Here is a 71,603-nt window from a genome sequence, read left to right as displayed (position 1 = left end):
AGGAGGAGGAAGGAGTTTAGGTGCACTGGAGGTGGCGAGAAGGACGGAGCAAGCAAAGGCAAAAGATCCGGCGAGCGTAACGAAAAACCCTCGCCGCTGGGATTTAAGTAAGGTTCCGACTGGGTCGCTGGCAGGTGGCCCCGAAACCTTATCCCCCGACAAACCGTGGCGATATAAGTGGAGAGGATGAAGGCGCGATAATCGAGGCGTCAGGCGCTACTCGAGCGCGATGGCGTCATCCCCGCTGAGCGCGCAGTAACCGAAATTTCAGGAACCCGGAAAATCTGCCGCTGTCAGTTGACTGGCCACGTCAAGAGATACCCTGGAAGCACTCGGTTTCCGACAATTTGTTCCACAAATACTTCCACTTAGATCGTTGGTCAGAAAAGATAAAATGGATCGAGGCAAGCAACGCCAAAAGTCACATCCGTACCAGTCGGATCCAAACTTCAAGCATCGCTTCGTCGTTCCAACCCCAATCCATTCGAGGACTAATGATGGGGTCATAGTCCTAGGGTAGGGTCATAGGCCTGCCTTGTAGGTCCAACCCAAGGACTACCCCTCATAAGGGACAAGGCCCTTAGTCAGTTCCGACTGAACTAAGGAGTTCCCTTCATCCAGTCGGTAACAGATCCTCGACCATCCAGTCGGAGATTAGCGTTCGGAGTTTATCAAACTAACCGACTCGATTCCACTCTGTGCATCGTAACCCCCCCCCCCTGGAGGGAAACGGTCATACGTTTCCATATGCCTTTATTAGCATTTAAGACATACGTTACCCGTAACGTAGGCATTTATTCGCCACTACTCCACCCTTGTGCACCGAACCGTTGAGGAGGGCAGCGCACTCTATATAAGCCACCCTCCCCCACTGGTTTAGGGGTTAGCAACTCATTGTATTCCATATTCCACTCGACAACAAGCTCCCAGAGCACTGAGACGTAGGGCTATTACCTCCACCGCAGAGGGGCCTGAACTCATACAACCTCGTCGTAGCTAAGGCTCTGCCCATCCTTTTCGTACCCTACACATCTACTCTCAGACTTATACCCACGACAGTAACTGAAGTGAAACTGTGCCGACGGCGATTGCATCAACCTTGGAACCATTTCCTACGCGCATCGTCACTTCATCTTTCGCCAGCCTTCGCCTATTCCGCAGTTCCTGTTTCAAGTTGCAAATATGAGCAACAGAACCGGTATCGAATACCCAGGCACTACTACGAGAGCTGGTTAAGTACACATCAATAACATGTATATCAAATATACCTGATTTTTCTTTGGCCGCCTTCTTATCAGCCAGATACTTGGGGCAGTTGCGCTTCCAGTGACCCATACCCTTGCAATAGTAGCACTCTGTTTCAGGCTTAGGTCCAGCTTTGGGTTTCTTCGTCGGATTGGCAACAGGCTTGCCGCTCTTCTTTGAATTACCCTTCTTGCCTTTGCCGTTTCTCTTGAAACTAGTGGTCTTATTCACCATCAACACTTGATGCTCTTTACGGAGTTCAGACTCTGCGACTTTCAGCATCGCAAACAACTCGCCGGGTGACTTGTTCATCCCTTGCATGTTGTAGTTCAACACAAAGCCCTTATAGCTTGGCGGCAGTGATTGAAGAATTCTGTCAGTGATAGCCTCTTGCGGGAGTTCAATCCCCAGCTCAGCTAGACGGTTTGAGTACCCAGACATTTTGAGCACATGTTCACTGACAGACGAGTTTTCCTCCATCTTGCAAGCATAGAATTTATCGGAGGTCTCATACCTCTCGATCTGGGCGTTCTTCTGAAAGATAAACTTCAACTCCTGGAACATCTCATATGCTCCATGACTCTCAAAGCGATGTTGAAGTCCCGGTTCTAAGCCATACAAGACTGCACATTGAACTACTGAGTAGTCCTCCTTACGTGTTAACCAAGCGTTCTTAGCATCCTGGTCAGCCGTAGCGGGTGGTTCATCTCCTAGCGCAGCATTAAGGACATAATCCTTCTTCCCAACTTGTAGGATCAACTTAAGATTACGTGCCCAGTCTACAAAGTTGCTTCCATCATCTTTCAACTTAGCTTTCTCTAGGAACGTATTAAAATTCAGGGTGACTGTCGCGTGAGCCATGATCTACAACACAAATATATTCAAAGTGGACATAGAATATGTTCAAGATAATTAGAGTTTAACTTAATCAAATTACTTGCTAAACTCCCACTCAAAAAGTACATCTCTCTAGTCATTTGAGTGGTTCATGACCCACTTACACTAGCTCAAGTCCGATCATCACGTGAGTTGAGTATGGATTCAGTGGTAAGCATCCCTATGCTAATCATATCAACTATATGATTCATGATCGACCTTTTGGTCTCATGTGTTCCGAGGCCATGTCTGCACATGCTAGGCTCGTCAAGCTTAACCCGAGTGTTCTGCGTGTGCAACTGTTTTGCACCCGTTGTATGTGAACGTTGAGTCTATCACACCCGATCATCACGTGGTGTCTCGAAACGACGAACTGTAGCAACGGTGCACAGTCGGGGAGAACACAATTTCGTCTTGAAATTTTAGTGAGAGATCACCTCATAATGCTACCGTCGTTCTAAGCAAAATAAGGTGCATAAAAGGATTAACATCACATGCAATTCATAAGTGACATGATATGGCCATCATCACGTGCTCCTTGATCTCCATCACCAAAGCACCGGCACGATCTTCTTGTCACCGGCGCCACACCATGATCTCCATCAACGTGTCGCAATCGGGGTTGTCGTGCTACTCATGCTATTACTACTAAAGCTACATCCTAGCAACATAGTAAACGCATCTGCAAGCACAAACGTTAGTTTAAAGACAACCCTATGGCTCCTGCCGGTTGCCGTACCATCGACGTGCAAGTCGATATTATCTATTACAACATGATCATCTCATACATCCAATATATCACATCACTTCGTTGGCCATATCACATCACAAGCATACCCTGCAAAAATAAGTTAGACGTCCTCTAATTTTGTTGTTGCATGTTTTACGTGGTGACCATGGGTATCTAGTAGGATCGCATCTTACTTACGCAAACACAACAACGGAGATATATGAATTTCTATTTAACCTTATACAAGGACCTCCTCGGTCAAATTCGATTCAACTAAAGTTGGAGAAACCGACACTTGTCAGTCATCTTTGAGCAACGGGGTTACTCGTAGCGATGAAACCAGTCTCTCGTAAGCTGTAAAGGATCGAGATGGACCTAGAGGGGGGTGAATAGGTACAAATCCAAATTTTAATAATTACTTAGCAATTTTAGGCTAAAGTGCGGAATATAAGTGTAACCTAATAATTGCTATGACAAAGAGTAATCTATTAGGAGTGAAGCAAGGCAAGCGGTAAACAATAAGCAAATACAAGTATGTAATAAGGATTAACACAAGTAGAGAGTTAGGGTTAGGAATAACCGAAACTCCGAGAGAGACAAGGATGTATCCCGATGTTCACTTCCTTGGAGGGAAGCTACGTCACCGTTAGAGGGGCGGATGTTACCACGAAGGCACACCAACGCCACGAAGGCTCACCCTATTCTCCCTTTGAGATAACTCCACGAAGGCGTTTCTCAACCACTAGTGTTAAGCCTTGAGGTGGCTTCCAAACCTTCACAAACTTTCCGGGGGATATCACAATGGTTTTGTTCCTCTCCGAAGACTCCTACCGCATAGGAGTCTCCAACCTCCAAGATTAACAAGATCACGGGGATTGCTCAAAACTTGCTCAAATCACAAATCACTTTGGTGGGAAGGAGGAGAGGGAGACGATCTATCTTTTGATTGGAACAACACTCAAAAGGACTCACAAATGCTCTTGGGATCTAGGATTTGGTGTAGACAAGAGTGAGTGAGAGGAAAGGTGTTCTTGGGTGTATCTTAGCTATGTTGAACCCCCTTTCACAAGGTGGGAGAAGAGTATTTATAGTGTGGAGTGAAATCCAGCCGTTGGAGGTGCAATAAGTCACACAGGGTCCGGACGTCCGACACTTGTCGGAAGTCCGGGCGTCCGTGAGGGGCCGGACGTCCGACAGGGGTCGGTCGTCCGAGACCTGTAGGCATGACTGGAACTCTTCTGAATTCATCAGCAGTCGGACGTCCGACAGGGGTCGGTCGTCCGAGGCCTGTAGATGGGCCTGAACATATTTGAATTCATCAGCATACGGATGTCCGGAGTGGCCCGGAAGTCCGTGTTATACAGCACAATTTCTACTCGTGGTGGCTTCCGGATTTCCGATGCGTGTCGGACATCCGGCGCTCAGACGTCCGGAGGGAGCCGGATTTCCGAGATATAGGGCACACATACTACTGGTGTTGACTTTCGGAATTCCGGAGCTTGGTCGGACGTCCGGCCCTCGGACGTCCGGAGGGAGCCGGAATTCCGAGATATAAGCCTTACAAACTACTGGTGTCTGGCTGCGGATTTCCGAAGCCAGCCGGACGTCCGGCCCTCGGACGTCCGGAGGGAGCCGGATGTCCGAGGTAATTGGACATGTATTGAATTGAAGACAGTGGACAGTATGTGGTGTTTGATATGGTTGTAGAGATGTGGTATGAGCTAGTTTATCGCAAAGCCTGTGATCTCCTCTTAATAGTGCGGGATCCCTATACTCAATATCAGTAAACTCAAAAGACTATTCTACAGCATCTCTTCTTAATCCCGAGTCTTCTCGAAATATAAATCACCAATCTTTTCAGCCAACCTTTGGCACATAAATCTTAATCTACTAAAGTACTTCCGTCCTGAGATACACTCAACAAATAGGATTAGTTTCCTATGTATGTGTTGTCATTAACACCAAAATACGATTAGGGGCATAGCATGCACTTTCAATCTCCCCCTTTTTGGTAGTTGATGACAACATATACATAGGTCTCAAAAATATTAACCATACATTATAGTCTAGGAGATATTTAGTACGGAGCTCCCCCTTAGGATATTCATGATAAAGAAATCGAAGCTCCAAATGGATCAACATGGAAGGATAATAGATCATCATAGAAATAAAGGAGCAAGACATAATAGTCTATGATGATATCATAGCAAGTCACAACCATTCATAAGTAGCCATACATGAGTTTTATCCATTACATTAAATCTCTAAAGACTAAAAATGACGAGAATAAAAATTTAACTACGATACATTACTCCCCCTTTGGCACCAAGTACCAAAAAGGGAGCCATCAATAGCACCAACCAAACTCAAAGCTCATCACCATCATCAGCAGCATCATCGGCCAAACCACTGCCCCCAGCCTCGTCAAAGAACTCAGACCACTCAGGACCAGAAGGGAAGCCAAAATCAATGGAAGGAGCAGCAGGAGGGGCCTCATCATCACTCACATCAAGAGCGCCAGAAGCTCTCAGACGAGCCTTGAGGGCATTCTGGGAGGAAACTAAGCGGGAAACCACATCATGGGTTTGGCCACACTGAAAGGAGACGACCTTCATCAAAGCATAGTGAGCTTTGCCAAGGAATTTGGCAATGCGACCGAGAGAAGCGGAGCTAGATGAAGGGGTGGCGGCCCATGCAGCAGTGCGGCGAGTGGTAGTAGAGGAAGAAGGGGCGTTCTTGGGAGCAAAGTCATCCGCCATGTGAGCGGTAATGGACCACTTGCGATGGATGTGAGTGGTAGCCACAGAGAAATCAGCAACGTGGTTAATAAGTGCCTGGATGAAAGGAGCGTGAGGAAAGGCTCGCTTGTACTGAAAGCTAGCAAGCCGAATCTCATGCCAGAGGAAATGGGGCACATTGATTTTGCTCTTGGGGTTCTCGAACAAGTGGTACATGATGTCGATACAATAGCCACTGCAAGAACCCTTATCACCCATCTTGGGATAGATGGTGCGGATGACACACTGAAAGATAATGAAGTAAGGTGAGCGCCAGATGGATACCTGGTTAAGGTCCTTCAGGCGCTCATCCACATCAAGCTCACGTAGTGGTTTGAGTAGGTGTCCACACACGTCAATAGTCTTAGGCGCATGGTTAGGATCATCCTTATGTATTTTATAATCGGAATGGGGAAAACCCAGTGCGGCAACAAAAGTAGCATAAGTGGCTTTGAAGCGAACGTCAGAGGTGATCCAGGTGACAGTGTTGTCGGAGCCAAAATGACATGTGGCATAGAACTGGTGAATGGCAGCAGCATTATAGTAGCAATGAAAAGCAAACGGGGCGGCAAGCCCCGAGGACTCAATAAGCTCAATGGCACCCGGATATTTCGCCGGGTGCATGCGAATATGCTCAACATCATTGTAAAGATGATTAGATAACCCCTTAGGAACTATGACGGTGGAAAAGATGTCCGCCTGGACGTTTGTGCGGAAACGTGAATTCGTAGAATCACTGCCGACCTCGTATTGATTTACGTCGCGGCGGAAAGTAAGATAGGAAGCTGCCCCAAGTGTGGTGAAGTTTGTGATATCACGACCTAACGTGGCAGGAGGCTCTAAGGACATGCGGCGAGCTTCACCTGCAGGTTGGGCAGGAGGCGGTTGTGGCATGTAGGACGCCCTGCGAGACCCGAGCTTGGACCTTCGAGCGACGGGTTGAGGAATTTCCTCGGCGGCAAGCTCCTCCTCGAAGTCAGGGTCAGCATCATCAGACGGCAAGGGAGACGGCGAACGCCAGGGCGGAGAACGCCGGGCAGTCCATTTGAAGGGACGGTGTGGCTCATCCGATTCCGACCCTGTGTTCATAGGTGTGCGAGAGGATGAGCCGTCCACGGTCTTCCGAGCGGTGTGCTTGGTCTTGCCCATGAAGCCCTACGCGGATGAAAAATCCCAAAATGAGGAACGAACATGGAGATACATGGGAGAAATCAAATCCAACGCGAAAGGAGACGGAGGAGCGGCCTGAGGATGAATCCCGCGAAGAATACGGAGGAAGAAGTAGGGGATCCGCGCAGGAGATCGGCTCGATATCGAGGATGGCGGCGCTGGGGAGGAGCTCCTCGAGCAGTTCCCTGGGCTGGCGGCGGCAGCTGGGGGAAAAGGGGGCGCTGGGGGTTAGGGCAAAAGCCCAGCCCCGCGCCCAGCTTTATATAGGGGCCCCGAGGCGTCGGACGTTCGAGAGGCATCGGACGTCCGAAGGTTGTTCTTGCGTCGGACAACCGACACTGGTCGGACGACTGGAGGAGGTTTTGCCGCGTCGGACGTCCGGAGGATGTTCTGGCGCCGGACGTCCGAGATGAGTCGGACGTCCGAGAGAGAGGAGAAGGGAGAGGCCAGTTCTGGTAATTTTTGTTTTGATGATGATGACTTGCATTGTCTATAAAAAAATACGAGCATTGTTTTCCTAGAAGCATTACATGCATGAAATGATCTGTGTGTACGTTGTAAGCTTAAAAACACATAGAATTACGACGCACTCCCCCTAAATATATGCGCACATCAAGACACAACCATAATGTGAGTGTATGTATGTGTGCAAGATTTCAAGATATGTTGTCAAGCTCCAAGATACCAAGTTCACGCCTAAGTTGACAGAACCTAGCTACGCTAAGTGGCTTGGTGAAAATGTCGGCTAACTGCATGTCGGTACCCACATGGGTAATATCAATGTCACCCTTTTGCACATGGTCTCTCAAGAAATGACACCTAATATCAATATGTTTTGTGCGAGGGTGATCAATGGGGTTCACGGAGATCTTTATGGCACTTTCATTATCACAGAGAAGAGGAACGTGTCGATACGTGATACCATAATCCTTCAGTGTTTGCCTCATCCATAGCAATTGAGTAGCACAGCTTGCGGGTGCAATATATTCGGCCTCGGCCGTGGAGAGAGAAACACAGTTCTGCTTCTTCGAGGACCAACTTACCAACGAGTGTCCAAGAAACTGACATGCACCGGAAGTGGATTTCCGTCCCACTTTATCACCGGCCCAATCCGCATCAGAATACCCAATAAGATCAAACTTTGCATCCTTAGGGTACCATAAGCCTAACTTTGGGGTGTGAACAAGGTATCTAAGAATGTGCTTAACCGCCGTGTGATGGCTTTCCATAGGGGAAGCTTGAAATCTAGCACATATTCCTACACTTAACATGATGTCCGGTCTAGATGTGCAAAGGTAAAGCAGCGAACCAATCATGGAGCGATAAGTAGATGGGTCAAAAGGAATACCGTTTGAGTCTTCATTTAGAACTACATCGGTGGCCATGGGTGTCTTCATTGGTTTAGCATTTGTCATATCAAATATCTCAAGAATGTCCTTGAGATACTTAGTTTGAGACAAGAAAATCCCTTCTTGAAATTGTTGTATTTGAAAACCAAGAAAGAACTTCAAGTCCGTGTTGAGTGACATCTCAAAGGTCTTGGTCATGGAGGCCGCAAACTTCTTGCACAAATGGATGTTAGGAGAACCAAAAATGATGTCATCGACATAGATTTGGCATAAGATCAAATCACCATTTTCCCTCTTAGTAAAAAGAGTGGGATCGATCACCCCCACCACAAAACCATCATCGAGTAGGAACTTCTTAAGATGATCGTACCAAGCACGGGGTGCTTGTTTAAGACCATAAAGTGCCTTGTGAAGTTTATATACATGGTCTTTGTGATGACGGTCAACAAACCCAGGTGGTTGTGATACATATACCTCTTCTTGTAGAGGACCGTTAAGAAAAGCACTTTTCACATCCATTTGATGCAAGGTAAAACCATTGAAAGCAGCATAGGCCAATAAAATGCGAATGGACTCAAGACGAGCAACAGTGGTGAAAGTTTCACCAAAGTCCAAACCTTCAACTTGGGAGTACCCCTGTGCTGCTAACCTTGCCTTGTTGCGTAGAACAGTCCCGTTCTCATCTTCCTTGTTCTTGAAAATCCATTTAGTTCCAATGACATTATGTTCCTCAGTTGGTCGTTCTACCAATGACCATACTTCGTTGCGTGTGAAACTGTTTAGCTCCTCTTGCATAGCAAGTAGCCAGTCATTGTCACATAATGCATCCTGAACCCTGTGTGGCACGGTACTAGAGACAAACGAAAAGTGAGCACAAAAGTTTGTTAATTGTTTACGAGTCACTCTGCCTTCCGATACGCCTGTGAGGATTTGATCAATATCAACACGACGGCCACACGTGGCATGATGGAGGTCAAGGTTTCACGAGGTTCAACTTCGTTTCCATCATCAATGTCCTCAACATATGGATCATTTATATGCGGAGGAAGATATTCCTCTTCGTGTTGCACCTGTTGAGGTTCATCATCAAGCATACCCATACTTTGGTCTACCTCTTGAAGATCAACTTGTTCTTGAGTGTCATCAGGGTGAGAGACATGTTCTCCCACTTGATCCTCAACAACTGGCATGATGGGTGTGCTAATATCTTGTGGAGGTACGAGCAGTGAACTGTCTTGAGGATGCGAGATGTTCTCATCATCTTCATCATCATCATGGGGTCTTTGTTCCATAGGCAAAAGTGCACCTACACCCATGTTTAAGATATCTTGTGGGGAGTCTTCTTCACCTGCATCATTTAGATCAACTTGCTCCCCATGGGAGTGGTTAAATTCATCAAACGTCACGTCACAGGTTTCTATAACACATACAGTGGATTTGTTGTAGACTCTGTAGGCGTGAGAGTTTGACCCATAGCCAACAAAAATCCCCTCAGTTGTTTTGGATTGAAATTTCCCTAACCGTTCCCGTTTGTTGAGGATGAAGCATTTGCATCCAAACACACGAAAGTACTTAACATTGGGCTTGTTCCCAGTTAGGAGCTCATATGGAGTTTTCTCCAATATTGATCGGAGGAAGAGCCGGTTTGATGCATGACATGCTGTGTTGACGGCCTTAGCCCAAAAGCTATGTGGTGACTTGTATTCATCTAACATGGACCTTGCCATTTCCACAAGTGTCCGGTTCTTCCTCTCTACCACACCATTTTGTTGGGGGGTGTAAGGTGCGGAGTACTGATGTTCAATCCCCTCATCACTAAGAAATTCTTCTAGGGTGTAGTTCTTGAACTCAGAGCCATTATCACTTCTTACTGCCTTAATGTCCTTGTCAAACTTCCGTTGGGCTTGTTTGGCAAAGTTAATGAAAGTGACCTTCGTCTCGTCCTTGGACTTGAGAAAGAACACCCATGTATATCTTGAGTAATCATCAACAATGACTAGGCCATACTTTTTCCCCCCAAGACCTGCCCATGAAGGAGGCCCAAATAGATCCACATGAAGGAGCTCTAACGGCCTCGAAGTGGATACAATGTTCTTGGGTGGATGTCTTGATTGATGTTGCTTCCCAGCTATGCATGCACTGCACACACGATCTTTCTTAAAAGACACATTTGTTAGTCCAAGAATGTGATTACCGTTTAAGAGATTTTGAAGATTTTTCATGCCAACATGGGCGAGCCGGCGATGCCACAGCCATCCCATGTCGGCCTTGGCCATTAGACAAGTTGTATGGAAGGTGCTCTCTTTCGAGAAATCAACCGTGTAAAGGTTGCCATCCAACTCTCCAACAAAAGCCACTTCAAGAGTGTCTCTCTTAAAGACTTTCACATCCGTTAGTCCAAACAGTGTGTCATAACCGACGGAAGCCAATTGGCAAACTAAAAGTAAATGATATTGAAGAGATTGGACAAGCATGACATTTGCAATAGACATGTCATTAGTGATTGCCACCTTGCCCAACCCAATTACCTGCCCTTTCGACCCTCCACCAAATACAATGCTCATGTATGGTCGAATGGCTTGCATGAAGTCATAGAGCAAGTTACTATCTCCGGTCATATGATTGGTGCATCCACTGTCGATCACCCATTTTGCTCCACCGGAGAAAACAGCCTGTAAAGAATTAAGACTTGGTTTGAGGTACCCATTTTGTCATGGGGACTTTCACATTAGTTACAAGAGTCTTAGGGACCCAAATAGCATAGAATCGAAATGCATTACGGGGACCAACGAATTTAGCATAGACCTCTCCTTCCTTTGATTTGCGTAGTACATAGGATGGCGGCATGAATTCGGTTGTCTTGTTGTGAGTAGACAGACCCCTAGTGGGCGATCCACTCACAACCTTACCTTTCTCCGTGTGTCCCTCTGGTACAAATATTTCCTTAAGAGGAGTGGTACACTTCAGAGGAGATGCACTTTTCTTGGCAGTGCTTGGGTTGAACCCAAGCCCTTCCTTGGCGACACCTCCATTGTGTCGACTTAAAATCTCATTGAGAGTCTTTTGTCCTTGTGCACATGTCATGAGACCTCTGTCTAGCTGTGCCCTTAACGAACAGTTTTCCTCAAGGATAGATGTCAGTTCACTACTAGGGTTAGTAGTGCAGGTATCAACATTGATAATAGGTGAGGAGTAGGCCTTAGCTAGAGTGTCAAGATAAGTAACCTTAAGTGCCTCAAAGCTCTTTGTAAGAACACTGAGTTTCTCTTCCTTGTCTTTGAGAGACAAGGATAGACGCTCAGAGTCCTTAGAAAGAGAAGCATGAGAGTTCACAAGTCGGTCTTTATCATTTAGTAATTCTCTGCACACATTTTCAGCCTTTTTCAAGGAGGCAAGATCATTAGCATGTTTATCAAGGTTTTCACCTACTTTTGAACATAATGCATCATTTTGTGCTTCCTCATAAAGGACTTTCTGCTCAAGGAGTTCATTTCTCTCCTTCTCCTCAGTGACGAGGGTTCCAAGTTCCTTGATGGTATTGGTGTGCTTACTCACCATTTCCATAAGTATGCGAAACATAGTGAGCTTCTTTCCTTTAAGAGAGCACATAAATTTGTTCATTTTAGCAAACATGGGATGATCTAAATCATTATCCTCATAATGATCTTCCGCATCAAGATACTCATCAGAAGGGGTAGAAACTAGACTGAAAGAGTTTAACCGTGGGGTTACCTTAACCTTATCATGGGAGCTTTGGTCTTCCCCATCTCCCATGGCAGTCTTTGCCATCAAACACTTGTGAGCGTTGCCCTTGTAGTCCTTCATATAGTTGTAGTGAACAACATCACCACTTTTGTTGACTAGCCTCAAGGTACTCTGTGTATCTTGAGCTACTCCGGCAACTCCACCAACATCTTCTGGATCTGATTCTTCTTGTGCAACCATTGCTCTTCCATCTGTCCTCTTGGACTTGGAGTTCATAGGGTTTGGTAACTTCTTCTTTACAAAGGTCTTTGGAAACCTTGGTTTGTCTTCTCTCTTCTCATAAGGGCAGTCGTTGGAGAAGTGGTTGGTTTCCTCACAGTTATAGCATTTCCTTACCTTCTTCTTTGGAAATCTTCCCTTGAACTTCCCTGCACTGAACTTCTTCACAAAGAGAGCAATGTCCTCAAACGATGGGCTTTCATCAGAGTCAACATCATCACCATCTTGACAGTCATCATCACCTTCTTCTTCTTCACTTTCTTCTTCGTCATACTCATGCTTGGCTTTCAAAGCAAGATTGATCTTTGATGTTGAAGTGTCATGCATGGCTAGGTGCTTTGTTGCATTTGCCTTTGACTCTTCAAATAATTGGAAAGTGGACATGATGTCATCCGGAGTCATTTCTTTAAAAGCATGATGCATGTCCCATACCATTTGATGGTGATATGGAGCAAGAGCGTGAAGTAACTTGTCCACAAGAAATCTCTTGGTCAGATTGAAACCATCTTGCGTCTTTTCACAGTCACATGACTCAATGTCTGCGGCGAGAGTCATGAGCCGTTCTAGTAGTTTCTTGGGAGATTCACCCTTTTCCATACATAAATTCTGTAATTGCCCCTTGGCAATTTCATATTGAGCAAGCCGAAGAGTGGAGGTACCGGTCTTGGTCCTTATGATGTTGTCCCACAATTCCTTGGCACTTGTGATGTGAATGTAAGGTCTTCGTTGCTTGTCATTCATTCCCTTTCTTATGCACATGATCGCAGTGTCATTGAGATGCTTGTCATAAGTTTCTCTGGGCGTGAGGCATCTTGGATCAACAGGATTGTACCCATCTCGAGGATGTCCAGCATCTCATCATTGGCGTACCTAAGATGATCCTGCATACCAACTCTCCACAAAGCAAAATCGGAATTGTCATCAAGCAAGGGAGGTTTTCCTCCAAGATTGTACTTAGGTTTCTCAATTTGAGATTTAGCGTAAAGCCATGGAACACTGGTTTGGTTCCTCTCCGGAGGAGGTTGGCCAAATGAAGTACTGTGCACGTGGGGCCCTGAGGCCCTCGGGGACGTGGTTGTCCCCGTGGTTAGTGCTGCTAGTCTCATTTGAATTATGGACTCAAGGGAAGCACCCATGCTCCTCTTTTTGCTTGGCAAGGGCCCGTTCCAGGTCCTCAGAGGTGAAAGACTTGGCTTTCGCGGAAGTCCCATCCCTCTGCACTGGAGCTACCGCAGCTGGATCCACGTCCATCTCGCTCTAGGGCGGTTAAGCCACACAAATAGAGCACGAGGCTCTGATACCAATTGAAAAGGATCGAGATGTACCTAGAGGGGGGTGAATAGGTACAAATCCAAATTTTAATAATTACTTAGCAATTTTAGGCTAAAGTGTGGAATATAAGTGTAAGCCTAATAATTGCTATGACAAAGAGTAAGCTATTAGGAGTGAAGCAAGGCAAGCGGTAAACAATAAGCAAATACAAGTATGTAATAAGGATTAACACAAGTAGAGAGTTAGGGTTAGGAATAACCGAAACTCCGAGAGAGACAAGGATGTATCCCGATGTTCACTTCCTTGGAGGGAAGCTACGTCACCGTTAGAGGGGCGGATGTTACCACGAAGGCACACCAATGCCACGAAGGCTCACCCTATTCTCCCTTTGAGATAACTCCATGAAGGCGTTTCTCAACCACTAGTGGTAAGCCTTGAGGTGGCTTCCAAACCTTCACAAACTTTCCAGGGGATATCACAATGGTTTGATTCCTCTCCGAAGACTCCTACCGCCTAGGAGTCTCCAACCTCCAAGAGTAACAAGATCACGGGGATTGCTCAAAACTTGCTCAAATCACAAATCACTTTGGTGGGAAGGAGGAGAGGGAGACGATCTATCTTTTGATTGGAACAACACTCAAAAGGACTCACAAATGCTCTTGGGATCTAGGATTTGGTGTAGACAAGAGTGAGTGAGAGGAAAGGTGTTCTTGGGTGTATCTTAGCTGTGTTGAACCCCCTTTCACGAGGTGGGAGAAGAGTATTTATAGTGTGGAGTGAAATCCAGCCGTTGGAGGTGCAATAAGTCACACAGGGTCCAGACGTCCGACACTTGTCGGAAGTCCGGGCGTGTGAGGGGCCGGACGTCCGACAGGGGTCGATCGTCCGAGACCTGTAGGCATGACTAGAACTCTTCTGAATTCATCAGCGACCGGACGTCCGACAGGGGTCGGTCGTCCGAGGCCTGTAGATGTGCCTGAACATATTTGAATTCGTCAGCATACGGACGTCCGGAGTGTCCCGGAAGTCCGTGTTATACAGCACAATTTCTACTAGTGGTGGCTTCCGGATTTCCGATGGGTGTCGGACATCCGGCGCTCGGATGTCCGGAGGGAGCCGGATTTCCGAGATATAGGGCACACATACTACTGGTGTTGACTTTCGGATTTCCGGAGCTTGGCCGGACGTCCGCCCCTCGGACGTCCGGAGGGAGCCGGATTTCCGAGATATAAGCCTTACAAACTACTGGTGTCTGGCTGCGGATTTCTGAAGCCAGCTGGACGTCCGGCCCTCGAACGTCCGGAGGGAGCCGGATGTCCGAGGTAATTGGACATGTATTGAATTGAAGACAGTGGACAGTATGTGGTGTTTGATATGGTTGTAGAGATGTGGTATGAGAAAGTTTATCGCAAAGCCTGTGATCCCCTCTTAATAGTGCGGGATCCCTATACTCAATATCAGTAAACTCAAAAGACTATTCTACAGCATCTCTTCTTAATCCCGAGTCTTCTCGAAATATAAATCAACAATCTTTTCAGGCAACCTTTGGCACATAAATCTTAATCTACTAAAGTACTTGCCGTCGTGAGATACACTCAACAAATAGGATTAGTTTCCTATGCATGTGTTTTCATTAACACAAAAAGACGATTAGGGGCATAGCATGCACTTTCATAAGCGTACGAGTAATGACGGTCCAAGCCGCTTCAATCCAACAATACCGCGGAATCAAGAAAAGACTAAGGAGGGCAGAAAAACGCACATCACCGCCCACAAAAACTTTCGTGTTCTACTCGAGTAGACATCTACGCATGAACCTAGCTCATGATGCCACTGTTGGGGAACGTCGCATGGGAAACAAAAAATTTCCTACGCGCACGAAGACCTATCATGGTGATGTCCATCTACAAGAGGGGATTTCCGATCTACGTACCCTTGTAGATCGCACAGCAGAAGCGTTAGTGAACGCGGTTGATGTAGTGGAACGTCCTCACGTCCCTCGATCCGCCCCGCGAACCGTCCCATGAACCGTCCCGCGATCCGTCCCACGATCTAGTGCCGAACGAACGGCACCTCTGCGTTCAGCACACGTATAGCTCGATGATGATCTCGGCTTCTTGATCCAGCAAGAGAGACGGAGAGGTAGATGAGTTCTCCGGCAGCGTGACGGCGCTCCGAAGGTTGGTGGTGATCTAATCTCGGTAGGGCTCCGCCCGAGCTCCGCAGAAACGCGATCTAGAGGTAAAACCGTGGAGGTATGTGGTCGGGCTGCCTTGGAAAAGTTGTCTCAAATCAGCCCTAATTGCTCCATGTATATAGGAGGAGGGAGGGGAGGCTTGCCTTGAGGCTCAAGGAGCCCCAAGGGCTGCGCACCAAGGGGAGGAGGAGTCCTCCTCCAATCCTAGTCCAACTAGGATTGGAAAGTGGAGTCCTTCTCTCCTTTCCCACCTTTTTTTTCTTTTCTCTTTGATTTTCTATCCTTGGCGCATAGGGCCCTCTTGGGCTGTCCCACCAGCCCACCAAGGGCTGGTGCGCCACCCCCAAGGCCTATGGGCTTCCCCGGGGTGGGTTGCCCCCCTCGGTGAACACCCGGAACCCATTCGTCATTCCCGGTACATTCCCGGTAACTCCGAAAACCTTCCGGTAATCAAATGAGGTCATCCTATATATCAATCTTCGTTTCCGGACCATTCCGGAAACCCTCGTGACGTCCGTGATCTCATCCGGGACTCCGAACAACATTCGGTAACCAACCATATAACTCAAATACACATAAAACAACGTCGAACCTTAAGTGTGCAGACCCTGCGGGTTCGAGAACTATGTAGACATGACCCGAGTGACTCCTCGGTCAATATCCAATAGCGGGACATGGATGCCCATATTGGATCCCACATATTCTACGAAGATCTTATCGTTTGACCCTCAGTGCCAAGGATTCATATAATCCCGTATGTCATTCCCTTTGTCCTTCGGTATGTTACTTGCCCGAGATTCGATCGTCGGTATCCGCATACCTATTTCAATCTCATTTACCGGCAAGTCTCTTTACTCGTTCCGTAATACAAGATCCCGCAACTTACACTAAGTCACATTGCTTGCAAGGCATGTGTGTGATGTTATATTACCGAGTGGGCCCCGAGATACCTCTCCGTCACACGGAGTGACAAATCCCAGTCTCGATCCATACTAACTCAATGAACACCTTCGGAGATACCTGTAGAGCATCTTTATAGTCACCCAATTACGTTGCGACATTTGATACACACAAAGCATTCCTTCGGTGTCAGTGAGTTATATGATCTCATGGTCATAGGAACAAATACTTGACACGCAGAAAACAGTAGCAACAAAATGACACGATCAACATGCTACGTCTATTAGTTTGGGTCTAGTCCATCACGTGATTCTCCTAATGACGTGATCCAGTTATCAAGCAACAACACCTTGTATATAATCAGAAGACCCTGACTATCTTTGATCAACTGGCTAGCCAACTAGAGGCTTGCTAGGGACAGTTTCTATGTATCCACACATGTATATAAGTCTTCATTCAATACAATTATAGCATGCATAATAAACGATTATCTTGATACAAGAATTATAATAATAACTATATTTATTATTGCCTCTAGCGCATAATTCCAACACGTACCCTTGTAGATCGCACAGCAGGAAGCATTAAAGTTATGTCTCAAAACCCCTCAATACCTCTAGTATATATAGGAGGGAGGGAGGGGAGGAGGCAGCCTCAAACCCTCAAGGTTTGACCGAAATTGGAGGTGGAGGAGTCCTACTCCAATCCTACTTGGAGTAGGATTCCACCTTCCCACTTGGAATCTCTTTCCACCTTGTATGTTTTCCTTCTCAAACCTTATGGGCCTTAGTGGGAACTTATTCCAGCCCACTAGGGGCTGTTTTATCTCTTCTCATAGCCCATAAGACCCCTTGGGGCGTGACACCCCTCCCGATGGTCCCCGGCACCCCTCCCGGCACTCCCGGTACACTACCGATGAGCCCGAAACTTTTCTGGTGACCAAAACAGGACTTCCTATATATCAAACTTTACCTCCGGACCATTCCGGAGCTCCTCGTGACGTCCAGGATCTCATCTGGGACTCCGAACAACTTTCGGTTACCAACACCTATAACTCAACTATACCGAAATGTCACCGAACCTTAAGTGTGCAGACCCTACGGGTTCGAGAACTATGTAGACATGACCTGAGACACTCCTCGGTCAATATCCAATAGCGGGACCTGGATGCCCATATTGGATCCTACATAATCTCTGAAGATCTTATCGGTTGAACCTCAGTGTCAAGGATTCGTATAATCCCGTATGTCATTCCCTTTGTCCTTCGGTATGTTACTTGCCCGAGATTTGATTGTCGGTATCCGCATACCTATTTCAATCTCATTACCAGCAAGTCTCTTTACTTGTTCCGTAATACAAGATCCCGTGACTTACACTTAGTCACATTGCTTGCAAGGCTTGTGTGTGATGTTGTATTACCGAGTGGGCCCCGAGATACCTCTCCGTCACACGGAGTGACAAATCCCAGTCTTGATCCATACTAACTCAACGGACACCTTTGGAGATACCTGTAGAGCACCTTTATAGTCACCCAGTTACGTTGTGACGTTTGATACACACAAGGCATTCCTCCGGTGCCAGTGAGTTATATGATCTCATGGTCATAGGAACAAATACTTGACACGCAGAAAACTATAGCAATAAAATGACACGATCAATATGCTACGTTCATAGTTTGGGTCTTGTCCATCACATGATTCTCCTAATGATGTGATCGAGTTATCAAGTGACAACACTTGTCTATGGTTAGGAAACCTTGACCATCTTTGATCAACGAGCTAGTCAACTAGAGGCTTACTAGGGACAGTGTTTTGTCTATGTATCCACACATGTATTTGTGTTTCCAATCAATACAATTATAGCGTGGATAATAAACGATTATCTCAAACAAAGAAATATAATAATAACTAATTTATTATTTCCTCTAGGGCATATTTCCAACAGCAGGTTCCTATCATCTTTCTTCTTCTTTCTAGGATGACTAGGTGCATCAATGCTAACTCCTTGAGAATCTTGTTCAATTCTCTTCGGATGACCCTCAGGATACAAAGGTTCCTGGGTCATACTACCGCCTCTAGTGACGACTCTGACATAATTATCATTCAACTCATTGAGCAAATCATTTTGAGCTTTAAGTACTTGTTCTACCTGAGTAGTAACCATAGAGGCATGTTTACTCAGAAGCTTAAGATCATTGACATTTTCGTCCACACAAACACTTAAATGACTAAGCATACGAGCATTCTGTTCCAATTGTCTACTAACATAATCATTGAAACTTTGTTGTTTGGCAACGAAGTTATCAAATTCATCGATGCATAAGCTAGCAGGTTTATCAAAAGGAATTTACTTCTAGCAGGCTTATCGAGGCATAATCGTTGAAACTTTGTTGTTTGGCAACAAAGTTATCAAATTCACTCTCATCAAACCTACGCAGAGAATTTACTTCTACTACCTGGATCGGGTTATCAAGACCATGGATCACTTCGATAGGTGGTAGATTTTTGACATCTTCAGATTTAATGCCTTTCTCTCGCATAGATTTCTTGGCTTCTTGCATATCTTCAGGACCGAGGAATAGAATACCTCTTTTATTCAGAGTTGGCTTAGGAGGTGGTTCAGGAATAGTCCAAGCATTCTCATTGCACAAGATGTTATTCAATAGAATCCCAGCTTGTTCTACAGTTTGTTCCCTAAAAACACTACCGGCACAACTATCTAGGTGGTCTTTGGAAGCATCGGTAAGTCCATTATAGAAGATATCAAGTATTTCATTCTTCTCAAGAGGGTGATCAGACAAAGCATTCAGTAGCTGGATAAGCCTCCCCCAAGCTTGTGGGAGACTCTCTTCTTCAGCTTGAGCAAAGTTGTATGTTTCCTACAAGGCAGCTTGCTTCTTATGGGCAGGGAAATATTTTTCAGAGAAGTAGTAGACCATATCCTGGGGGCTACGCACACAACCAGGAGCAAGAGAAGTGAACCAGGTCTTAGCATCATCCTTTAGTGAGAAAGGAAACAGCTTGAGGATATAGTAGTGGCGGATCTTTTCCTCACTAGTGAATAGGGTGGCTATATCGTGCAGTTTGGTAAGATGGGCTACAACTGTTTCAGACTCATAACCGTGAAAAGGATCAGATTCGACCAGAGTGATTAACTCAGGGTCGACAGAGAATTTATAATCCTTATCGGTCTCAAAGATAAGCGAAGTAGCAAACTTCGGGTATTATTTCATCCTAGCGTTCAGAGATTTTTCTTTCCACTTGAGCAGTAATTTCTCAACACCATAGCTATCCTTACACGCAAGAAAATCCTCAGCTATCTCTCCCTCCATAACATAACGCGTATCAGGCATAACAGGCAATTCAGGCATATCAGGAGAGCTAGTTCTAGCAGGCAAAATAGCAGGTTCTACTTCAATAGTATCAACACGCATAGTATCAAGCATGGCATCATCAGGCATAGTATCAAGCATGGCATCATCAGGCATAGTATCAAGCATAGCATCATCAGGCATAGTATCAAGCATAGCATCATCACGCATAGTATCAAGGGCAGCAGAAGTAGCATCATCAAGCACATGCGACATATCAAGATTTCTAGCAGGAGGTGATGTCGCAAACTTACTCATAACTGAAGGTGAATCAAGTGCAGAGCTAGATGGCAGTTCCTTACCTGTCCTCGTAGTGGAAGGCGAGACTTTAGTTCTTGGATCTATCGGATTCCTCATAGTGATCAGAAGACGTAAATCCCAAGTGACTCAGAGAATATAGTTGTGCCTCCCCGGCAACGACGCGAGAAAATAGTCTTGATAACCCACAAGTGTAGGGGATCGCAACAGTTTTCGAGGGTAGAGTATTCAACCCAAATTTATTGATTCGACAAAGCGAAAGAATATTCTCAAGTATTAGCAGCTGAGTTGTCAATTCAACCACACCTGAAAGATTAGTATCTGCAAGCAAAGTATCAGTAGCAAAGTGGTATGATAGCAACGGTGTCAGAAAAGGGTATGTTGACGACAGACTATTCCTAACTTGTTGTATCAATGGCGCCTAGAAAAGTCTTGCAGTAGGTAACAGCAAAGTAGCAAGTAACAACAGTAGTGACAGCAGTAGCAAGGAACAACAGTAGTAACAGCAGTAGCAACAGAGTAACAGTAGTAGCGACAGAGTAACGTAGCAAGGACCAGTAGTAAAAGACTCGTGGGCATCGGATCGGTGATGGATGATTATGCCAGATGTGATTCATCATGTAACAGCTATAAAACGGAGAGATAATAACTAGCTCCCGTTCGTCAACCTAATGTAGGCATGTATTCCGTATGTAGTCATACGTGCTTAGAGAAAAGAACTTGCATGGCATCTATTGTCCATCCCTCCCGTGGCAGCGGGGTCCTAATGGAAACTACGGGATATTAAGGTTCTCCTTTTAATAAAGAACCGGACCAACGCATTAACACTTGGTGAATACATGAACTCCTCATACTATGGTCATCTCCGGGAGTGGTTCCGGCTATTGTCACTCCGGGGTTGCTGGGTCATAACACATAGTAGGTGACTACAACTTGCAAGATAGGATCTAAAACACACATATATTGGCGACAGCATAATAGGTTCAAATCTGAAATCATGGCACTCGGGCCCTAGTGACAAGCATTAAGCATGGCAAAGTAGTAGCAACATCAATCTCAGAACATAGTGGATACTAGGGATCAATCCCCGTCAAAACTAACTCGATTACATGATAGATCTCATCTAACTCATCACCGTCCAGCAAGCCTACGATGAGATTACTCACGAATGGTGAAGAGCATCATGGAATTGGCAATGGAGGAAGGTTGATGGTGACGATGGTGACGATTTCCCCTCTCCGGAGCCCAGAACGGACTCCAGATATGCCCTCCAGATGAAGAACACGGGGTGGCGGCGCCTCCATATCGTAAAACGCGATGAATCCTTCTCTCTGATTTTTTCCCGGACGAGACGAAATAAATAGAGCTGAGTTTGGAGGTGGTGGCGCCACGTGGGCCCCACAAGCCTGGTTGGTGCAGCCTGGGGGGTGGCCGCGCCGCCTGGGCTTGTGGCCCACTGGCTCACCCCCTCCGATGGATCTTTGCTCAGGTATTTTTCATTAATTCCAGAAAAATTCTCCGTAAATTTTCAGGACATTTCGAGAACTTTTATTTCTGCACAAAAACAACACCATGGCAATTCTGCTGAAAACAGCGTTAGTCCGGGTTAGTTCCATTCAAATCATGCAAATTAGAGTTCAAAACAAGGGCAAAAGAGTTCGGAAAAGTAGATACGACGGAGGCGTATCAAGGCTCACTAGGGGCATGGTGTGGTCTATGTATTCACATATGTATCACGGTTTCCGGTTAATACAATTATAGCATGAACAAGGACAGGGGTGCGTGGAAGTTAGCTATCCACGTTCCAGAGCCATGACTTGGTTTCGAGATCTTATGGGTTTCAACTCTAGCCTACCCCAACTTGTTTGGGACTGAAAGGCTTGGTTGTTGTTGTTGTTGTACAATTATAGCATGAACAATAGACAATTATCATGAACAAGGAAATATAATAATAACCATTTTATTGTTGCATCTAGGGCATATTTCCAATAGGGAGGAGGGGCTGTGCTCTAGGTTCCCCTCCTAGGGGGCGGCGGCCAAGAGGAGGAGGGTTGGCGGCCCTAGGGGTGGCTTGCCACCCAAGATAGGGTGGCGCTACCTCCTAGGGTTGGCCCTCCACCAGCCCAGCCACATGGGCCTAGGTGGGGAGGGGCTCCCAGCCCATCAGGGACTGGTGCGCACCCTTCTTAGCCCATGTGTCCTCTCCAGGACTAGTGGCCCCTCTCGGTGGACCCCTGAACCCTTCGGCACTCCCCGGTACACTACCGGTGACGCCCGAATTCCTTCCGTTGATCAACACAAAACTTCCCATATATCAATCTTCACTTCTGGACCATTCCGGAACTCCACGTGATGTCCGGGATCTCATCTGGGACTCCGAACAACCTTTGGTCACCAACATACATAACTCAACAATACCAAATCATCACCGAACGTTATGTGTGCAGACCCTGCGGGTTTGGGAACTATGCAGACATGACCGATACACTCTCAGGTCAATAACCAACAGGGGGACCTGGATGCTCATATGGGCTCCTACATATTCTACGAAGATCTATATCGGTCGAACCAACGATGTCAAGGACTCAGCTAATCCCGTATGTAGTTCCCTTTGTACATCAGTATGTTACTTGCCCGAGATTCGATTGTCGGTATCTCCATACCTAGTTCAATTTCGTTACCGGCAAGTCTCTTTACTCGTTCCGTAATGCAAGATCTCGTGACTAACTCCTTAGCCACATTGCTTGCAAGCTTATCGTGATGTTGTATTACCGAGTGGGCCCCAAGATACCTCTCTGTCATGCGGAGTGACAAATCCCAGTCTTAATCCATGCCAAATACACAGACACCCTCGGAGATACCAGTAGAGTATCTTTATATAGTCACCCAGTTACATTGTGACGTTTGATACACACAAGGTATTCCTCCGGTGTTAGGGAGTTGCATGATCTCATGGTCTTAGGAACAGATACTTTGACATGCAGAAAGCAATAGCAATAAACTAAGTGATACGATCAAACGCTATGCATATGGTTCGGGTCTTGTCCATCACATCATTCTTTTAATGATGTGATCCCGTTATCAAATGACAACTCATGTCTATGGCTAGGAAACCTTAACCATCTTTGATCAACGAGCTAGTCTAGTAGAGGTTTACTAGGGATACTGTGTTGTCTATGTATCCACACATGTATATGAGTTTCCAATCAATACAATTATAGGATGAATAAGAAACGATTATCATGAACAAGGAAATATAATAATAACCACCTTATTATTGCCTCTAGAGCATATTTCCAACACTTATATGAGGAGAACACCTCCACTTTAACGGTGAAGCAAGCCATGGACGATGAGAGGCCCGATAGGTGTGGCGTTGGCGAGAACTTGATCCACCTCCTCAACTGAGGAGAAGAACTCCACTTTAATGGTGGCCGAGGAGGGGTCTGACGAGTGTGATGTCGATGAGAACTTGATCCAGAGCTGGATCCTCCGTCAAGAACTCGATCGAGAGCTCGATGTGTCATTGAGAACTCGATCTAGAGCCGAATCCACCGTCTTGGCTGCTACTGCAAAGCAACCACCACACTCAGTTGTTCTTGGCGCTCGTCTTCTTGCCCATCGCCAGCTTGGATGTGTACAACGTCTCATGAAGGTGTAGAGGAGGAGGAGGAGTGTGCAAATAAACTTTGCACGGAGGAGGCTGGGCAGCTATAAATTATAAAGCTAAAGTAGGCTTCTTGGTCGTCGCGCCGACATGAATGCTAGTAGGTGGGCGGCTAGTCAGCCGGAACGGAGGGTTTGACATGTAGACGGTTCTTGGAATGTGTGTGGGGTGTCGGTTTGGCGAGAGCCGTTCTAGATTTGTGTTGGGCTCTGTATGATTTTTAAGGCTGGTCATAGTGGAGAGTATCATATAATAGTATCATGCATATGATACTATTGTATGATACTATCTTCATAGTGCATAGTATCATAAAGTAGTATCATAGATGACATTATTTATTAACATGCATGACACATAGTAGCATAGCATTTAACATGTTACGGTATCTATCTATGTTACTCTAACCCTTTCTCTCTTCTTTAATTATCTGCTACATCAGCATGTTTGCTAGTCCCAAGTACATGATACTACCTTAGTTACTCCCACTGTGATCAGCCTAACGTCCAAACCGTTCCGTCCCGATCGATGATCTACGTTGGAGGCCTAAAAAACTTATGTGAACCATCTGATCGAAACATGTGCACTGGTCCGCGTTGAAGATGCCTTTATTAACGTGTCAACTGACAGACCCTCTCTTCCTTTCTCTCCATCTGAAGACAAAAAAGAAGTCATTTTGCAGCGTGTCCAGAACTAGTCAGCAAAGGGGGCCGGGAGGAGAGGTCAAGCAGCAACCTTTGCTTGACCAGCAACATACATTTGTTAGTGGTGATCACACAACCTTTTTCGAAGCAGGCGAGTCTAGATCTCCAAGCAACTTTTCATAGTTTGACTTGGGCACTTTTAAGTGCAACGCATGCAACCTTAATTAGTTTTCTATATTCTCTCGTTTTGTTTGGTTTGTCACTGTGTTCAGTTCCTTTCTTGTACACAAGCAACCCTTCGTGCTAGTGGGTCTTTTTTTGCTGCTTGCCACTGTCCGTTGTGAGACTGACTTGCTCGTCCGTGCCGACGAATATACCAAGTCCACATTGGCATCTTCTTCTTCTTTTCAAATGAAGAGAGGAAGAGAAAATTGTATCAAGGAAGGGATGTACCTAGTAATTTCAATATAAACTTTTCTTTTAAAAAAATTCAATATAAACCACTGCATACTACTGAAATGATGGAATAAACACACTGAAATATGTCTATAAACATTTCATTTATAGAGAAAAACATCGTATTTATTTATGAACACAGGGAGTATTGCATTTTCTTTGCACTGCCTATTATTTGATTAGTTAACCGAGAAAAAAAATCAGCTTAGCCACCCGTCTTTCCCGTTTCGCAAACACGTCCGCTGCCGCCCGTGGCCAGTGTCGCTAACTCGGGCTTCCACATTGTACGAGCGGACTCATCTTCAACCATCCCTCTACCTCCTCCGCCCTCTTCTTTGGCATCGACGACCCCTCACTTATAGCACTTGCCGATCCGACTCCCCTTGTGTGGTGACCCCCACGGCCAACCATGCCATTTCGTCTTCGTCTTGGTTTCATTGTGATCTCCAAAGTGCCGAAGTTTTTGGCCAACCGAAGATCATCAAACACATGTTTTTTCATTTCTTTTCTATGGCAAACAAAATGCACAGAAAAATACCAATGGTTCATTTTACCTCTTAATACCACTTTGGTGTGGCCGGGCCCGTGTTTCTGTGTTCTCATGCGCCCGAGTTGTTGTCGGCCTTGTGCATCCTAGTTAGGATGGCAAGCTATGTTATTCACTTAATGCTACATTTCGAGTTAACAAAAGCACTATTTACTTTTCGGACGCACCCAAACACACAACGCTAGGGTTTGGTTGCGCGGGAGATGACCTACCTCTTTGTCTCTGGCCTTAGGGCCATGAAAGTGCGGTGGATCCTGGTCATTGCCGGCAAGATGGCTCCGTTTCTAATTAGGTCTTTTTTCAGCTTTCATGAGGTTTGTGTCCTACTCAGAAAGATGAGGCGACGACAACTTTTTAAAAATGGAATAAGGTTATCCCCGCCTAGACCCCGTTCTGGTGGTGCTTCTATCGTCGTTGAAGGGCCTGTGAAGATTTGTCTCCGTCGGATCTCGTGAGATTCGGTCGATGTATGTCTTCATTAGATCCGTTTGGATCCGATCTTCGCTCACTCTATATGCCCGTGTGTCTACATGTTGGATTGTTTCAATCTACGCTTCTCTTCATCGACGACACAGCGACTGTCTAATACAACAAGGTTTGCCACACTTCGATGATGGAAGGACAATGACATCGACGCACCTTTGGCTCATTCCAGTGCTTTTAGTTGTCTCTAGATGGTCTACGGATCCGGATGTAACTTTTACTTGTGGTGTTCTTTGTACTACCTTTGATGACTAGATTAGAAGTTCTCTTAAAGAAAAAATACAATTTTTTTTTATAAAAGAACATCTTAATATCTGGAAAAGAAATTAGTACAGAGGTACTTCCTCCGTCACGGCTTAGAAAACACACTTAAATTTACGTGCGTTTCCACAATAGATAAGGTTTAAGACGCCAACGCAATTACTTTTATTAATTAGTACTCCTTCCGTCTCAAAATAAGTGTCTCAACTTTATACTAATTTTAGTACAAAATTGTATTAAGCTTAAGACATTTATTTTGGGACGGAAGGAGTACTACTCCTACATGCATGCGCCATGTTAATTTCTCAGCTCATTAGGCGCATGAGTATTATTGATGCTATTTTGTAGTCCATCTCATAGCCAATCAATATCTATCTAGGTTCTAAAGAACTTCTAAGCACGTCTTTTAAATCGTGACGGAGACTTTATGTATTCCGACGGATCTCGGGAGATTCGATTGGCGTATGTCTTCGCTGGATCCGGTCTTTGTTCGTGTGTCTACATGCTGGATTTTTTCGATCCACGCTTCTCTTCACCGACAGCGGTTGCTGTTTTGATGCGCCGTCCTCTGAGGTTTTAGTACGACAACTTTACGACTGTCTAGTACAAGAAGGTTTGCCCGATTCTAGTGACAGATGGGCGATAACAACGACGCGCCTTTGACTCGTTTCAATGTTTGTAGTCGTCGCTAGATGCTATATGGACGTGGATGTAGTTTTTTACTTGTGTTGTTCTTTGTATGGGCTTAACACAGTTGATGAATACGGAGTACTTGGTAGATTGAAAGTTTCCAAAAAAATATGTTTATTTATAAAAAGAATATTAATTGAAAGTTTCCTAATAACTGGGAAATTAATAGTAAGAGGCAGGAGAAAAGTATTGGTGGTACTAGTAGTAGTAGTATGTTTCAATCAATCCACCAATCAATCGATTTCTAGGTATACGGAAGCAAAGAGGAGGAGAGATCCATTTCGATTCAGACTTGAGTTGAGAGCGGCAGCTTCCTTCCTTCCTCCCTTCCTTGCTGCTCTCTGTCCTCTACTCCAACTCCACTGACCGACGCGACGCGGCCCTTTTTTTCTTTGTCTTCCCCTCCCCCCTCCCCTCCCCTCCCCTCCCGCCGCGCCGCTCCTCCGGTACTAGGATAGGATAGGAGCCACCGCGCGAGGCTGGTTCAGCTGGTGCGGCCCGGGGGAAGGGGAAAGGCCGCTTCTTGGCCAGGTTGAGATTGAGAGATGGAGTCGGCCGGCGGCGGCGGCGGGCTGGGCAGCATGCGCGCGGTGCTCGCCATCCTCCAGTGGTGGGGCTTCAACGTCACCGTCATCATCATCAACAAGTGGATCTTCCAGGTACCCACACCCCCTTCTCACCGTCTCCCCCTCTCGCATCTCATCTCGCCGCCGCCTGCCCGGCCGCCGTCTCCATTGCTCGGATCTGCGGGTCAGGGCCTCTCCGACCTGATTCGGTGCTAATGCACCCACAAGGAGCATGAGGAGGAGCAATTGGTAGTAACGCGTGGCTCTCCTTGCCCCCAGTGGGGGAAAAAAGGTTTGCTCTTTCTGCGGTTTCCATAGATTCATACCACTACTAGAAGAAGAGCGCATTCACTGGACCTGGTGGTTCAGACTGATTTTGTGATATTGTCCCTTTGAGCACTTCAGCTCACCACATCCAGTAGTAATCCTCAGTAATACTACGTACTAGTAATGTTTTGCACCTGTCACCGGGACTCGATTAGCTCTTGGTTTAAAGTGGCCGCAAAAATGGAATTAACTAGTCCTGAATGATACAATTAATTTGCGCTGCATAAACCATATGGCATGAGACCAATGGCCACCACATGCTTCTGTTATTGATATTGCTGGTGCTAACCTCCTTTCTGGAGAGCATTGTGTTGGTTTTCAATGATATAATTTTCACATTATACATTTCATATATTATTAATCTTATCAATAGTCAAAGGCAATCTCGAAAAATGCATTAGGCCCTATATATATGGATGGAGGGAGTAACATCAACCCTTTTTTTTTTTCCTGCAGAAGCTGGATTTCAAGTTCCCCTTGACGGTGTCCTGCGTCCACTTCATATGCTCCTCTATCGGGGCTTACGTCGCGATCCACGTGCTCAAGGCAAAGCCATTGATTCAGGTCGAGCCCGAGGACCGCTGGAAGAGGATCTTCCCCATGTCCTTCGTGTTCTGCATGAACATTGTGCTAGGAAATGTTAGCCTGCGCTACATCCCGGTCTCCTTCATGCAGACCATTAAATCGTTCACCCCTGCAACCACAGGTACCGTACCGTCGTTCTGCGCTCTTACTACCCGTGTTGTTCCTGTTCGCAAAGAAGCAGTAGAGTTGTCGTGTTGCTTCCTGTAAACTGTTTTCTGACAATTCGGTGTGATGCAGTTATTCTGCAGTGGTTGGTTTGGAGCAAGCACTTTGAGTGGCGCATATGGGCTTCGCTGGTCCCGATAGTCGGGGGGATCCTCCTGACCTCAATGACAGAGCTTAGTTTCAACATTTTTGGTTTCTGTGCTGCCATGATAGGCTGCCTCGCCACGTCTACCAAGACCATCTTGGCAGAGTCCCTGCTCCACGGATACAAATTTGACAGGTACATGCTTATCTCGTTGTGTAATATCTGATGCTTTAGCGACTGGTGTTGTATCGCATTCTCAATTTTAAAACATTTTATCTTCTTTCTTACTAAAATGATACTAGATCAAAAGATTTAGTTCTTACTGTAGTGCTACCGTCAGGTTCAGTCCTGTAAGTTCTTGCCTCGGTCAGATGATTTATTAAGTATTCTCTGTTTCTGCAGCATTAACACAGTATACTACATGGCACCTTTTGCCACCATGATACTGGCTCTTCCAGCAATGTTGCTTGAAGGAGGTGGCGTAATTGACTGGTTCTACACACACGACTCTGTCTTTTCTTCGCTGATTATCATCCTAGGCTCAGGGGTGCTTGCATTTTGCCTGAACTTCTCCATCTTCTATGTGATCCATTCGACCACCGCAGTGACCTTCAATGTTGCTGGCAACCTTAAAGTAAGACCATCCTGGACTATCTATGCTTTCTTCCCACAAGCTCCTCCTCTGTTTCTAAAACCTGCACATTGTGCTGTAGGTTGCCGTTGCCGTGTTGGTTTCGTGGCTGATCTTCCGGAACCCGATCTCCCCAATGAATGCAATCGGATGCGCAATCACGCTCGTCGGCTGTACTTTTTACGGGTATGTGAGGCATCTCATCTCCCAACAGAAGGCTGCTGCCCCTCTTGGGAGCCAAGGAACGAACTCGCCGAGAAGTCGGGTGGAGATGCTCCCCCTTGTAGGTGACAAGGAAGATAAGGTCTAGCAAGGCAGTACTCCCATACCCAGGACCCGTTCATTTCAGTGGTTGATGGTACATTACAGTTTGGCACACAGATGCTGAGTGAGTTGAGGGAGGCCAGTAAATTGGTAGGGGGGCAACACTTTTGTGAAGCTGCATATGTTGTACTCAGGCGAACTGTGAGGGTTTGTTCAGTCACTAGTTCTCATAGGGTTGCTAGCTATCATCAACTTAGTCAAATCCCCCCGGACGATTCATGCGATTAGGATGGTGCTTCTGTTTTCTTGTTTTGCTGCCATATGTTTAGACCCTGAACTGCTGGTATGAAAATTAATGGCATTATGATACGAGTCATCTCCGCATCGAAATTCTGTTGCACATTATCTTTCTGTTGCATATCGTGTCTGATTGGAAAAAAGAACTAGGAACATAAAGGTTAAGCCACTTCCCATGTTTCGTTAATGTAAAGTATTAAACGAATGACCTACAAATTATGTGATTTCACTTTACTGATTGTGAATTTTACAAGTATAAAACTGAGAGGATACATGTATATTTTGGACCAAACTTCCCCCAAAAGTTTGCCTAAAAGATGCAAGCTTTGGAGAACTTCACAAGTGAATACATACACCCATCCTATGTACATTGCTTGCAAAATAGCTAAAAAGAAGCCGGGAGATGAACTCCATAACGGCGAGAGCAGTTCATCACTGAATTGAGCATGTCTCGGTTTGATGATGAGGCTTCTGGCTGTCGATCTTCGTCAAATTACAGTTGCCGCGAGTGCAGTATTTACATGTTCCTGAACTTTTCTTTGCCGTGGTCCAATCATCTGGAACCGTTAGGAAATACTTGGCCATGAACTTCCTGAACCTTTTCTTGTACTCCCTGGGTGAAATCACCGTCGGCAACTCATTCTTTGGCACCACCAGAGATGTTTTCACCCATGTCTCCAGTTGCTTGTCCCATGTGTACTGCCTCAGGTAGTCGATGATGCCAAGTACAAACTCATGGTTTTGTTCGTCGACGCCCACAAGTAGAGAGTAGTCCATAACATTAACTGACTGCAAGCGAGCGTAATAATTTTGTTTTGTTAAACCGTATTTTGCTAGAAACATGGCTAATTTACCCGTGGTTTAACAAGTGAAGTAGATGCATACCGTGAGAAAAGACGTATCGTTCCAGATCGCCCGCTGCAAGAGATGTTTTGTTCTCCCACCAATATAGATTGGGGAAACACGCATATCCTCGACAAAGTTTTGATCCAAGTAGACAGTGTGAGGGTCACTCGAGTCGGCTATGTATCGAGAGAAAATCGCACCTTTAAGATCGTATATCCGTGACACATTGTGTCCAAAGAGGAGATTTTCCATCACCATCAGATCAATCTTCACTTCCTTGCCATGCCTTGTCTGCTTAACCTGGAATAGGGACACTCAAACTTTATAAACACACATAAACAGCAGAAGGAAATCTGAAGGATATGTTCCATGTATTCATGTAAAATACCTGATAGATGCCTAGAATTTTGGCAAGGCAAGTTTGGCTCCCGGTGTCGAGTGAGTGGTTGACATGTTTGAAATAATCGGGGGCGAACTCGATGAAAGACTCAAACTCTGTCTTCATTATTTGCTTGACGATGAACCTGCCATCCATTGTTTTCGCAAAGAAGGCCTTGCTCTTTCCGCCTTGCGCGTTCCATTTCTTGCATCGGCTTAAGGAAGAGATGTATGCAAGCTCAGATGGACAACATTTCTGTCTAAGATCGTAAAACTGATTAGCGTGCACACATATAACTGAATATTTCCCCTTGAGATTTGCTTTCCCGTTGACAGATATCTCCGGATGGAGGGAGGATGACAGAAGCGAGCTGTCGTAGTTGTACAGGTCGTCGGACAAAAAGCCTGTTTCAGAATCTGAAGATTCATTGGATGACCAGGATGATGAAGAAGCAAAGGAAGAACCTTCAGATGACACACTGCTAGTGTCTGACGCATGACTCTCGACAATAGAATCGAGTAAATGGCGACGGTCCTCGGATATGGCGAGAGCACGGGAGACTATGCTGGATATCTCATCCTCTGATACAGACAAGACATTGCCACCTGGACCAACGACGAACCGGGGGGAGGGTGCCTCTTCACCAGATTGTTTGTGCAAGGTTGGCAAATGAGATGGCGAATAGCGGTTTACAAGCTCAAATTTGTCCAAGTATCCATCCTGAAGCTCCTGCCTATAAGCCAATCTTAGCTCACTAAGTGGACTCCAGACCCATCTCTCCCTGTCCTCCCATTCAGACATTCTGAATTGTCGAATACCAAATGGATCTTGCTTAAAGGATGTCGAATGTTGTACAATTGGACCATTTCCCTGCCCCTCGGCATCCAATCTATCTGATGTTCCGGGCGGTGACATCTTTGCGCTATCTTGCCTTTCATAGTGTCTATCCTGAGGGGTTTCATCAGTCACTGATGATGAATCCCTGTTCACCTTCAGTTCACCAAGCTGCACTGGCTCAATATATCCATTCTCCAATGATAGTTGGCTGCTGGTGCCCTCGGCGATATCATCAGCCTCGGCTCCAGTTGCCGTTCGGTCATGAGTAAGTTCAATAGTCACCTTCTTCATGCTGTTACTCATTCTTTCTTTTCCAGAAGATCTACAAAGTAGAAGTCCATGCAACCGACGGTCCCAGACGTACTGCCCAAGCAGAAGGTCCTGATAGAGCCAATTTACATCAAGAATCTCATGTGCCGAGGACCTAGACACCCCATGCCGATCAACAGCCTTCATGAGAAAATCCTGCATGATGATATCAGAAAATTAACAATTACCAGAAATCACGAGTAACTTCGTCAAAATTAAAGTAACAGAAAAAGGGGCGTGCGGTCTACCACAAACTCGGCCTTCTCTTTAACCAACATCTCTTCGATTTGAGAAAACTCTTTAACGGGAAGGAAGGCGCCGCAGCTGACCGCCACCTCGGGAAACTGATTCTTCATGTGCTGTATTATGCTTTCAACTTCAGTGAAAAGGGTAACTCCTCTGGCAAGAACCTAAATGAAGACGATAGAGGCATTAGACTGAATTCAGAAGGTTGGTATATAAGGTGACCATGAAATAAAATAAAATAAAAAGAAGCAACTAAAAACTGCACATACATTTCTCCCCTGTTGCTCAAACAGCTCATGCGTACTGGGATTATGGAACTCAAGGATTTGCTGTGGCTTGCAGACGTTGTATATTTCGACCGATGAATACTGAAACATTGCAACTTTTGAGCCCAACCTGAAGTTCAGACCATGAACCAAAAGGAAGAAAAGAAATATCAATATTCCTTTTTGCAAGAGAAAGAATAAAACTAAAAATATAGACAAAATAATATAACTTCTTGGAACCAAATGCTAAAAGGCGCTTGAGCATACCCAAAAAAGCGCAAGCAGTCCCTGTTCACCGAGTGTCCACATACTGACAGTCTTCTATCAGCAGAGTGGCTTGAGAAGCTGAGTTCAAGGAACTTCCCGAATGAGAGGTTCCGTGCCTCGGCCGACATCATCACTCTTCGAGATGATTTGGATATTCCGCTTTCCTGCTCGCATCTTAGGCATCTAGTCCACATCCAAATTTTTCCTTTGGATTCACCAGACAGGCGATGGTCAGGCAGCAAACGCTTCACAAGAACTGTAAGGTTACCATCGCGGTGGGTGTAAGAGTACACGTGAGCCTCCGGAGGCTCTCCGCATGAGAAACAGCTTAGGTTCTGCCACAAATAAAAATTTAGGAATCTTGAGCAGTTTAGGACGACTTCAGAGGGCAGAAAAGCTTTTTGAAGAAAAATGTTATGTATAAAAAGAAAAAAAAGTAAAAGAACATATTTGTAAGTACCAAATTTATGCAGCTGACATAAGTGAGATAAAACAATAAATATTTTCTTTCACAAAAAGTCCTACTACTTTTTTTTTGGTAAGTAAAAAGAGTGCGCTGTATATCATTTAAACTGTTCATCGTAAGCGGGGTATACTGTAATAAATGAAGTTACCTGATTCTGCAAAATGTCTTGCAAATATCGGCCTAAAGAGACATCAAAATTTCCATAATAATTTATCCGAGACAGATGACTCTGCTCACAGATGACCTGTTTTACGATGCATTGGCTGGACATCAAAATAAGTATGCTCTGAGAATCCAACACATCATCAACCTCGTCAACGGATGAGGTTTTCTCTTCGCTGTTAGCGGCGTTTTCCAATATAGCTGATAATTGCCCACATGTTGGATGATCAGCCAGTGTCATTTGTTGATCTGTTTGTTTCTGGAAATCTTGTAAACTGTCCGTGTACTCACCGGAATCAGCTGGTCCATCTGTCATTAACATGGCATGAATACCTTCACTTGGTACTTGTTGATTGAGCTCAGGTGTTCCTCCTTTCTGGTGATCAGCTGTCTCTTGAGAAGTGACAGGTAGATAAATATTCTGACGGCGGAATTTATCGATGAATCCTCTCAGTGACCCCGAGACTGATGATACTAGCATTTTTTCAGAAGGAAGTGCATGGTTTGAATGGATGGTTCTGCTTGTACCCTCCGTGAGCTCCCTTGAGCAGCCATCCGTCGGTGAGTATAAAGCATCTGAACTTGCCTCTGCATCAGAATTATGTTCCAGTGATCTGTTATGCGTGAGCGTGACATCATTCTCTGTATGACTGACAGGAAATGATGGCCCTTCCTTCACACCAACAGAGTTTGGAGCACTTCCGTCATTCAAGAATACCCTCTGATCCTCAAAGAAGGATGCCTCGAGAACCAGGTGATATGCCGCAAACACGGTGTAGAGCATGACTTGCTTGACTTTCTTCAGTTCTTCGCTGTTTGCTCCTCGCAATAATATCTGCAGAAAGCAAAATTTATAAGGGCTTCATGAAATAGATTCAACATGAATGAATCTTATACTGTACATGATGGACAAAGCGCACATACCGTGCATCCCAACGGCCTGGGAAACCCTTCCAAGAACATCAACGTTTTCAACGGCCGCTTCCCGCCCTCACCACCGGCACCGTTATGCTCCTCGGTGACCTTTTCGATGTGGAAGTAGTCGCACTGCTTGAGCTTTGTCGTGGTCATGATGTCTAAAACAGAGACTATAGGAGATCCAGAGCAGCGAGCAATCCTCTGCAACCGGTCGAGCTTCATATCGAGCACCAGGGTGACACCTTGGTTCAGTAGAAGCTCCTGTATGTCCCGCGAAACTGTTTTTTCCACCAGGATGACATCTGGACCACATTTCTCCATCACTTGGCTGATTGCCTTTTCCAAATGGTCCTTTTCCTTGTAAAAAAAAATATATATAAAAACTCTCAAGTTGTGTTTCAGAAAAGAGCATAAATCATCTCTGACATAAAAAAAGACAGTAGAAATGCGGATTCAGTATTTGAAGAAAATCAAATCATATATATGTGTAGTCCCAACCTGTTCCATGGAATCAAATGATGACAGACCGACATCTGAGTCCCCGAGGGCGCCTCGGAGCAGAAGCAGCTTGGGGTTGTGGCACTTGGTGGGCATGTGTTTGTGAGCTGCATACTTCCTGAACACCAACCCGTTGATCACCTCACTGCAAACAAGACACAAACAGCTCCATCAGAACACTCTATCGCCGCATATATGTCTTGTAGTTAGGAGGCTGGTATATGTTTGTTACCATTGTCGGCGGGTGCCGGTGGCAACACGCTTGACCTTGATGTAAGACCCAGGGTCCATTTCATTTCCGGCTTTGCCGTCAGGCTTGATGAGCAGAGCAGCCTCCCAGGACAGGGCGGTGACGATGTCGAGCCAGCCCTCGCCACCGTCGTCTTCCCGGGGCAAGGATATGCCTGCGGACGCCAGGAACCTGGTGGTGAGCATCTTGAGCTGCCTGTCCATGGCCCTGAGCATCCCCGTGTGCCGCTCCTCCCTGGGACTGGGACTAGGACTCGGGCTGGGTTCAGAGTCACTGGAGCTCGGCTGCCCCCAACTGATACCATCATGCCATTCATCATCGTCGCCGTCATCATCATCATCATCATTTGTGTGTGCACCCAAATGGTTTGTATCATCATCATCATCGTTGCCGGCCGCCTCTGGCGGCACCCAGACAGCATCACCGTCCTCGGCGTTGATGAATTCAGCAGCACCGTCAGAGTCGTCGGCATGCTTGGCGGTGGCTTGGTACGCCGGCAGCAGGAAATGGACACGGTTGAGTTTACCGTCGACACCGCCCTCCCTACAGCAGGCACATTATTATCACCTCCGAAGCGGACATGGTATTATACATGAATGAATGAGATGACAGGAGACACACATACCTACTAGTAGTAGTAGTAATGTTGGTGGTGATGATGAGCGTATTGATATTCATGGCCAGATTATCACTGAAATTAAGCTTAGATGCCCTTGCTGCGCATATGTGTCATCATCAGCATGGGCTGAAATGAAGAAATATCTCTGAATTTCCTGCCCCCTTTCTTGCTTGTGTAAGCTGGAAGTGGAAGATATATCCCTTAAAAGATAGGAATGAATTATAATCAATCGATTGTTTGTTAAGGTCAGCGGCTTATAATTGGGAAAGCAGTGGTGGTGCATCTGAATTTGAGGAACATTCATATCATATCATATCATATCCATTGAGAGTAAAAGTTTGAGATTGTATGTTATGTAGTACGTACTGTGTATATGGATAGAGAAGAGAGGAAGGGAATTTCTGTTCTAGTACATATCGAAAAAAAATCAATCAATGAATTGCTTAACCCATCCGTCCGTACTAGTAGTAGTAGTAGGCAGAGAGCAACTTACTCGATAAGGTTTGCAGCTAATTGGTTAGTAGGTGTCGCCTCGGAGGACCCGAAATCAGAAGCCGCCGACGAGAGAAGAAGAAGAAGAAGCAGGCGGTGGACGGAGTTGGACCTGGAATGGAACCAGCAGGCAGCAACAGCAGGCAGTTGCCGCCGGCGAGAGAAGAGAAGATGGTGGTGGTGGACTGGAACCAGGGGCAGCAATGGAGCAACAGAGGAGGGAAGAAATAGGAGAATGAGAGGAAGAAGACGACGAACAAGTCGTCCTATCAATCCAAGAGAGAAGAAGACGACGATGGCTGGCTGGCTGGCTGACTGGTAACTACTCGTGTCGGTGTCTCCCTCCTTCCCCTCCCCCTCCCCCTCAGCTAGCAACCAATCGGCCCAAGCAAGGATTGAGGAGATGGGAGACGATGATTTGACGAGGCGGAACTCAAAACGAAACGATTGATTGATTGTTTTCCTAAAATCTATCTATCTTTCTTTCTTGTGTGCCGGCCTCTCTTTCTTGAAATGATACGATTTTCTTTTTTGCAGAGAGTCTACTAGGCAATCCACAAACTAGGCCAGTTTATATATAATAGTAATATAACTAGTTACTACTTCTCTTGTTAAAAGATTGCAGCACGTTAATTACTGTCCCTCTCGTCTAGTGTAGGTGTAGATACGCCGCGTGGGGCGACAGGCCCAAGAGAAAAAAGAAAGAAAATAGTAGACGTACTAAGCTGCATGACATGCATGCTGACACGTGGCCGATCCATTAGCATCCACCGTCTTCTCCTGTCCAGCTTAGCCATTCCATGAATCAAATCAAACTTGTCTGACGCTGCTTGCTTTGCATCTGCCGCCCTGAATTATTGATTGATTGGAACCTATGAGGAGGCACGCGCCGTTTTCTTCCCATTCATTCATTCATTCATTAATTAACTGTCTCAACTTTTTCGTTAAAAAAATTAACTGTTTTAACTTTATATATACTACTAACTTTAATATAAAATTACATTAAACTTAAAACATTTATTTTAACATGGAAACATCCTCCTTCCATTCATTAATCTGTTATCAATTATTATTACCTTAGGCGAATTCTATCTTCTTTAGTTTAGAATTAGTCTTTAATTTAGGTAGATTACAACTTTTTTTTGTGCGTCAGATGGCAAGATTTGGTGCGAGGTCCTTGGACCAAATCAAGCATTTAACTGCATCGATTGCGGCACCGGCGTGTTGGTCCTTAGCGGCATGTGCACCAAGGCTTTCTGCCTGTCATCGACAAGGTTAAGCGGTTCCATGAAATAGAAGCGACGACAGCCGATTGTTCTACCATCGACAAGTGGTCCAGGAATCTCGGTATAAATTTTATTGTGTTTGAGATGCCATACGATTTTTTTTAATAAACCAGATTCCTTTAAAAAGTCATATTACACAGTTGAGGATATCTTCCAACTTATGAAATTATTATTCCATTTACATGGTTTATTACACCAAGGAATTAAATAATTAACCCCCAAATCGTCAGTATAAATTAAAAGCGATGCTGACTCTCATATCCATTTCGGTCCAGTCAGAGTCGATTATAGCTGTTCGTTTTTCTTCTCTAGATGGGACGTCACTTTAGACACAGTGGTTTGCAGTTGTTCTTTGTTCCTAACTTAACGTTCTGCATTAAGTTTGCACAATAAAATTTGAATTTTCCTTCAAGCTTTTTCTACCATTTCCATCGGTTGTTAGGGCAACCTATTTCCTCTAGGTAGGCAAGACGGTGACCGCTCCCTGAAAGTGAAATAAGTTTTTCCGCACCTAGCCCCCGCCTCGATGGTGTATCTAGCATCACCAGATGGCGCATAGAGGAGTGCCTCCGACGGATCTTGTAGAATTCGGTCGGTTGTTGTCTTTGGTGGACCTGCTCATGTTTCAGTCTTCGTTCGTGTGTCTACAGGTTGGTTCCTTATAATCTACACTTTTCATTGATGGTTGTTATTCTGGTGTGTCGGTCCTATGAGGTCCTTAACACGATAACTTTTCGACTATCTACTACAATAAATTTTGACCGACTCTTATATGAAAGGGACGATGGAGGAGACATCCTTTCGTCTGGCTTCAGTGTTTGTAGTCGTCGGTATATTATCTAGAAATCTGAATGTAATTTTTATAATTTCTGCTATTCTTACTATCATGATTAAAGATGAATAAACTGATTTTTTTTTTTGAAAAAAAGAACAGTTTACATGTGTATAGGCCGGCAACCGAGATCCTCGAAGTTGAGTCACCTAAACTTTGTGGTGGCTAGCATGTGAGTACACCAAGTCACCTAACTTTTTGGCCGGGAAAACTTCTAATCTGTTCATCAACTATCATGGTAGTACAAAGAACGCCAAAAGCAAAAAAATTGCATCCAGATCCGTGTACCATCTAGCGATGACAACAAGCACTTGTTGAGCGAGACGAAGACGCACCATCATCAACATCCCTCTCTCATCGAAATCGGGCAAACTTTGTTGTAGTAGACAAAAGACATCGTGGTAAGGCCTCATGGAACTAGCACACTAGAACAACAATCGCCATTAATGAAAAGAAGAGCAAATCAGAAAGATTCAAGTTATAGAGACACGAAGTTAGACGAACAAAAACAAGATACATGAGGATTCACCAAAGACAGACGCCGACCGTATCCCCCAAGATCCGTGGGAGATAAACCTCCACACGCCCTCCAGTATTACTAAAAAACATTGCTGGACGGGGCTAGGAGAGGAGAACATTATTCCGGAGAGCCACCGTTGTCTCACCTTCCTTACTATGACACAAACCTTACCATAAAAAAACGGAGCGCTCCCACGAACAAGGATCAGGATCCACCACGACTCCATAGCCCTAAAGCCATAGAAGACGACACATGCCGAAGGTTGCATGGTGGGAGGCAGAAAAATCCTATTCGTTGGGTGCTCTTGTGGGAGGAGATGCCAAGGGGTACACCACTTGTTCGTACCAAGTCACCTAACTTTGTAGAGGCTGATATGTGGGTCCACGTGTCAGTCACCGTAAAATCAGGTGACTTAAGTTAGAGAATCTCTGTTCGCGGGCTGGCCGATGCACACTTACTCAGAGTGCACTTATTAATAATACACACATAGGTATGGAAAATCAAAATTTACTCTTGAAATTTTCATGAAAAACATATTGACCAATCATGCTCCATATGAAAATCACAAAAAATCCTTACGAAAAGCTACACTGCAATTTGAACTCGTGTTGCAAAACAAAAACCTATGGTTAGCACTATTTATATTGATTTGTGAAAGAAATATAAATGTGTGATTTTCTTTCATAGTTTTTTTTTTCATGAATTACTTTGGCGAAGTTCTACACATGAACGTATATGTGTCCAGAATAGCATTATCTTATACGTACTTGGCAGGCCACATGTCTGGCTAGCTCTATTCAAGCTCATGTGTGCAAGCAAGGTGACATGATTAGATACACCAATAATTCCTACCGCAATTAATTATGAGAAAACCATGGGTGATTGATAGTAGTATATTCTACATGGTGTTGACCATTTGAGCATCGAATTGGATCGATCTGCACGCCACAAACCAATAATTTCCTGGTCCACATGTACATCCTCTCCACAAAGAAAGGTGTTTAACCGTTGGAGCATTCATGAGGCACTCAATAAATTTTGTTAAACTGTAAAACTATGACATTTCGTAGAAATGTCAATGCGATAAAAGGATTTCTTTTGTGTGTCTGAAAACATAGCTACACAATCAGTGAGATAGAAAATCAATTAGTTAACGAATTAAGACCGGAACTCCGCAGGGCCGTGCACCTGCCAAGCCCGCTCGATTGCCTCGTGATTCGTGAAGTTGTTGGACCTCATACGAGGGCACAGTAAGTTTTAAGTTTCATCCATTGAAACTTCCGATATTTTATCGGAAACTTGTGATTATTGCAAGTTTCATAGATGAAATATTAAGATATTTTTTTGTTGGTTGTAGGCAAAAAATTGTGATTTTATTATTTATGACTATTAAGTTTCAATGGTTAAAACTTAATATTTATTTTCAAAAATCATCAAAATGTATTCAAAATAGATATTCTTTGAAAGTCCTTGTCATGAGAAACACGAATATTAAAACACAACTTAATTTATTTTTTATTCAAAAAATATAAAAGTTAATAAACCAAAAACCAAAGAAAAAACGTGCACTTGGGTGACACAAATTCTCTCCCGAGTTAAGGCGACCATGTAAGCTATATATGCTATCAATATATCTCATGCATGTATCCATGAAATCGAGCCAGCTAGAATTCAGCCACGTTGGTTATGGACAAGATGCATACATGGGCACATAGTCCAAAATTAGATAAGAGACAAGATTGTAGGTACACATGCACGCAAGATGATAACTTTGATGTGGCCGGTCGATCCATTGGGAATAACTGTTAGTGAATCGATATATTGTGATAACTAATAAGTACTATGAAACATCGGTAAATCACATCAGGTGTGGATAAAATCCATCTGTCAAGTCAGGTCAAGTCACTAATACTATGAAAGGTAGGATGGATGTACCAATCACGAATGAAACATAATTAAGGCAATACGTGGGTCCTGAGTGAGTGATAGTGCATCAAGACTTTTCAAATGTCATAGGCAAGGTAAGGTCAACTTTAATATGGGAGCGGCGACAATGCTCACTCGATCGTCCAAGAATCTTGGTATAATTAAATTTTACTCCAATCTACGCTTCGGTAAAAACCAGTATTACATAATTGACGATTTCTTCCAATCAATGAAATTATTATTCCAATTACGTTGTTGATTACACCAGGGAATTAAATAACTAGTCCACAAATCATCTGAATAAATTAAAATTGATTGTGAGTCCCAGGTCCATTTCAGTCCAATTAGTCAATTATTGTAGTTCTTTTGATTTTTCTAGACGGGATGCCATTTTAGACCCGGTTTGCTGTTGTTATGTGTTTCTAACTTAATGTTGTGCGTATTTACACAATAAAACTCATTTTTCTCCACTTTCCATCGGTGGTAAGGAAAACTCTTCTCTCCAAGGAGGGAGGCCGTGGTGGCTCCCTAAAGATTGAATAAGGTTCTCCTTAACAAACCCTCGTTTTGATGGTGTGCGTCTAGCATCGTCGGAGGAATCGCGGAGGTGTGTCTCTAGCGGATCTCACATGATTCGTTCGGTGGTTGTCCTATTCGTATTTGATCTTCGTTTGTCTATGTTTATGTGTCTACAAATTGGATCCTTTCGATCTATCCTTTTTTTCATAGGCGATGGTTGTGTTCTAGTGTGTTGGTCCTATGAGGCCTTTATACGACGACTTTCTGAATTTCTACTATAACAAATTTTGCGTGATTATAGTAAGGGAGGGGCCATGATGGCAGTGCGTGTTCGTTCTACTTTAGTTTTTTAGTCGTCGCTATATTGTCTATAGATTTGGATCTAATTTTTATAATTTCTGATATTCATTGTACTATCATGATTGAATTGAATATATCTGAAGCCCTCGCCCCCCAAAAGGTATAGGTGTGCATGACGGTGACTATATCCTCTAACTCAACAAATTTTGTAGTGGTTGGCATGTGGATCAACATGTGTATAAATTCAGATCCAAAACCCGTCCCCTCCCTCGTCTCCCCGCCTGCGACGGGGAGGGCGTCTGCGCCGCCGCCGCCAGAAGCGCTCCCCTCCCCGCTTCCCTTCCTCGCCGTCGCCGGCGGCGGCGGGGCACTCATCGGCTCCTCACGCGGCTGCTCTGGTGCGGGACATGGCGGCCATGGTGGGATGCGGCGCTAGCTTCGGGCATCGTGGCGGCTCTCCGGCGCTGTTTCGACGGCGGCTGAGCTCAGGCCATGTGCTGGGTAGAGCTGTGGTGGCGGGGCTGGCCGGTGGTGGTGGATCCCCTCGTCCCCGATCTGGATCGGGCTGGAGACGGGGAGCTGCCAGAGGGGTGATGCGGGGCGCCGACGGATGGCAGCGACGTCGTTCAGCCTAGATCCGGTATTGGCGATGGCGACGGCTAACCCGGATCCGAGTGGTGGTTGTGTTCCCTCCGCCGCGGTACTGGCTGCGAGTCGGGGGGACATAGTTGCCGATGAAAACCGAACCGACGGTAGATGATGACGGCGTTCTGCGTCGTTACCTTGATGAAGGCTTCGTCCTGTAACTATTGTCGATCCACTCGTGCTGCTCGAGGGGAAACCCTAGGATCTGGTTTTCCAGATCGGACGATGGCGGCATTGCGATGTCGTTCCTCACTAGGGAGCATCGTTTGTGGAGCAGAGCTGGAAGACAGAGGCAGGAGGTGGAGCGTCTTCGTCCTGCACGGAGCCTCGGTGGTGATGTCAGGTCATGCCTGGCCGACAGGTGCTATGCTTTGTCATGCCTGTTCGGTAGGTGCTCCGCACGACGGATCTTACAGAGTCTTCGCGTCTGGATGGAGGAGCGCAGGGAGGTCGATCCACTCGTGCTGCTCCAGGGGAAACCCTAGGATCTGGTTTTCCAGATCGAACGATGGCGGCATTGCGGTGTCGTTCCTTTCTAGGGAGCATCGTCTGTGGAGCAGCGCTGGAAGATAGAGGCAGGAGGTGGAGCATCTTCGCACTGCACGGAGCTTCGGTGGTGATGTCAGGTCATGCCTGGCCGACAGGTGCTACGGTTTGTCATGCCTATTCGGCAGGTGCTACGCACGACAGATCTTATAGAGTCTTCGCGTCTGGATGGATGAGCACAGGGAGGTGGCGCCGTTGGGCGTCGTGGTGGCATCGACGGATGGCCGGACTGGCATGGATGATGCCGATTTCTCTCCTGAAGATGGGTCAGCGGTTCGATGATGAGGGCGACTTCTAAAACGTGTGCATATGGTGTACGCTTTAGTTCTGCTGCACCGGCTGTTAGTTCCGATACGTTATGTGAATGGATCGGCGACGACACCGGTTTTAGATATGAGGAGTGAGAGCACTCCACACTATCGTGTTTTGTAGGTGTGAGTGGGGGCTTCGGATGGCTTGATGTATGTTCTTGTGAGACCTTTGTTGAATAAGTAATAAAGATGGATGTATGCATCGATTGATGCAGAGGCCGGGCGTCTTAACCTCCTTTTCTAAAAAAAGCCAGATGTACATACACCGAGAGTGCATTTGGTGACGTCACACACATATGTAAGGAAAAATAGAAATTTACGGATGAAAATCATGCTTGATTTTGCCCCGGCCGGCGACCATGACACCCGTCGGTATCGTCCCCCTCCCTGGAGGCGTAGCCGAGTGTGTCACCAGGTCCTTTGCTTGCTTGGTGTGGCAGTTTTCTCCGGGCGAAACCCTTAATTCGGTGCTGGATCGACATCATATGGCGGCGTCTTGGATGTCATCCCTCTGTTGGGAGCATCGTGCCGGGAGACTTGGAGTTCCTAAGTGTTGGAATTATGCCCTAGAGGCAATAATAAATATAGTTATTATTATAATTCCTGTATCAAGATAATCGTTTATTATCCATGCTATAATTGTATTGAATGAAGACTCATTTACATGTGTGGATACATAGACAAAACACCGTCCCTAGCAAGCCTCTAGTTGGCTAGCCAGTTGGTCAAAGATAGTCAGTGTCTTCTGATTATGAACAAGGTGTTGTTGCTTGATAACTGGATCACGTCATTGGGAGAATCACGTGATGGACTAGACCCAAACTAATAGACGTAGCATGTTGATCGTGTCATTTTGTTGCTACTATTTTCTGCGTGTCAAGTATTTATTCCTATGACCATGAGATCATATAACTCACTGACACCGGAGGAATGCTTTGTGTGTATCAAACGTCGCAACGTAACTGGGTGACTATAAAGATGCTCTACAGGTATCTCCGAAGGTGTTAGTTGAGTTAGTATGGATCAAGACTGGGATTTGTCACTCCGTGTGACGGAGAGGTATCTCGGGGCCCACTCGGTAATACAACATCACACACAAGCCTTGCAAGCAATGTAACTTAGTGTAAGTTGCGGGATTTTGTATTACGGAACGAGTAAAGAGACTTGCCGGTAAACGAGATTGAAATAGGTATGCGGATACTGACGATCGAATCTCGGGCAAATAACATACCGAAGGACAAAGGGAATGACATACGGGATTATATGAATCCTTGGCACTGAGGTTCAAACGATAAGATCTTCGTAGAATATGTAGGATCCAATATGGACATCCAGGTCCCGCTATTGGATATTGACCGAGGAGTCTCTCGGGTCATGTCTACATAGTTCTCGAACCCGCAGGGTCTGCACACTTAAGGTTCGACGTTGTTTTATGCGTATTTGAGTTATATGGTTGGTTACCGAATGTTGTTCGGAGTCCCGGATGAGATCACGGACGTCACGAGGGTTTCCGGAATAGTCCGGAAACGAAGATTGATATATAGGATGACCTCATTTGATTACCGGAAGGTTTTCGGAGTTACCGGGAATGTACCGGGAATGACGAATGAGTTCCGGGAGTTCACCGGGGGGGGGGGCAACCCACCCCGGGGAAGCCCATAGGCCTTGAGGGTGGCACACCAGCCCTTAGTGGGCTGGTGGGACAGCCCAAAAGGGCCCTATGCGCCATAGAGATAAAAATCAAAGAGAAAGAAAAAAAAGGGAGGTGGGAAGGAAGGGAAGGACTCCCACCCACCAAACCAAGTCCAACTCGGTTTGGGGGGGGGAGCCTTCCCCCCTTGGCTCGGCCGACCCCCTTGGGGCTCCTTGAGCCCCAAGGCAAGGTCCCCTCCCTCCCACCTATATATACGGAGGTATTGGGGTTGATTTGAGACGACTTTTCCACGGCAGCCCGACCACATACCTCCACGGTTTTTCCTCTAGTTCGCGTTTCTGCGGAGCTCGGGCGGAGCCCTGCTGAGACAAGGTCATCACTAACCTCCGGAGCGCCGTCACGCTGCCGGAGAACTCTTCTACCTCTCCGTCTCTCTTGCTGGATCAAGAAGGCCGAGATCATCGTCAAGCTGTACGTGTGCTGAACGCGGAGGTGCCGTCCGTTCAGTACTAGATCGTGGGACTGATCGCGAGATTGTTCGCGGGGCGGATCGAGGGACGTGAGGACGTTCCACTACATCAACCGCGTTCTCTAACGCTTCTGCTGTACGGTCTACAAGGGTACGTAGATCACTCATCCCCTCTCGTAGATGGACATCACCATGATAGGTCTTCGTGCGCGTAGGAAATTTTTTGTTTCCCATGCGACGTTCCCCAACACTAAGTTGCGCTCCTCCGGTGTTCGCCGGTTGTGATAGTTCTTCTCCGGCGCAATGTGCGGTCTCCATCGGTGATTCCAAGATGGCGCATTTTGCAGGTCGGATCAAGTCCTGCAATCCTCTTGTCACCTCCTTTTGGCATTAAGGGGGATGGTGCGTCCACAAGTTAAGCTTGGCGGGAGCAGTTGTTCTTTTAAGGCGACCGACGTCGGTCGAGACACGACGAGGTTCTAGGTTTTGGGTAGTCTCTTTTGCGTTTTAGTTGTGTTGTTGTGGATGGCTATCCTTGTACTAGACGAATGTGAAGTTATGCTTTGCTCAACGTTTTGTACTTGTTAATTTTTGTATAAAGCTATAGTACGTAATTTGCATATTCTCAAAAAGAAAAACAGAAATTTACTCCTAAAATTTTCATGACAACACATTAACTAGTCACGCTCTGTATGAAAATCATAAAAAGTAGGTACAGATACAGGTAGAACCATGATTGTTGCCGAGGAGAGAGAAGAAGCAGGAGCAACAACAGCAGGTGGCAGACGGAGGCAGCAGCGAGCAACAGAGCAGAGCAGGGAAGAAACAAGAGATGGAGAAGAAGACGACGACGAAAAAGTCGTCCAATCCAGAGCCAAGAGATCCTGACAATCAACCAACCATCCAATCAAACCAAGTAAAGGGAGACGCTGATTTGACGATAGATTGACTTTATACCACAAATCTTTCTTTCTTTCTTCTGTGCCCCTCTTTCTTGAAATGAATTCTTTTTGTGTTGATAAGCCACAAACTAAACCAGTTTGCATACTACAATATATTTTTCAAAAATAAAAATGATTTCAGCACGTTAGAGCAACTCCAACGAGGCTATCCATTTTGTTCGTCGTCGTCCGTTTGGGTCCGCGCGGACAGAAAAGTCGGACCAACTCGCCGACCCAAACGGACGCGCGTCCGCTTTTCATCCGCGTGCGGACCCACTCCCGACCCAATTTTGAGCCTGATTTGGATCGGCGCAGATACAAAGCGGACGCGGACGATGCGCGTGTACTCCACTCCCTGGCCCACCAGACGGTGGCACATTGGCCGTTCTTCACCCCTACCGACAGTTAGCCCTCGCATCGCCCCAGCACGTCGTCGCCGCCGCCTAGTTCTGGCGCCTCCTCCCGTACCTGCCCAGCGCCTACCCACGTCGCTGGCCGCATCACCGCCAGGCCACCGCAGCTTCCCCGACCCCAATCCGTCATCGCCGACCAGCTTCGTCGTCCACGCCTGCAAGCTGTTCGATAGTTTGCCTCAAGGTACAAATGGACTGCGCTGACGAGTTTTTTTTCCGTAATTTTCTGTGCGACTTCGACGATTCCTCATCAGACGATGAGCAGATGCTGCTTGCCGTGTTGGTCCATGACCACCTTAATAGGCAGCGGCTGTTGTTCCGGGGCTCGATTCCGGGGCATGTTACGACATTGAATCGCAACCGAAAGAGCGGCAATTTCCTTCTATGGAAGGACTACTTTGACACAAGCAATCCGTTGTCGAAACATCAGAAATTCTGGGGGTGTTTCGGTATGGCTAGGCATGTTTTCAACCGGATTCGAGAGGGGGTGGTCAGATATGATAACTATTTCAAGTGCAAAGAGGATGTCATTGGAAAGATTGACTTCTTATCTTATCAAAAATGCACTGCAGCTATGTGGATGCTTGCTTATGGAGTACCCGGTGATCTTATTGATTAGTACGTTTGTATGAGTGAGTCTACATGCCCAGAGTCGTTGTACCGATTCTACAAGGCTGTGGTTGCAGTGTTTCTCCCTGAATACTTGAGAGAGCCGACTACTGCAGACACATTCCGCTTGTTGGCGACCAATGCCAGCCGGGGCTTCCCAGGGATGCTTGAAAGCATAGACTGCATGCATTGGGAGTGGAAGAACTGTCCTTCTTCTTGGCAAGGCCAATACAAGGGCCATGTCAAGGCTTGCACTGTCATATTTGAGGACGTGGCCTCTCAAGATCTGGATCTGGCACTCTTTCTTTGACATTGCCGGATCACACAATGATATCAACGTGCTTCAACGGTCGCCGGTGTTTGCAAGGCTTGCCGAAGGCAACAGCCCGCCGGTCAATGTTAACATCAATGATCACAACTACAACAAATGATACTATCTAGCTGACGGAATCTATCCACAGTGGACCATTATTGTGAAGACAATCTCCAACCCTGCCGGACAGAAGAAGAAAAGATTTTTCTAAGAGCAAGAGAGTTCTAGGAAGGATGCCGAGCGTGCCTTTGGTGTTCTGCAATCTCGTGAGGCATAGTTCGGTATCCCGCTAGAACGTGGAGCACCAACAAGTTGTGGCAAGTGATGACTGCTTGTGTGATCATGCACAATATGATCGTAGAGGATGAGCGCCCGGAACGTCTCCATAATCAAGAGTTTGAGTTTCAGGGTGACAATGTGATGCCCCAGCATGGCAGAGAAGCGGCATCGTTTACACAGTTCATCCAATTTCATCATGAAATACGTGATTGGAAAACTCATATTCGGTTGGAAGATGATTTGGTTGAGCATATGTGAGATCATGTGGGCAATGAATAGGTGTATCTTTTTAACAATTTAATTTTTGTTGGGCTTGTAAAACTTTGCTATATTTTATTTCAATTGTGAAATTATGCTATCTCATTTGCTTTTAAAAAATATATAAAATGTTTGTATTTGTTAGAAATCGAACGCTAGCCGGTCACATAGTTAAATATGAAAAAACGCGTTGGACGTACTGTCGATCCAAATCATAAATCGAACGGACACAGAACCGACAAACGATCCAAACGAACAAAAACGGACAAAATCACCGTCCGTTTGAATCCGCCGTTGCTCTTAGTGCATTTCTATCTAGTGTAGGTACGCGTGGCCAGTCCCAAGATTAGTAGACATTTGGACTATCAACCTACGTACGTGTCCAGCTTAGCCAGCGACACTATGATTCCGTTCCATGAATAAAATCAAACTTGTTGTGCCGCTGCTTGCGTACGTCTGCCGGCCTGAATTATTGATTGTGCCCGCATCCTATGAGGAGGCACCGCACGCTATTATTCACACAGTTTTCTTCCCGTTCGTTAAGCCTTAGGTTTTTCAAATTGACTGGCTGCGGCTTTGAAACGCTGGTCCTTAAAGGCACGCATATTAGTACCTTTTAGTTGTCAACGACAAGGTATAATGCCTCAATTCGTAAAATAATCGTTAAAATACGTGTTGGAACGAAAAATGTTGTCAGGTCAGACTCTATAAATGTGTTTGATCCGTAATTTATTTTACGAGACGCGGCAAAAGTTCGCCTTTATCCTTCAGATTCACAAGGTGGAAGACCGACCCGAGCTCGCCCTTATCCGCAACGAGATTTGACGCGAGAGAAATTTCCGAGAGGCCGTTCCCTCCTCCCCCTCCTCGGCAGCCGTTGCCCCGCCCACCGCGCGCTCCGGACCTTATTCCCCGTCATTCTTCGCCGCCATGGAAGCCTCCAGCCGGCAGATCTCGTCAACGTGAAGGTCGCGCACGTGCAATCCCGTTCGACGGATCTTGTCGCCGGCCATGTCGCCCCGCCATCGTCCAAGCCACCAACGCGCCTGCCCGCAAGCGGCAAGACAACGTTGTCGTGCAGGGCGGCATGACAGCTGGCCCCGTCGGCAGGGAAGGCCCGTCGGGCGCCGCCGCTGCTGCACGATCTGCCCGGCCGCCGGCGGGGAAGATGGGCAAGGTTTCGGGCGTGAAGCGAAAGAAGGTTCCTACGAACAAACCTTCGTCCACTCCCTCCGCCCCGGCGAGACGTTCCTCGACGGTGCCTTCCTACGGCGCTGCTTCCACCACACGCGAGGTGTTCAATGAAAGGACCGGAAGGTATGCATCTTCGCTCATTTATTTTTGCTTCGATTTTTTTCCATTGTGGTAGGTCGTGATGTGGTGTCACTCAATGTAGCGGTGGTTTGAACAATGTCGTTGCCGAGTTCATGAACTTGTTGGCCACCAACGCCGTCGACATCGATCAAGCCTCGATCGTCGGTTTCGAGTACAATGAATTGGAGGGTGGTGTGGATGGCCACGGTGGTGAAGATGAGGTGGAAGAGGTAGATGAGGGGACGTATCGGCAATCGCAAGCAAAAAAGAGCGTGAGATCGAAGAACTACACGATCTTGGAAGATCAAATCTTGATCAAAGCTTGGAATACGGTGTCTATGGATCCTTTCACGGGTGTGTCCAAACCGCCAAGACATATGGGCAAAGAATTGAAGATGAACGCTTCCAATTCATGTCCAAGTATCCCGATAGGACAGCACAGACCTTTCGGTCACTCCAATGTCATTGAGAAGGATGGTTGGTGGGATTACCAACGGCGTGGCAGGGTAGAGTAGTTGGGAAGCGATCACGGACTTGACTAGAGCTGTTCGACCAATGGTTGTGATGTTTTGTCCCTCGTAAGTTGTTAGCTTGCCCGCAACCTTGTCGATTAGGAATTGGAAATCCATCAATTTTAGCTTCCAAATGGATAGAGGGAGCCTCAAATAACGCAAGGGGAAGGATGCCCTTGCCGCCGGCAGGTTTTGTGTTAAGCACCACAAATCAAGTTGGTTGCAACGGATGGGCACAAACGAAAGATACCGTAGACTGCTAAAAAAAGACACGGTAGAAAAAAGTTTATACAATAGATATTATTGCCTTCACCATTTGATCAAGTACAAGCTAGGTTATATCCTCCATTTCTTTTCATACTTTTTGAAGAATAAACTTGGCAAAGTTCACAAGAGTGTACGTACTTGTGTCCAGAATAGCATTATCCTATGCATACGTGGTAGGCCAGATGTTTGGCTAGTTCTACCCTAGGTCATGTATACAAGCAAGGTGACATGATTAGATATGCACCAATAATTCCTACCACGACTAATAATAAGAAAACTATGGGTGATTGGTCAATATTATTCGACATGTCGTTGGCCATTTGAGCATCCAATTGGACCGATCTCCACGCCACAAACAAATAATTCCACTGTCCACGTATGTGCATCCGCTGTATTCATACATACATGGTGTGAGCACTCGCAAAAAACTTTCTTAAATCCATGAGATAAAAATGATTTTTAATGTAAACAAAATCCGGATGAAAATAAGCTAGAAAAGTAATTGGCGTAGGAAGTAAGCCGGCCATGCATGCAAGATATTTTTATCAAGATATAGTGCATGTACAGCTGAAAAAACATACTCCTTCCGTTCCTAAATATAAGACCTTTTAGAGATTATACTATAAACTACATACGGATGTACATAAACATATTTTAGAGTATAGATTCACTCATTTTACTCCGTATGTAGTCCTTTAATGGAATCTCTAAAATGTCTTATATTTTAAAACGGAGGGAGTATCATGCATGTATGATCAAGCTACCAGATAGAATTGAGTCGTGTTCGATAGGACAAGATGCATGCATATATAGACGCATATTCCAAAACTAGATATGTCAAATGAGACAAGATTGCACGTACACATGCAAGATAATTTCTTTTGATATTGGTTTCAAAGTAAGGGCGCTTGGTATGAATGTATTTTAATATAGACGTATTTAACTTACGTGCGTAAATTATCGATACAGAGCAATTTTCAGTCGGAAATCAAAACGACCAGGAAACGTCTGTATTTTTTACAAGTGTATTTAGCAGTAAAACTACAATCCAAACAGAGCCTAAGTGGATATGGATAAAGATAATAGATAAATCATATCGGCTGTGGATATAATTCATCATCAGTCAGATCAACCAACGAAAAAACGCAGCAAAAATGTTGATTGATTTGGCCAGCAGGCGGACGGCGCATCCATCCATGTAAGCTTCACTTGAATCAACCACATGCTCTAGTGGAGCCATGACCTCCGACCGGTGCTACTCGTCTCTCTCTCTCTCTTTACAATCACCCAACCAACCAAGGAAAAAAGGAGGAGATATATACGAGATGATTTGACGAGACGTAACTCAAACGATTGATTAATTTTGTACTACGAAATTCCTGTCTTGTGCGCCTCTCTTTCTCCATCCATATACGTGGAATGTTTTTTTTTTCAATTTTTGTGTACAGATAGGCAAAAAAAATAAACTAGTTTATTTATAAAATAATTCCAGTACGCTACTGCATTTCTGTCTGGTGTAGTTTATTTATACTGAATTAGTTCTGATTGACGAATTCAAGGAGGATTGAAATCTGAAAAACCAAGTCTAAAGTGAGACGCCACCATTCACCTGTGTTGTCCCCAATGAGAAAAGGAAACATAATTTCAACTATTAGCCGGAACAAGGCACCCTATTTCCCTCCATGCCACTAGTCGTTCTATTCATTAATCAATTACTAGGTTATAGAATTTTTTGTCATGCATAGGCAATGATAAAATTTTGTATCTAATTTATCGGCCGATTCAAGGGTTCAACTACCACAACTGCTGCTCCGGTACGTGAAGTCTTTGCGAGCTCCTGTCGGATTGTGAATTATACTTTGAGGTGGTACTTCATCTTATAGCATCTTTGGCAGAACTGGTAAACGCCCATCCCATAAAAATCGTTCACGGGCTCCTGTAATTTTTTTAACGGTATCGCAAGCCCTCTGAAGGAACAGATTTCATAAATCCGTCCAACAAATGTTTTGTAGGGCACTTTTACGAGATCTGTTCCGCGCAGTAATGCTAGTTTTTCAACATTGTGAACCAAATGAAATCATAATATAAAGTAAACATATGAATATAAAAATGTCTGAAAAGCAATTCACAATACAATAATCATTATTATTAAAACAGATGTTCAAATTTGAATAATTATTACGACACCAGATTGTTCAAATCACACACAAATGCAAATGATTAAAAATGGGATCTATCCTCATAGAGTTCCAACGATGCTTAACAAGATCGTGCTTCGTTGCCATGAGCTTCTTTGTGTTGTCCCCGTTTGTAGCTCGAAGGTACTCTAGGGCGAAAACCCTTATCATTGTCTTCGCAAAGACACAAATGCACTTGATGGTGATATATTCTCCAATGCGAAGAAATTCATCCGCTTAGTCGACGGGAACACAATATGCAATCACTCTCATCGACGTCGATATTTTTTGATATGCACTAAAGCAGAGCAAAACGGCGGCATTCTGACGTCGAGTGAAAAAATGGCAATTCTGCTCGCAAGATTTCACGATGCGCATGTAAAGAGACCTACGCGTTCAATATAGCCTACGAAATAGGTGAGCCGGATATGTCGGTACCTCTGAGCTCTGTCCTTCATGAGCATATTGTCACCGAGAGCTCGGTTGCAAGGAATACATAGCCGACCAACTGTGGATCCCGGCGCTTTTTCTTCGGGCCCTTCCCCAATTCATCCACGAGATGCAACTATACAAGATTGTCGACATCACCATCTAGGATCATCTCTTCTATGTCTGAATCATCCGACGAAAACGACGAGGACGAACTCCGATCCATCTAAAAAGTGCATGCCCATGAATTTCACGTGAACCTCACCTATATAAATTGAATAAAATAACTGGAAAATGCATAGGCGGCTAGTGAACAAACCTTGATTGAAGCAAAGCCGGCCGCCACTTTCTTCTTCCCTGCAGGTCCAAGTAAAATAGACCGTCCCTTTCTTCTCCCCAACCGCCAATGCAAAACCAGCCGAAACCCCTTCCTCCGATGCACGCGGGTGATCCTGACCGGTTTCAAGGCTCACCGGCGTCGGAACCAACCAGATCCACTGTCTACAAGGCCACACGCCAAGCTCTATGTTGGATCTTGTCACTAGCGGCGTCCACTAGCCCGCGGAGACAAATGGACACCATCATCCCTCAAATTAGGTGGAATAGATGTGGCGCAGGGCGACGGAGCTAACGGACGGTGCGGGGCAGCAAGAACCGACATGAGGTGTAGCGGTAGCGAGGGCGGGGAGTGAGACGGGAATGAAAGTGAGAAGAAAGGTGATTTGCTCCAAGAAAGGGGATCCGCCAGAACAGGTACTGCTATCATAGATATGGCAAAAATGGACCGGGCTTTGGAGGATCCTGCATTTTTTTAAGATGGACAAATAAACATGATCTATTCAGGATGGTGATGACGAGCTGATGAATATACTTTTCGCTCCTCGTTGGTTGCCCCAAGTGCAAGCTGAAGATGTAGTCAGCAGCAAGTTTTTCCTTACATGAAAACTGTAAGGTTATCGAACCAGGAGGACTTCGAGGATCAACAAGTAGGTGTCCCCTGCTCTGACGCAAGCAGAAGACGTGGACCTGCACACACACAAATAACTTTGCTCCCAACGAGTACAAAGAGGTTGTCAATCTCTCCAGCCTTGTAGTTTGCAAAGGATCAAACCACAAGCGGGAATATTGATAGTGATTGCAACGAAAAAATAAATGAAAGCAGTAAATGATGGAGGTGTAAGCAATGGTGGTGATATGGAACAGAGTCACATGATGTTCACTAGTGATGCCTTTCTTCCAAAAGACGATAAACAACTATGCTTGGGTAAACAAATTACAGCTGGGCAATTGACAGAATTATGAAGGCACCGCAATGCTAATTATGCTACTTGAAAGTTAGAGGCTCAATAATAATGGACAGTACGCCAAGACAAGTAGACCGTTTATTCATCAGCATCTACTTATTAATCATCCATCTTGATATATCTATGCAGAACATCTCACTGGTATAAAGTTGCGAGCCCCAGCCAAAGTGTAAATTTAAAGCAACGGACAACTGCATTAACGAACTATGCGTAAGGTAAACAATTCTTGCAACCATGGTCACAAGCACAATTGTTTTCTCCCTGGTGGCAACAACACATCCCCAGTCTCATGTTTCTGTCACTCAAGCTAGACATCAGGGGACATGAACCCACAATCATGCATAATGCTTCCTCTTGGAGTTACAATCTACTACTCGGCCAAAGCAATACAAAGCAACATAGAACATGCATGAATCACTAAAGAACGTAATATAAAAAAATAATCAAATATATAACTCATAACAATTTGAACATAATCTCATAATCCATTGGATCCCAACAAACTGAGCATAGCAATAACAAGAAAATTACATAGATACCTTGATCATGTAGGGCAACTCACAAGGGCTAATCTTGAAAGCACAAGATTGAAGAGAATACATCACATAGCTACTGGTCATGGACTCATGGTCCAAGTAGGACTACTCACGGCACGTCCGGGAAACGTCCATGGCGGTGGAGAAGCTCCCGGAGGTCATTCCTCCCTCCGACAGGGTGCCGGGAAGAGGTCTCGTGACGCTCCCGATCTTGGAATTGTTGTGGCGGCGGAACGATGGAGAAATTCGCGATTCTGGATGTGATGGAAGGGTTTCCTCGCGGAGGAGTAAATATAGGCCAAAGGAGGGCGTCAGAGGAGGTGGGGCCCATCCAGGCAGCCTGTGGCCGCGGCCAGGGCCAGGCCGCGCCGGGTGGTCGCCTGGGAGCCCCCTGCCCCCCTCTGGCCCTTCTTCGGAGATCTGGAAGCTTTCGTTACGCTGATTTATATATATATTTTTCTTGGAATTTTCGGGGCTCCGGAAAATTGGGTAAAAACCCTGTAAAAAAGACATCAACAGACAGAAACTGACACTGGATGCACTGAGTTAGTAGGTTAGTTTAAATATGTATAAAAAGATATAAAAGTATAGCAAAACATATAACAATTGCATCCAAAAGATAATGAAACAAATAAAAAATATAAATACGTTTGAAACGTATCAAATGGCTAATTCATTCACGTCCCGTAAACTGGCGATTATTTTGCCAAATGAGCCGATTTACGGGATCTGCTATTGGTGCTCGTAGTGGGTAGGAATAATTTTTCCAGTGAAGCAGGTGTGCAGGAGTGTGTAGTGTATGGAGATCTTTTACCTGACTTGACCCACATGTCAGACTGTTGGGACCCATATGTCAGATGACTTGCACCCGAAAAAAAGAGAGTCAAGGAATCACTGTGCACCGGCCGACCGATGCACACACTGACAGCGCACTTGTTGACTTAAAACTATGGTGATTATTATGAACTATGGATTTTTTTTTTTTTGCATGGGTGATTTTCCTCCATAATTTTTCTGATGGATTATTTTGCAAAGTTGTACACATGCGTACGTGTACTTGTGTGCATTATCCTATGCGTACTTGACTGGCCAGATGTGTGGCTACCTCTACTCAGCTCATGTATGCAAGCAAGGTGACATGATTAGATACACCAATTATTCACACATCAGTTAATAGTAAGAAAACTACGGGTGATTGATCAATACTATTATTCAACGTCATGTTGACCATTTGAGCACCCAATTGGGCCGATGTCCACGGCACAAACTAATAATTCCCCCTGTCCACATGTACAATCCTCGCCACAAAGAGAGAAAAATCATGTGAAACGTTATGGCCACATAAAGATAAAGTGATTTTTTTTTGTCTCGGAAAAATAGCCACATAAAGATGTTAGATAGAAGAGATCTTTAAGAAAAATGCTAATTCATACGAGAACATCCAGCATGCATGTATCATGACGGTATCCATGTAAGATCGTAGCCAATTAAGATAGGAAGATAGTCAGATAAAGTAACTATCAAGGTATTATATATGCATGTATTATCCGTGAACATCCAGCTATTCCCTCTATACCAAAACACTTGTAATTGAAAAGAATTAGACTAGTTTTTTCTAACTATAAGTATTTAACTAGAGAGGAAATAGAATTTAGTGGTTAGATATGGACAAGATGCTTGCAGAGATGCATAGTCCAAATTAAATTCGATACGGGACAAGATTGTACGCACACACGCAAGGTGGAAAGTTTGATGTGGCCGGCCGGTCGATCCATTGGGATTAAATGTTGGTGGATCAATATATATATTGTGGCACCTAGTACTCCCTCCGTCTCAAAATAAGTGTCTCAACTTTATACTAGCTTTAGTACAAAGTTGTACTAACCTTGAGACACTTAAGACAGAGGGAGTATGAAATATCATCGGGTGTGGATACATTTCATCTGTCTATTCAGGTATCAATCACAAATGAACCAAACAAGCAAAATGTTTATTGATTTGACCTGGCGGACGGAGCATGCATATAAGGTCACTTGGATGTGAACCAGTCACATATGCTCAGCTGATAGCTGGCCACAACCATAGGTCCATAGACATGATCGATTGACAGAGCCAGCAGCAAACTAATTGATTGATGGAGATTAATAGAGAGGATATGTTTGTTGACTGAAGAGAAAATGAGCTACTCCTACTTCACAACTGCAAATTCATAAAAAGGTAGGCTTGGCAGTTAGTGCTACGCGAAAAGAGTAAAATGCATCAGTTATCGAACTTGTTTATCAGGCTCATTTTGGCCATTTGTATCTAGAAAAGGGCAACTTTGACTCCCTTATTTGTGTCATTAGGCCAAAGGGGCGATCAGATCGACCTATGGCTGCCCATAGCTGTCGAGTGCCCTCACGTGGTCCCTTTCAGGCATGTGGTGTTTCGAGTCTTTTAAAAGAATAAAGTTCAACAATAAAAAAATGAATTAACGAAATAGAAAACAAAAAACAAAAAAAAAATGCTTATGCCCTACAAAATAAAAATTTGTATTAAAAATGTTCATAATTTTGATTTTTTGTGTGTGTTTTAAACGCTTGAATATTTAGAAAAAAATTGTTTGTGTTTGTACGCGACACATCTTCCACGGACTTCCCGGGATCGAGTCCTTGTGGTCACCCATTCCTTTTTGCTTTTATTTAAACGCGAATAGCCCAATAGACAGAAATATCTGCTAGACAATAAAGCCCAAGAGTGGGAGCTTGATCTCTATCCCTCATGGAGTTTACGTGCACAAACATGCAGTACGCCCAAATCATCTGAACTGTAATAGTTTGCATTAGTGTCCTATATGATCATTTGCACAGATCAAATTCAAATATTTCATAAGAAATTGTCCGGCAGCATATTTTCTCGGGGGTAACGAAAAATCTGGTTTCAACCGTTTTCTGAAATATTCGTCTGAGAAAAACCAAAACCCTAGTTACAGTAAGAGAATCATCTGAAAATCAGGGAGGATGAGAGTGAATTAATCTGGAAGGTTAAGTAAATTTTTATAAGTCTTTGTAGGTATAGTATTGTTGTTCTATTTGATAACACATTGCTAGTTTGTTTCGGTGGCTAGCAATATGTTCACTATCAGTGGAGGTTTTCGTTTCCAGAGCTCACACACGCCGCTTACTGCGGCAACCAGTCGGGGCTTCGCATAGCGCGCCCCCCGACTGGGGCCGCCCAGTAGGGGGCGTGGACACTGTAGCATTTTTCATTATTCTTTTTCCTTTTTTCTGTTATTTATTTCATTTTCTATTTTGTAGTTCCGTTTCCTTATCTTTCTTGTTCTTTGAAATTTCATTTATTTATTTATTTCCAAAAATCTTATTATTATTATTTTTTATTCAAAAATTCCAAAAATGTGTGCATTTAAAAAAAACTGTTCACATTTAAGAAAGTATTCATAACTTCAAATTTTTTTGGTATTTGTAAAGTATGTTTGTGTTTTCGAATTTGTTTGAGGGGTTTCATTAAATGTTTTATGATTTTAAATTTTGAATAAATTTTCAAAAATAGTTTCTCTTGAAACTCCTGGACACTTTTGAAACACAAACATTTTTATGAAAGTCTTGAACAAATTTTGAGAATGAGACTATTTTTTTTAAAACAAACATTTTAAGAAAATCGTGAACTAATTTTGAAAAGTAGAACAATTTTTTAAAAACATTTTTTATGAATTCGTAATTTTTTGGTTGAAAACAAATAGATTTTCTTAAATCCATGTTTTGTCTTTAACATTGGGAATTTTTTCAAAAATCATGCAGCTTTACAATTTTTGAAACTCAAACATTTTTGAAAATATGATCACATTTTGATAGCAAGATCATTTTTTACAATTCCTCACTATTTTGTAAAGCATGAACATTTAAATAAAAAATTTGAACACAATTTTGAACACGAGAACATGTTTTTCAATTCAGAAAAAATTTTGAAAATGTCGAACAGAATGAATAGGAAAAGAAAAAAAGAAAGGAAAAAAAGGAAAGAATAAAAGAAAACGAAAACAATAACATTTTTGGAAAAACGAGAACTTTTTTTGAAAATCCCAAACATTTTTTGAAAATCTCAATCATTTTTTGAAGTTGTGAATAGTTTTTTGAAAAGGGCAATTATTTGAAACTTAGAACAATTTTTAGAAGCAAGAACATTTTTCGAATTTGAAGAACAATTTTCAAACATTAACTTCGTTGAAAAAAGATAAAATAACCTTGAAAAATGGTAAAAAAGAAGAAACAGAAAACTGCGTGATCATTAGCCTGCATCATTTTTTGATTTTTGATTTTTTTTATTTCTTATACCCCGCTATACGATACACTCACTAATGGGCCGGCCCATGGCGGACTTTCTCTGGACTGCCTTTATTTTTGGAGCGCGTCAGACTTCTTCTTTAAAAAGACCATCCTACCGTTAATTATGAAGAGGTATCAACAGATCTCCTCCGTTGACGTATTCAAAAGGCACAGACTATGTACTGTGCAAGATTATCAGTATAAACTGAAATTATCATCAACAAAAGCAGAGACTGTACAAAATCTATTAGTATATAAACTGAATTTATTTTACATTATGCAAGTTTCATCTTGTGCTAGTGTACTTTCTAACCGAAGAGATTATGTATTGTATTAGCTGAGCTCCCCCAAATTTTGTCTATTGAGCTATGCATCGATCAGTATAAACAAAAAAGCTGAGAAACTTATGTGGTGAGCAGTTTCTCTGCATAGAAAAAGAGAAATCTCCCCCTAGTAAGTTTCTATGCATCCATCAGTATAAACCAAAAGCATGAAACTGGTCGATGTGGTGAGAAGTGAGCTAACCGGCTCCTTGAGGCAGTGGCGGATCTGGGAAATTAATATTCGGTGTTCCGTGGTGAGTAGTGATCAGCTGCGAACTGAAGGAGCCATGGAGGGAGCCAGGGAACTGAACGTCTGGATTGTGGAGTTGCTCCATCCGGTGAGCTTTGCTCTACAATCGGAGTACTGTTTCAACTACAAGTATTTATGAAGTACATCTTAGCTACTGGTTTAAACTTATGCTGTTTACAAAAGACCACAAGTTCAACAAACTAGCTATTGGTACTTACCAAATTAATTAATAACATAAGCTCTTAGTTTAGTAAACAAGTTACCACTCCACACACCTCAATAACCGTCGAGTACATGATCATACTTGTCCACGACAAGGCGAGACCAAGCAACAACTATCTCCAATGTGGAGCCATCAACTGAGCATCTACAACTATTTGTCTGGCACTGTTGGACAGGAAATTCCACGTGATATTTTCGAACAATATTGAGTCCGGACTTTGAGTCTGCTCCTGTGACGACTCGGAGTGTGCCCTGCAATCCCACGGACACAACATTTCTTGACAAAGAAAGATACCCATCTGATCCTGCACGCATCCTTTTAGAATGACAGTCAAGCAAGACGACTTCTGGCGCGCATCCCTCCGTTGCATCAGCAGGAGAAAACAAGCAAGAAACTTTACATCCATACTTAAAAGGCCACTCCCCTTCAACCACACGAACACCTACAATTGTGGCCTGGATTGCTGGAGAAACTCGCCCAAGTCTTATCTTTGCTGTACAACAGCAATTGCGGATCTCCATGGTGTCGTCATACCGCATGATGGGGTAGTAACTTTGGTTGGCTGTGAATGATGCTTTATCTTCAAACTGTGCTCCATACTTCAATTTCAGTTCAATTTGAAACAAAACAGGTTCGCCAGCCACAATTGCACGCGACGGGCCAATCAAGTGCAAAAAAGGGTCCTGCAAGCATCATGTTCATCAACGTCAGTCACACACATTAGGCAAAATAACAGTTCAGTTTAACTAGACATAGTCTAACAGAGATTACATGGCCATAATTTGCCCAGAATCTCAAAGCAATACTCCATCCGTACCTAAATATAAGTCTTTTAAGATATTTCACTAGGTGTCTACACACGGAGTAAAATGAATGAATCTATATACTCTAAAGTATGTCTATATACATCCGTATGTAGTCCATTAGTTAAACCTCTAAAAAGACTTATATTTAGGAATGGAGGAAGTAGTTCCCAAACAGATCCTACTAATCTCTACCACTAAAATACACCGGGTTTGAATTTGGATTTACAACCGGCAACTACTGCTTCCACACCCAAAGAAACAGCAGGTCAATATCCACAGTCGATTTTACAACCTTTGCATATCTCTACCCTCCGTCAATCACACGGCCATCCAAGCAGGCGGCCAATGTGAGCCGGATTCGCTCGATGCCCGTGTGCATGCCGCATTGCTTGTGCGATATACAGAAATAAACATAACAGTGCATGTGCCCTGCCATCATCCAGAAACAGCCTCAGCAACTGGGAGACTACTTTAATTATTTGACTATTTTCTTGCTGATTTGCTCTATGCTCGGTAAATATGGCAGAAAAATGTCAACATATATACGGCCTGGCCTGCATAACTTGCCTAAATAAGCTGATACCAACTAGTTTGAACCTTAGACGAATCTCCCAAGGTATGTAGCTAACCAAACAACTCAGTTTAAACTACAAACATTTGACAGCAATTATAACTTAATCCCTTGTGAGTTGTCATATAATCCTTTATAGGAGTAACGATTTGACGAGAAGACAGACATTATACAAACCTCTTTCTTAATTCTTTGGCAGTTTGCACTTGACCGGCGGAAGAGAATGTTGAGGTTGTGGTCAAAATCGTCCCGTACAGCGACCATGCCGTAGACATCAATAGGTCAACTAAGATTACGGTTGAGCTTAATCAGTTTGATTGAGTAGATCTGCAAGGCAGGGCCAGCGACGGAAGATAATGGGAAGATTCTAGGCGTGCAAGCTGTGAACTGCATAGGACTCAATGTCGCTGCATAACAAAATCAAGAGATTGAGGACAGGTAGAGATCGAGCAAAAATCAATTAGCAAATTAAAATCTATGCATATATAACAAGGGTTCTATTAATTTAGCGATGTATATATATATACATGAAGGGAATTGCATTGAATTGACCAAGGCACAATTAATTAAAGAGAAGAGGAAAAATCTATGCATATATAACAAGGGTTCTATTAATTTAACGATGTATATAAATATACATGAAGGGAATTGCATTGAATTGACTGAGGCACAATTAATTGAAGAGAAGAGGAAAAGAGGATAGCTAGATAGCAGTATATATATTTTTGCTTACTTATGTCGTCAAAGACACCATGTGTTCTCGTCGAGCTTCCCCACGTAGCATCCCAGCCGGCACGGTCCAAAGGATCTCCATAAGCCTTGGAAGCAGCAGCAGATTTGTGCCTTTTTATAAGCTCCGATATGCCGACAAGTGCATTGGATATGAGATGCAGCTTCTCAATCTTGTCCGAAGATACGGGGATTCTGAATTTTTGTAGAATGGACGCCGAAGAATTGAAGCGATAGAGCAACTGCTGCGTCTCGACGAGCAGGAAATACATTGCATCCTCGGTATGGCAACCAAGGTAAGGCAAATTCACCTTCTTGTTGAGTAGAAGATTGTCATAGAGCGAGAGGTTAGACATGATGATGGGCTTGTTTCCAGTGGTTGCAGGAGCCAACCCGTGGCCCCGGGACGTGGCCTCTGTCCTCAGGAAGGTGATCTCCCTCCTAAGCATCTCAAGGTGGCTAGAAAGAGCAACAACCAAGTCATTGGCCATCTCCTTGCCGCCGGCGTCTCTCACCGGTTCTTTGCTGGAATCCCTCTCCATCTCCCGATCAATCTCCATTATCCCGGACTGCGTCATGATGGTGAGGAGTGCTTGCTCCTTGGTCCAGAGTATCTCCTGCTGATTCAAGAGTATCCTCTGCGTGGCCGGTTCCTTGGCGATGGCGGTCTTCATCCTGAGTTGGTACCGAACATTGCTGAGTCTGTGGTGCTCCTTCCTGAGTTGCTCCTCCATATCCTGCTGATGTTTGCAGCCGGACTCCATCTCAGTCGTCCCCTTGCTAAAGGAAAAGGAATCCCGCTTCATCATCCTTACGAGGGAATCGCCGGAATCCTTGGAGGATTCGCACCGCCTCTCGTTCCTGATCCTCTCCTGCTCCTTCCTCCAAAGATCCCCCTCCATCCCGTTGGGAAGAGAAGAGATGGCTTCGCCCCGCCGCTCGCCTGGTCTGACGCTTAGAGCCGCCGGCGGTCGCCTGGTCTGACGCTCAACTAAGACCTGGAGATCCACCTTTTCCTTGACAAGCAAGGACCAGGCTACAACAACCTGCACCGTGGCGTCGCCAACTGAACATACTGTCGTGCTTGTTTGGCACTGCTGAACAGGAAAGTCGACGTGACCCTTTCGAGCAATCCAGCGACGGGACTTCCCATAGGCTTCTATGGCCACTCTCAGCGTTCCTTGTGATTCCACTGAAACCACTTTCCTCGATAGTTGAAGGTACTTCTCTGATCCTCTAGGCAATCCTTTACCACGGCGGTCAAGCAGCACAACTGGCCTGCAAATGGTATCAATGACATCTGCGGCAGAAGCAGGAGCCCAAAAGCAAATAACCCGGCATCCATATTTGAAAGGCCAACCCCCTTTGGTTACACGTATACCCACGATAGTAGCCTGGAGCGATCTATCAAGCTGCTCAAGTGTTACCTCGGCCGTACAACAGTCAGTGGAGAGCGAAAAGGTAGGTCCATCACCACCATAAATCACGCTAGCGGAGGAAGAGGAACAATCATCTGTACCACCGTAACGGCCTCTACAAAAGATCAATTTTTGCGACCCCGCTCCCTCGATTGCTTTGAGTTCAACCTCAAAGTCAACATGGCCCGAAGCAACAATCGCACGAGACGGACCAGTCAAGCACAAGGAATCATCCTGCAAATATCATATCATCATTATAAATACCTAATCGCAATTGTACAACAAAGTCAGGAGGATGAACAAAATGAGCAAAAAACTGAATAGAGTACATACTTCTCCAATCAATTGTTGGTAATCAAACTTTGGCCGAGAGAATAGAATGTTGCGGTTGCGGTCAACGGTGTCTCGAGCAGCAACCTTGCCGTACACTTTGAGTGGCCAGTTCAAGCCTTTTAGATTCTTTATCTTGATTGAGTAGATCTGCAATGTACTACCGGTGACAGCAGCAGGGGAAGGGATGCTACGTACCAGGTGTGTAGTGTGTAAACTGCATAGGGCTGCAGCACCAAATAAAAAATGATTCCAGCACGTGCATTTCTGTCCAGTGCAGGTACGCGTGGCGAGGCCCAAGATGAGTAGACGTACGTACGCTGACACTTGGACGATCAACCATCGTACGTCTTGTCCACACTACGTACGTGTCCAGCTTAGCCCTATACTATTCCGTTCCATGCATGAATCAGATCAAACTTGTTGTGCCGCTGCTTGCGTACGTCTGCCGGCCTGAATACTACTCCTTATTGATTGTGCCCGCATCCTATCAGGAATTCGATTCAGGATTCGACTCGGAGGACCAAAACCTGCAGTTATTCAGAAAATACACTGTGTAATCAACCCACATAAAGAGAATAGTAATTTCGTTAATTGGAAGAAAGCTAGCGTCAACAATGTAATACTAATAGTAATTTGTTCTGAGAAGGACTGATCGATCTGTTATAAAAGTTGACAAATTAAGCATCTGTTTCAAAGCCGCAGCCAATCAATTTGAAAAACCTAACAAGGCTAGCTTAACGAACGGGCCGGAAGAAAACTGTGTGAATAATAGCGAGCTCATATATATATAGGATAGGATAGGATGCGATTCAGATTCAAATACCAGATTCAGATTCAAGATTGGTTCGCCGTCTGGTTGAGGAGTCCGGGAATACCAGACGGTGACGGGCCGGGCGCAAGCCGCGGAGTCCAATGAGCGAACCACGCAGCCAGGTGTTCCGGCGAGCCACAGCTGCAAGTTCTGCGACGGAGCGGATTGCATCCACAATCCTGATGCTGCCTGGTGAGTGTTCTCATTCTCAACAGGATCTTTGATGCTGGTCACCAAATCTTGTACCTAATTTTGGCTTCATGTATTCTCCCATGGCCCTTCAGGAATGTTTCATTGCAGTCTTGTATGCATAAATTGCCCGCAGACCCCGCCGTCCGTGATTCACGGTGGCCTGAGGGTGGAAAGACCACCTTAATTACTGGCTGAAAAGCTCTGAGACTGGAGTATATGAAAACCCATTACGAGTCGGTCTCTGAAAACCGATCCCCTGGGGTCTGCTATAAAAGCACGGACCGACCGGCCGAAAGTTGAGAAATCCCCCAAACCACTTAGCGGCGGCGGCGGCGGCGGCGAAGCACCTCTCTTCTCTTCTCAACGCCCCCTTCCCAACAAACAACCAGGGATCCACGGCCACCTCTCTTCTCTTCTCAACGCCCCCTTCCCAACAAGGGATCCTCCCCAACCAGGGATCCCCAACAAGAGATGGAGGGGGAACTGAGGAAGAAGAGGGAGATGGAGTCCGGCCAGGAGGGGACGGAGACGGAGGGGGAACTCAGGAAAGAGCAGGAGAGGCTCAGGAACGTTCGGTACCAACTAAAGAAGTGTTGTGAATCCACCATGAACCGGGCGACGCAGAGGATATTCTTGGATCAGCTGGACTTACTCTGGAGTGAGGAGCAAGCACACCTCACGATGATGAGGGAGTCCGGGATGGAGATTGAGAGGGATTCCGGTTCCGATGATACTGATACTAATTCCGATTCCGGTGATGAGATTGAGAGGGTGCACCCGTCCCTCACAAGGATGGCGTGGAGACTCAGAAAGGAGGCGGAGAGGGATTATTTCAGTAAGTTGGCCGGCAAAGATGAGCACGGCATGGAGATGGAGGAGCAACTCAGCAAGGAGCACCAGAGACTCAGCAATGTTCGGTGCCAACTCAAGAAGAAGACCGCCAACGCCAAGGACCCTGCGACGCAGAGGATACTCTTGACTCAGCAGGAGATACTCTGGACCAAGGAACAAGCACTCCTCACCATCATGACGCAGACGCAGACGCAGTCAGGGATGGAGATTGACAAGGATTATTCCGGCCAAGAGATGGGCAGAGATTCGCCCCTCATAACTATGGAGGTGGGACTCAGCAAGGGGACGGTGAGAGACGCCGGCGGCAAGGAGGTGGGGGACTGGGGACTCAGCAAGGAGCCGGTGAGAGACGCCATGGGCTTGGTCGTTGCTCTTTCTAGCCACCTTGGGATGCTTAGGAGGGAGATCACCTTCCTGAGGACAGAGGTCACGTCCCGGGGCCAGGGGTTGGCTCCTGCAACCACTGGAAACAAGCTAGCTGGTCAAGTCATGTCTAACCTCTCCCTCCATGACAATCTACTCAAGAAGAAGGTGGATTTGCCTTACCTAGGTTGCCATACCGAGGATGCAATGGATTTCCTGCTTGTGGAGACGCACCAGTTGCTCTACCGCTTCAACTCTTTCCCATCCATTGTACAAAAATTTGGAATCCCCATATCCACGGACAAGATTGACAAGCTGCGTCTCGTATCCAGTGCACTTGTGGGCATCTCGGAGCTTATCAAAAGGCACAAATCTGCTGCTGCCAAGGGTTATGGAGATCCTTTGGACCGTGCCGGCTGGGATGCTACCTGGGGAAGCTCGACAGGGACACATGGTGTCTTTGACGACATAAGTAAGCAAAAAATACTGCTATTTAACTATGTTTTTCCCTCTTCTCTTTAATTAATTGTGCCTCAGTCAATTCAATGCAATTCCCTTCATGTATATATAAACCGCTAAATTAAACTCGATTTCTAACTATCCTGATTTTGCCACACGGAACCCTTCTTATATATGCATAGATTTTATTCTGCTAACTTTAGTACTAGTTCGATTTCTAACTATCCTCAATCTCTTGATTTTGTGCTGCAGCGACATTGAGTCCTATGCAGTTCACGGCTTACACGCCTGGAATCATCCCATTATCTTCTGTCCCTGGCCCTGCCTTGCAGATCTACTCAATCAAACTCATTAAGCTCAACCCTAATCTGAGTTGGCCTATTGATGTCTACGGCATGGTTGCTGTACGGGACGGTTTTGACCACAACCTCAACATTCTCTTCCGCCGGTCAAGTGCAAACTGCCAAAGAATTAAGAAAGAGGTTTGTATAATGTCTATCTTCTCGTCTAATTGTTACTCCTATAAAGGATTATGTGAAGAGCATTTTTTTTGTGTGACAAGGGATTAAGTTATAATTGTTGCCTAACGTTTTGTAGTTTAAACTGAGTTGTTTGGTTACCTACATACCTTGGGATTTTTTTTGAACATTATAAAGACTGTAGGAGAGTCTCTTACAGTCGTATAAATTATACAATAAAAGAGTTATTTACATGATGTGCATGGTGTGGGCAGAGGGGGGCTTTGCCCACTCCCAAAAAGAGTCCAGTCAGTGGAAGTTTCTCTTAGCTAAACAAGGTGTGACCCTACCTGGGGAAGCTCGACAGGGACACATGGTGTGACCTAGATTCCGTGTGGGACACAGGACACAATGATCATTTTGGTCTGAGGATGGACCAACCATGCAGTGCCTACGTCTGGGCATATTTTTTGTGTTCATTCTGAGTCTGTCAGAAAACAGGATCCATGCAAAAACTTTAAGTTTCATGGTGCATCTATACTTTCAGATCCAACGAAACGCCTGGTCAACAACAATGTTTTGGAAGAATGGCGCATAGTATTTGGCCAGGGTGGTTCCAATTTTAAGTTTCAGTTTTCTGGAACATGTTTCTTGAATTTGATGTAGGTCATGGTACTGCATGGTTGGTTGGATCTGGAACACTCGACCCTCATTTGGCAACAACATATTTGACTTTGCAAAAGTAGATTATGTTCAGTTTTAGACTGGTTCTGTGGTTTTGGAATTTTTGAACTAGCTAGTTGACTGGCTAGAAGGGGAGCCTTGGCGCAGTGGTAAAGCTGCTGCCTTGTGACCATGAGGTCACGGGTTCAAGTCTTGGAAACAACCTCTTGCAGAAATGTAGGGAAAGGCTGCGTACAATAGACCCAATGTGGACGGACCCTTCCCCGGACCTTGCGCAAGCGGGAACCAAAAAGGGAGAGATTGAAAGCACAATTGCTCCCTAGAGTGGTTTTGATAATTGGTCACAACATATGCATCATTGGACTAATATGTTTTCCAAGTATATTTTAGAAAAGTTCAAAAGATGTTATGGTGAAAGCACAATTGCTTCCTAGGGTGGTTTTGATAATTGATCACAACATATGCATCATTGGACTAATATGTTTTCCAAGTATATTCCTGAAAAGTTCAAAAGATGCTATGGCTAAAGGTTTATGTGGAGATTGCCCCTATTTGACTGGCTAGATGTTAGTCTGCTAAGTAGAAGAATTACTTGCCTTTCAAAATGGCCAGATCATGCTTGAATATATGTTTCTTCCCTGTCATGTTATGTTTATTTATGTATATCGCACAAGCAATGCGGCATGCACATGGGCAAAGGCCAAGCGAATCTGGCTGACATTGGCCGCCTGATTGGGTGGCTGTGTGATTGCCGGAGGATAGAGATATGTAGAGGTTGTAAAATCTGGATATTGACCTGCTTGTTTCTTTTGAGTGTGGAAACAGTAGGTGCCGGTTGTAAATTCAAACTCAAAACCGGTGTATTATGGTGGTAGAGATTAGCAGGGTCTGTTTGGGAACTATTTCTTTCAATTGCTTGCCAAATTATGGTCATCTAATCTCTGTTAGACTATGTCTAGTTAAACTGAACTATTATTTTGCCTGATGTGTGTGACTGACGTTGATGAACATAATGCTTGCAGTACCCTTTTTTGCACTTGATTGGCCCGTCTCGTGCAATTGTGGCTGGCGAACCTGTTTTGTTTCAAATTGAACTGAAATTGAAGTGTGGAGCACAGTTTGAAGATAAAGCATCATTCACTGCCAACCAAAATTACCACCCCGTCATGCGGTATCACGACACCATGGAGATCCGCAATTGCTGTTGTACAGCAAAGATAAGACTTGGGCGAGTTTCTCCAGCAATCCAGGCCACAATTGTAGGTGTTCGTGTGGTTGAAGGGCTGTGGCCTTTTAAGTATGGATGTAAAGTTTCTTGCTTGTTTTCTCCTGTTGATGCAACGAAGGGACGTGCGGAAGAAGTCGTCTTGCTTGACTACCATGCTAAAAGGATGTGTGCAGGATCAGATGGGTGTCTTTCTTTGTCAAGAAATGTTGTGTCAGTGGCAAAGCAGGGCACACTTCGAGTCATCGTTGGAGCTTACTCAAAGTCCGGACTCAACAAAAATCGAGAATTTCACGCCGAATTCCGTATCCAGGAGTCCCAGACAGATAGTTGTAGATGCTCAGTTGATGGCTCCACATTGGAGATAGTTGTAGCTTGGTCTCGCATTGTCATGGACAAGTATGAGCATGTATTCGTTGGTTATTGAAGGTGTGTAAAGTGGTAGTGGTTAGACTTTTATCTCGATTTGTGAGCTTAGATTAGGCTTACTATTTTTTTCCAGATATGATATTAGTTTCCCATTTCGTCTAATAACTTGTTACTAAACCCTTTTTAATGTGCAGGTCCAAGCGAGGTAATGTAATGGAGAAAAGGTCTAAGAGCTTATATGTTATTAATTTGGTAAGTCTGAACCAATAACTAATTTGTTGAACTCGTGGTCTCTGATTTTGCAAGCAAGATAAGTTTGAACCAGTAGCTAGTCTGTGACAGTAGCATGACTAGCTAGTGTGAAGCAGTTGCATGCTTAGTAGGATTACTCGAGTCCCATGCTGCTGGTCTCTGTTTTAACCTGTGTTGCTCTGTCTTATAAGCGGTCGTATCTGAGTTGTATTTGTCTGATGCGTGGCCCACTATGGACCAGCATTTATTAAGCTTGTTGCCTTGCCGTCAGAGACTTGGGACAGATGGAAAGCTAACGAGCTGGTCCATTTACTTCCAATCCTTACCCTTCTGTTCGTTGTTAGCCCTAAAAAAATGTTCGTTAATTCGGAACAGGGCATGGATTTGATCCTAAGCAATTTCCTTCTACAACAACACACATGACTGACACTGCCACGTACAAATAGGACATGAAGTTTTAGATGCACATCAACCTTCATTCAGTCTAAAATATGTTAAGCTTCATGCACTAACCAACGCAACCAAAAGTCAAAAAGCACGTACCAAATCAGTCCCGTTAAGCCATACAGTGCAAATTCCAGCATGTCCAGACAGGAATTTGGGGATCATTACAGCACAAATAACACACGCATGTTCACATGTAAGTATTTTTACTCTAAAACGTTAGTTTCAGGGTGCCATTGCTGGCAAATTCTAACAAACAACTCAGTTGCCCAGGTTGGAATTACGCCCAACAACTCAGCATACAAGATAATAAAGAACCCTTTGCAATGCGCAAGTGGAGGGAATTCTATTCCTACTGTCTAACTATTTGGCATCAGTGCCGACTAATTTTTGTAAAATTCACCCCCCTGCACCCAGTCTCACTTCAGCCGGCTTTTGTACAATTGTTTCTCCAGTAACCCTCTACACTTGCAGTGAGTAGGTTTGCATGGTTGCTTCATATCTCCCCAGGCAGGTAGTTTGCTTCTTTCTTTGTCATTGTCTCATCGGCATATTGGGAAGAACCTTGGCCTCATTCTAAGCATTTCGTATGGGGCCTTCTCCCTACTTGCGGTTGGTCTCCCAATGCCTTTCCTCTTTGCGGGCGCCGACAGTCCAGCTAACCTGTTTCCAGGCATAAAAACTGAAAGGTTGTCTCCACTAACTGCAGCTGCTGGTTTAACTTCAGTGCCGCGCTGTATGACTTCTCTATCCACCTGCACAATTGCTCCATTTTCTGCTAGACAATCTTCCAGCCCTGGTCCATCTCTTGTCTCAGCATATGGCTGCATTTCCGCCATATTAGAATTGAGCAAGGCGATGAGCTGATCATAAACACTGGTACTAGCTAGTGTCACCGAGTCAAACCAACTCCATTGCATGCATATACCCCCTCCGTCCGGAAATACTTGTCCTAAAAATGAATATAATGAATGTATCTATAACTAAAATAAGTCTAGATTCATGGATAAGTATTTCCGGACGGATCGAGTACATGCTTAAGTGTCCATAAGAGAACAGGCTACGATGCATGTTATCCCTCTGATAATGGGAAAGTTGTGCCAACAGAATGTCGCGAGCATGTTCGGTCCACCGTTTTACTATACAGTATATGCTTAGCTGGAACTTCGTTGTGTCTCGTTAGGCCAGTCTTGGCAGTTTATGAAACATCAAACGTAAAAATGCCACTGGTACTTTAAACACATGGCTGCAAAGCAAGGCAATGTGTGAAATTGACCACATCCACTATCAAACTCTTCCACATTTCCAAGCATGTTTACCTTGTATGATACTTTCCAGCGACTCCTGACAAAATGTGTGGCTTCTTACAGCTTGGAGGCAACATCGACAGGATCATCACCGAGCTCCGCTCCACCGCCGCGCACCCCCACACCCCCACCCCCACCACCACCACCCATCCAGAGCCTTACTAGCTCTATTGTTTTATGTAGGGTTTGTTGTGCTGTGCCCCCAGCAAGACTTATTTATTTTTTCCTTGTCGCAATTTGCCTCTTGAACATTGGATGGTGTTCAGTTGTCGGTGAACTTTGGATGCTGTTCTGTTATCGGTGCTGTTGCTTTAATACTGTTGAACTTTGGATGCTGTTCTGTTTTCGACGGTCACCCCCAGTATGTATTGAACGTACCTTTTGTGCTTCTCCAACCTCCTCCATTTGATTGGCGACACTCATATAATATGTGCCCAAATTATTCAAACATATCCTATATATATCTGCATGTTGTTGAATGGACAGGTTTGCTGTCATTAATGG

At 44.9% G+C, this 71,603-nt stretch overlaps 3 protein-coding genes and 1 pseudogene across 4 annotated transcripts; 2 read left to right on the top strand and 2 right to left on the bottom strand.

The window, feature by feature from the left end:
• The first annotated feature begins 27,159 nt into the window (after positions 1–27,159).
• On the top strand, positions 27,160–29,886 carry LOC123428565 (UDP-galactose transporter 1-like). The gene is made up of 5 exons (XM_045112784.1): positions 27,160–27,532; positions 28,223–28,472; positions 28,589–28,796; positions 29,004–29,235; positions 29,315–29,886. Exons 1-5 carry the CDS (start codon positions 27,419–27,421, stop codon positions 29,540–29,542), a joined length of 1,032 nt encoding a protein of 343 aa, XP_044968719.1. The 5' UTR covers positions 27,160–27,418; the 3' UTR covers positions 29,543–29,886.
• Positions 29,887–29,998: 112 nt separating this feature from the next.
• LOC123428564 (putative 1-phosphatidylinositol-3-phosphate 5-kinase FAB1D) lies at positions 29,999–36,687 on the bottom strand. 2 transcript variants are annotated; one of them, XM_045112781.1, is made up of 11 exons: positions 36,350–36,687; positions 35,220–35,780; positions 34,988–35,132; positions 34,496–34,840; positions 33,558–34,406; positions 32,944–33,278; positions 32,680–32,806; positions 32,413–32,574; positions 31,028–32,320; positions 30,679–30,939; positions 29,999–30,582 (listed from the first exon to the last, which is right to left on the bottom strand). In XM_045112781.1, exons 2-11 carry the CDS (start codon positions 35,450–35,452, stop codon positions 30,226–30,228), a joined length of 4,107 nt encoding a protein of 1,368 aa, XP_044968716.1. In that variant the 5' UTR covers positions 35,453–35,780; positions 36,350–36,687; the 3' UTR covers positions 29,999–30,225. The 2 variants fall into 2 exon arrangements, with proteins under 2 accessions (XP_044968716.1, XP_044968717.1); XM_045112782.1 differs by lacking the exons at positions 35,220–35,780; positions 36,350–36,687 and having other exon boundaries at positions 34,496–34,858; positions 34,925–35,006.
• Positions 36,688–61,485: 24,798 nt separating this feature from the next.
• On the bottom strand, positions 61,486–64,023 carry LOC123428978 (annotated as a pseudogene).
• Positions 64,024–66,008: 1,985 nt separating this feature from the next.
• On the top strand, positions 66,009–69,377 carry LOC123431365. The gene is made up of 4 exons (XM_045115174.1): positions 66,009–66,373; positions 66,613–66,842; positions 68,525–69,156; positions 69,291–69,377. The coding sequence occupies exons 1-3, from the start codon at positions 66,028–66,030 to the stop codon at positions 69,152–69,154; spliced, it is 1,206 nt and encodes a 401-aa protein (XP_044971109.1). The 5' UTR covers positions 66,009–66,027; the 3' UTR covers positions 69,155–69,156; positions 69,291–69,377.
• The last annotated feature ends 2,226 nt before the right edge of the window (positions 69,378–71,603 follow it).

This window comes from Hordeum vulgare, chromosome 2H (assembly GCF_904849725.1).
Source record: "Hordeum vulgare subsp. vulgare chromosome 2H, MorexV3_pseudomolecules_assembly, whole genome shotgun sequence".
In the NCBI taxonomy this organism is placed as follows: Eukaryota; Viridiplantae; Streptophyta; class Magnoliopsida; order Poales; family Poaceae; genus Hordeum; species Hordeum vulgare.
The sequence above is the reverse complement of the archived record's forward strand: the minus strand, read 5'-3'. Positions and strand labels throughout refer to the sequence as shown.

What these genes read in the sequence shown, in the direction of transcription:
- LOC123428565 (XM_045112784.1), top strand. Translation starts at nt 27,419, where the DNA reads ATGGAGTCGGCCGGCGGCGGCGGCGGGCTGGGCAGCATGCGCGCGGTG. An exon ending in GTTCACCCCTGCAACCACAG is followed by an intron (nt 28,473 to 28,588) that starts GTACCGTACCGT and finishes GGTGTGATGCAG; the next exon opens with TTATTCTGCAGTGGTTGGTT. An exon ending in CACGGATACAAATTTGACAG is followed by an intron (nt 28,797 to 29,003) that starts GTACATGCTTAT and finishes CTGTTTCTGCAG; the next exon opens with CATTAACACAGTATACTACA.
- LOC123428564 (XM_045112781.1), bottom strand. Translation starts at nt 35,452, where the DNA reads ATGCTCAGGGCCATGGACAGGCAGCTCAAGATGCTCACCACCAGGTTC. An exon ending in CATTTGATTCCATGGAACAG is followed by an intron (nt 34,841 to 34,987) that starts GTTGGGACTACA and finishes TACAAGGAAAAG; the next exon opens with GACCATTTGGAAAAGGCAAT. An exon ending in ACGATACGTCTTTTCTCACG is followed by an intron (nt 30,583 to 30,678) that starts GTATGCATCTAC and finishes GCTCGCTTGCAG; the next exon opens with TCAGTTAATGTTATGGACTA.
- LOC123431365 (XM_045115174.1), top strand. Translation starts at nt 66,028, where the DNA reads ATGTCTAACCTCTCCCTCCATGACAATCTACTCAAGAAGAAGGTGGAT. An exon ending in TGGTGTCTTTGACGACATAA is followed by an intron (nt 66,374 to 66,612) that starts GTAAGCAAAAAA and finishes TTTGTGCTGCAG; the next exon opens with CGACATTGAGTCCTATGCAG. An exon ending in GCCAAAGAATTAAGAAAGAG is followed by an intron (nt 66,843 to 68,524) that starts GTTTGTATAATG and finishes TAATGCTTGCAG; the next exon opens with TACCCTTTTTTGCACTTGAT.